The sequence below is a fragment of the Passer domesticus genome, chromosome 17, assembly GCF_036417665.1.
Source record: "Passer domesticus isolate bPasDom1 chromosome 17, bPasDom1.hap1, whole genome shotgun sequence".
Taxonomy (NCBI): domain Eukaryota; kingdom Metazoa; phylum Chordata; class Aves; order Passeriformes; family Passeridae; genus Passer; species Passer domesticus.
The window spans coordinates 1069142-1140894 of NC_087490.1; the positions used below are offsets into that span (position 1 = coordinate 1069142).

At 48.5% G+C, this 71753-nt stretch overlaps 1 long non-coding RNA gene across 1 annotated transcript; it reads left to right on the forward strand.

Annotated features, from left to right (window-relative positions):
• Nucleotides 1-41841: 41841 nt before the first annotated feature.
• On the forward strand, nt 41842-47415 carry LOC135282792 (uncharacterized). The gene is made up of 2 exons (XR_010348840.1): nt 41842-42067; nt 47186-47415. It is a non-coding gene; the product is annotated as an uncharacterized LOC135282792 (long non-coding RNA).
• The last annotated feature ends 24338 nt before the right edge of the window (nt 47416-71753 follow it).

Sequence of the window (71753 nt, forward strand, 5' to 3'; positions counted from 1 at the left end):
CAGGCTGGGCTTTACAGAGCCAAACAGATACCCTTTTTCTTTTTGCTGCCTCTGTCACAGGAAGTGGAGTTAATTTATTGAGTGAGTGGTGTTCCTAAAGCTCTGGAGTGACTTTAATCCTCAATGGAAACACTTGCAAAAGTCTGCTTTGAAAGGAGCAGTTTTGAGTTCCTTCAAGTCAGCCATGATGTGGGACCTAGGAGCTGCTAGGTCCTCGTTTGTTTTCCTGATCCAGGAAGGAAAAGCAACCACTAGCTACTTGGATTTTTTCTTCACTGAGAAAAAAACAAAACAAAGCAAAACAAAAATAAAGAATAAAACCCTAAAACCAAACCAAACAAAACAAAACAAAAACAAACAAACAAACAAAAAGCCCACAAAAAAACCACCAAGAAGGAAGAGTAAGAGACTGCCTATACTGAGTGTAGACCAGAGAAATGAGAACTGCATGTTTTATGTCCTCTGCAAAAAGATTCCATGAGGAGAAGATGGCTCTGGGCTCAGCAGGTGGACAAAGGAGTGGATTGGGAGAGCTGGGAAAAGGAAAACCATGGCAGTCTGGGATAATGGGATGATGCAGAAAAGGCTCATTTAAAAATCTGTTTCAAATGGGTGTTGAAGGGATCTCGGGGCTTTCTCTACACCCATTTTTATGCTTGGAGATGATGCTCCAAGGAAACGTGATCCTAGCAGAGCTCCCCACTCGAATACTGTGGGAACATTGATCCCAGAGCTGGAGCTGCTCCTGCTCTGTGCCTGGAAACCCCTGGAATGCCGAGGTGGGCTCCTGCTCCTCTCCACCTGGGAGGTTGATGCCTCCAGGACCACAAGGTGACAGCCTGAAGCTCATCCCAAAAGTGGTATTTCAGGATACTCAGCCCCAAAAAACTGGCTTCTATTTTTCTCAAAAAATCCCCGTTTGCAGTTGAATTTATGTGGGTCTTTTCCCTTTTTGTCAATTTTTTTAATGGGAAGACATATATTTTGTAGCTACTCAAATAATCAACGTGGAGCTGCCTGTAACTGTCATATTTTCTGGAAAAATCCCTTCACCAGGATTTCTTCTCCTGGGACGCTGAGAAGCCTCAGAGAAAAATGAAAACAATAATTATCTGATTTTGCTTCTCCTGTGTTTTGCTGCTTTGGAATGTGGTTTGGAGATTGTTTATCTAACAGGTGCATGTTTGAGTGGTTTCATGTGAATTGTTTTGACTTAATAACCAATCACAGTCAGGCTGTGTGAGAACTCTGGAAGGAATCACAAGTTTTTGTTATCATTCTTTGTAGCCTTCTGTCTGTATTATTTCTCTATTACTTAATATAGTTTAGTATAATATAATATAATATAATATAATATAATATAATATAATATAATATAATATAATATAATATAATATAATATAATATAATATAATATAATATAATATAATATAATATAATATAATATAATATAATATTTATATACTATATTATATTATATCATAATTATAAAATTTTATAATATTTTATAATATTTATAATATATTATATCATATTTATATATTATATTATATTATATTATATTATATTATATTATATTATATTATATTATATTATATTATATTATATTATATTATATTATATTATAATTATTGTCCTTCTAAGAACACGGAGTCAGATTCATTCCTTCCTCCCTCCATCGGGGACCCCAAAAATACCACACCTGCCCACCAGGTACTGTCAGAGCTGTTTGACCAGCCCAGAATTATTGATTCTGGCAAAGCCAGAAACCACAGATACAACGAATTCCCCAGGAAATCTTGGCAGCCCCTGGGAATGACAGACCCCTAATGGACTGCCAGTGCAAGTTCAGCTTTAGGGGCAGTGCTGCAGACCCTCAGATGTGTGACAGGCACACCCAGCCAAACTGGTGTGGCAGATGAGCAATGCCATGGTTGGCTCTCACAATTTAAAAGGCAAATATCCTGTAGATATGTTAATTTTATAGATTTATAGTTGTGTTTCACCCCGTTGTGTTGTTATTAGGGGGTGGCTTTGGGACCTTTGGGAGGGTCACTCATTGCTATGGCAGCACCTGAGCTCCAATCAGGATTTATGCAGTGATCTCCACCCCTGGGCAGGGATGGAGGAGTCAATGGACAGAACTTTGTGAGGGACTAAAGGGTTAAAAGGCCAAACCTCCATGGTGTGGGTGAGCACATGGTGGGGAAAATCCTCTGCTCCTGGCAGCATAACATTTTCTCTATTCAGTCTTCTGTTGTATTTTTGATAGGGTTTTAATAAACCTTTCAAAGTTTTGGAAGTGAGTATAATTCCATTCATTTTGGTAAAAAGTATTCCACAACACTTGGAACAACCATCCCTGCTCCATGTTCTCCTTCCCCACCGCTCCTCCTGAAAAATGGCTTCTTAATGGATTTTTCTATCATAAACTTAACGTCTCCAGATTTTATTTCCCACTTGAGGTCTAAATCATCTTTGCCATAAATGTAAAACAACTCAGCCAATGGTTTAGTGGGGCAGGTTTACAATATATCATTCCAATAATAATTTAGAAACCTGGGGAGTTTTTCTTCCTTATAAATTCACTCAGCTCATTACTGAGATAGGCTGTGAAATGAGTGGATTCCCACTGGAAAATGGGAGCAGTGGAAATCTGAGAGCCAGAAGCTGGTTTTGATTGCTTTGCTGCACTCCAAAAAAATGTTTCTTGTGAGCAGGGGGTGGATGATCCTTATTGGATCACACAGGAGGGATCCAGGGGGGCTCTGGATTAGCCAGGATGTGGTGGAACAGCTCAGAGGTTGAGGGACAGGGATTCTCTGGGCCTTCATCTCCTTGACCTTCCCTCAGTATGGGAAGGAAAATGTGAGTGCTGGAGAAGGGCTGGGAAGTCCATGGATAGCAGCTCCAGCTCCTTTGATCCTTTGCACCTGGATTGCACCTGGTGGTGCTTACGGAGCTCTGAGACAAGAGTTTGAGATCCACGAGCATAGTAAACAGGGAATTCCACTGGAGAATCCCAACTCAGCTTCCTGGGAAGACTTCAGGATGGAGCCAAGACTGCCTGGATGGGAATCCTGCACCAGGGGAGGTATAGGAATACATTCTTCTCAGAAAGAGTGGTCAGGCATTGGCACAGGCTGCCCAGGGCACTGTGGAGTCACCGTCCCTTGAAGTATCTGAAAATGTGGCATTTGGGGACATGGTTTAGTGAGAATGGTGGGATTTGGTCCAAGGTTGGTTGATAATCTAGGAAGTCTTTTCCAATCTGAATGATTCTGTGATTATGGGAACTCAGGAGGAAATTGAGCTGCTCTGAGCAGGTGGAACATCCTGCCTTTCTCTCCCTCTCCAGGTCACTCCTGGGATAAGCCAGGCAGGAATGGGAGCAGGATCACCACAGGTTTTTAGAGGTTGGATTTCACTGCTCCTGAGGTCAGCCCAGAGAGGCACTGCCAGGGTCTGGGAGTCAGTTTGTGCTCCCAAGCTAGACAAGGAGAACATGGATGGATCTTGGGCAGGGTCTTCGACGAGATTGTCCTCAAAAGTCATTCCCAGTGAGGAATTCTTGCAGGTCAGACCTCTCCTATCACATTTCTGGGCTCATAATCCAGTTTCAGGAGGAGGCAGCAGACCTACATCCCTTTTGGGTGTGTGGGGTGACCTGACCCCCCTCAGAGGTGGCACAGACCCTCCCAGCCATGAGCACACCCCACAGAGCCACCCCCAACCAGACCCTGCATGGGCTCTGTGGCTGTGGCCTAATGCAGGGGGGTTTAAACCAAAGATCCAGACCTGATTCTGTTTAGGATACAAGATGTAGCCAGGGGTGTGTATTCAATTTGCCATCTGTCAGAGCTGGGGCAGTTCTCTGCTGTTCATGGGCAGTTTTCTTTATCTCTCCCACAGCCAATCCTCCCTCCAGGAGATCTCTGCTGTCCATGGCCACTGAGTGTCCCTGCATGGCTGATCAAATTCCAGCATCCCATGGGGAGATGCTCCGCCCAGGGCAGGAGCCAAGCATTCCTACCTGGATCCAATCTGAGCCTGGAACAGCCCAGCAGCCTTTGCCCACTGCATTCCCAGAGGAGCAGCTTTCTCCTGCCCTGCATTCCCAGAGGGAGAGCAGGCCCATCTCCAGCAGCCCTGGAGCTCAGAGGAAAACTCCCCCCTTGTGCAGGATCCCTGCTCCAGCAGAAGCACAGCTGGCACTGCAGGAGGGCTGAGCCCCCATGGGATGGGACTGTGCCACCACCCTGACACACAGGGGTCAGGGCCTCTTCTGACTCTGGCAGTGCTTTATTTTCTTTTTTGTACTATTACGTTTTTAGTTTTCCTAGTAAAGAACTGTTATTCCTGCTCCCATATCTTTGCCTGAGAGCCCCTTAATTTCAAAATTATAATAATTCAGAGGGCAGGGGTTTGCATTTTCCATTCCAAGGGAGGCTCCTGCCCTCCTTAGCAGACACCTGTGTTTTCAAACCAAGACAGAATCCAAGAACTGATCCCTTAAAATGTTCCTGGTTCTGTACACAGGGCTCAGTAGAAGTTCTCTTCTCAAGGCAGAGCCCAGCAACCACCTCTCAACCATGAATACAACAACAGTAACTCCTCCTCTGATAAACTTTCCAGCTTTCCATGACATCAACAGCCTCATGGATTCCTGAAAAACCAGGGAATTCCTTTCGCTATTTCCTCAGAAGTGACTTTAGGAAATGGATGATTTTATGCTCTGGAATTCCAACAGGAATCCCAACAATCCTGGCTTCTACCAGGGAAACCCCAACCCCAAGCCAAGGATCTCTGCAGTCCCAGGTGAGCAGCCTGGGTACAAGCACTTCTCATCCCAAAGACTTTCCCACCAGAGCTGTGCCCTGCTCTGAGCTGGGCTTTGTGGCCACACAAAGGCTAAACCAGGCCCCAAACAGAGCCTAAACAGGCCCCAAACAGGAGCTAAGTTGTGAACCAAGGGGTGACCAAGGCATCCTAAACCCACAAGTGTCCAGCAGAAACTCAGAATTTAGGATTAAAGTGCCATAAATACAGCACAGAGGAATGCACTTGGAATGCAATGATCAAATCTGCATCCTGAAATAGCAATAAATCACCTGGCCAAGGCCTTTCACTTCCAGCCCAGGAATTATTCCCACTCTATCAAACAACTCCTTTCATCAACAGCTCCATCTTCAGATAATTTATGGGCCCTCCTTCCTGTCTGCTTCTCCTCATCTCCGTAGAGACAAATGTATTTGGGACAGCATGGGAGAATTTCACTCCATGGATTGTTAGAAATCTTCTAATTTCCAGCCTTGCTCCACTCAGGGCTGGTTTCTATCTATTTGATCTATTTCCATGTTATCCCTTAATAGCTTTTCCACATTGGATATTATTCCCCAGATGTGTTTCTATTAAGAGCCATCACCCAGCCCCTCCGAGTCATTTTGCACTGTTGTCAGAGCAAAGCTTTCCAAGTGTGTTTTCCCAAGGCAGGTGCTCCAAGCTCCCTGGTCCATCATTCCTCACGCAACTCAAAACTCATTCTTAGGCCAAACCCATTCATTGGATAATCTGATTCTTCATGTGAATTAAAACTGAAGAAAATCCAAATATTTTTTGTCTTCTCGGAGGGGAATGTTTGGGTTTCTTTTTCCAAAATCCTTTATTGCATTACCTATTTTCTTTTCAATTACCTCAAAAAAAGTTTAAAACCCCCTAAAATTGGAATTCAACTTTTTCTTTTATCAAAACAGAATAGTCTGCTTGATCCTATTTTTTTTTCCAGTGTGGGGAAAAGAAAATTCATTTCCATTTCACTTTATGGAATCATGGAGATGGCAATTAAATTAGCTGTGGACCCTTAAAGCAGAAGTGTTCTGGCTTCCTGGTGAAGTGGAAGATGTTCCTCCCAAAGTTCCTGGAGGCAGGAGGGCAGCTGGCACTGCCATTCCAGTGGTGGGATGGGACTGGGACCAGCACAGGCTTGCTGACATCCCTTGGGAGCTGGGAGATCCAGACTTTTCCCAGGGAGAAACTCCTATTTACAAAAATCCATGACAGATTCCACAGCAAATTCAATCTTTGCCAATACAGTTCCTCCTGCTGGGTTTATATTCCCTTGCAAGAGCCTCATTCCATTTCCCAGGAAATCCCTGCTCTTCCTCATTCCCAGTGCTCCCTGCTCCAGTCCCGAGGCAGGAGGGAGCAGACAGAGCTGGGGCCTGGTTCTCCCGGTGTCCATAACCCCCCTGCTCCCAGGGCTGAGATCTGGGGGCTTGTTCCACCTGTGCCCACACCTGGAAAACTGGGAACACAGCTGGGAACACTGGCCCATGGAGGGCTGGGATGGGAATTCTCTTCCTGGGCACTGCTCCAGCCCCTGATCTGGGAGCACAATCCTCTGACCCATCCTGGCAAGGCCAAGGTCTGGAAATTGCCCCTGGAAAACTTCTTTGTTTCTATATCAATTCTGCTCCTTCAGGAATCCCCTTTACTCAGAAGGATCCCATTCCCAAGCAGGGTTTTCCAGCTGGATCCTGGCCGGATCTCTGCTGCCTCCCAGCTGGTCTTGCCTCTCACCTGCACCCCAGACTGATCTTATCCCTCCCTTTTCCATCTGCCCACGAACTCTCACCTTTACACTTCAAGCTTCTCAAGCTGTTTCTTTGCTGTTCTCCTGCAAACACCCCCGTTCACATGGAACAGCCTCAAAATCTTGGCATTTTCCTTCCCTGTTCCTGCATTTCCCTCTTTCCCTCTTCATCTTTAGGTGTATTTTCCACATTTATTAATTTAAAATGAATTTCTGCTCCAGTCCTTTCCGTGGAGAACTATTGAGAGATGTGCTCATCAATCCTCAGGCAGATAAAAGAGTCCTTTTTACCAGCACTACAATCCAGAGGCAAAGGGAAAAGGGACAAAGGGAAGCTCTAATGTGGAGTCTCCCAGCATGTCCCACTCTCCATTATCCCAGTGGAGAAAGAATCAGATCTTTCAGGCTGGGATTTGTGTGATCAAACATAGGCAATCATTTTAATTGGAATAAATTGCACTGCTCTGGAAGTGGTGGCTCCATGGGAGTCTCCACTGAGGCTCTGAGGGAGACACGGATGTGGAACACAACAGATCCAGGTGCCCTGACCCAGATTCCCTGGATTGGACTAGGGGCCACAAATGGAGCTGGAGGCCAGGCCAGCAGATCCTTCACCCTCAGCAAGGAATGATGAGGGACCAGTAAATTCCTGCCGTCAGGAAAGGGCACCCTGCTGGAGTCAAGGGCACTTGGAACATTGATGGACTGGTCTCCTTTGTGCAAACATTTGGGAAGCTTCTCCATGAAAAGGGGACTCTTCTCCCCAGGTTGGTGTCCCCACCCCTAAAGGAGGCTGGCTGTGCATCAGGACCCTGTGCTGGCTGCAAAGGCAGGCAAGGACAGAACAGGCAGGAATCAGCCTTTGGAAGCACTGGAATGTGGTTTTGGAGGAGAGGGTTGGGCAGGAGGTTTAGGGAAGCTCAGGGAGTGGCCCTCCCTTCCAACCATCCCTTTTCACATCCTTCTGGTACCACCTGGAGCAGGGCACATCCTTCTCCTGGAAGGTGGAGGCTGAGGAGGAGGTCTGAGATCAGAAAGATTTCCTTTCCTTCTGGGGATCCTTTCCCTGTGGGGATCCTTTCTTTTTGGGGATCCTTTCCCTGTGGGGATCCTTTCTTTTTGGGGATATGAGGATCCTTTCCTTTTAGGGATCCTTTTCTTTTGGGGATCCTCTCCCTGTGGGGATCCTCTCCCTGTGGGGATCATTTCTGTGGCTCCAGATATTCCTTCTGCACAATTCTCCCTCCTCTGGGGCAGCAATTCCACCTCCCAGGAATGTCAAGGTGACAGTCTGAAGCTCACTTGGCTTGTGCATTGATCCCTTTGGACACTGGGAGTCCCAGGTCCTTCACAAAGCCCATGGAGATGCCTCTGGAAGCTGCAGGAATTTTGCAGACAAGCGTTGCACAAAGTGACTCATCCAGGCTGGGCAGATCAGCCCATGGGTTTCTTTTTTATCCCTTTTTTTTTTTTCACCATCTCCTCCTCTTCAATCCCCAAAATAAAAAGTCTCTTCATGGGTAACTTGAGTGAAATCCTCAGGATGTTCCTCATGCTCTGCCCTTTCCTCATCTTTTCCAGGTTCCGTCCAGGAGCAAGTTCCCACTAAAGTCCTGCTCTGATGGGATTTTGTTCTGGTTTCAGGCATCCTGCTACAAATCCCAGGAAAACATTTCCTCTCCTGCCCCTCTCCTGAAGGAGAGCCTTGGTCCCACAGATTTGTTGATGGAGCAACAAGGATTTCCCCAATATCTCAGGGAAACAGCCTGGAGGAGGTTCAAGGTGGGAAAATTCTTCACTGACAGAGTGATAAGCCCTGGGACAGGCTGGAGTGGAATCCCCATCCCTGGAATTGTTCAGGAACGGAGCAGACGAGGCACTTCACTGAGTGGTTGAGTGAGATGGGGATATTCAGTAAAAAGTTAGATTGATGGCCTTGGAGTTCTTTTCCAACCATAATGACTCTGTGATTCCGTGTCTGGTGAACCCTCCAGTGATTCTTGTGGATCTCCTGTCCAGCTCTTCCCTGGCAGAGGAAGCAATTTCCCAAGTTACCATGGAGATGAGAGTAGTGGAAAAGAACTCAGAGCAGATGGATGCATCCCAAGTGAGCTCCTGTTGGCTCTCCCAGAACAAAGGGAATATAAAGATGCACAGGGTTGGAACAAAATGATGGAAATGATTGATATAAACACTGATATGCCAGGGATGAGAGTGAAGCTGTGAGGGAGGCCAAGGAGCAAAGGGAAAGAGGAGTTTCCAACTGGGAAAAGGGGAAAAAATTAAGTTTTTGGGGAACCATGATGGACAAAGGGGTTTAATCTTGAAAATGCCTTTGCGATTTTTTCCAGAGACATTGGCTGCTTTAATTAAAGTGATTGATTCACTCCAGAAATATGTCAGAAGTCACCTTTCCCTGGTAAATTTCTTCCTAATGGGAGAATATCACTCATATCCTGAGGCTAATTAATGTCAGCAATGAGTGATCCCTGGGCCTGATGTGGTCCTCCTATAAGGAAAAGCTTTATCCAGATTTTCTGAAATATTTTTCCCTGGGAGGGTGGGCAGGCCCTGGCACAGGGTGCCCAGAGCAGCTGTGGCTGCCCCTGGATCCCTGGCAGTGCCAAGGCCAGGTTGGACACTGGGGCTTGGAGCAGCCTGGGACAGTGGGAGGTGTCCCTGCCATGGCAGGGGTGGCACTGGATGGGATTTAATGTCCCTTCCATCCCAAACCATTCCATGATTTAATGGTTTGGTCTCCTCCATTAGAGCTGCTCATGAATTTGGGAAGATTTTTTTTTAGGAACAAGGGCTTGAGTTGAGGACACATGGCTGGGATGCAGCAGGACAGATCCTTGGGCACTTCAGGATTTATCCATCATGGAAAGCACTGTAAAGACATGGATGTTGATCCCATAAATAATATGTAATCCCCATTTCCCACTCCTTGGTGTGTGGAGGAGTGGCACAGTGAGGCTCTTTTCCCATCTCCCAGGGGAGCCGTGGTCTGGGGACAGCCTGGATTGTGGGAATGTGCAGCTCCTGGTGCCTGGGGCTGGCAGTGGGACCCAGGAGTGGCACTGAGGGGATTAATCTTTGGATTATGGGATTTTGTAACAGGACCCAAAACCCCCCTACACCAATGAGATGCCTTTGGAGGAGCCATGGGAATCATAGAATATGTGAGAGTGTCACAATGTGGGATTTCAGGGGAACAAGCTTTCCTTGGGAATCACCCACCAGCCTCTTTTTTTGCAGAGAACTGGGAACTCTTCCTCCAGGAATCTCTGTACTCTGACAAGAGGCTGGGGGTGTGAGAAGGAAATACAATAATTTTTTGGGAAGCACATGTACCCTTTGGAAAACCCCCATGCCCTTCAGGAATGGCCCCCAGGACAATTCAGGTGAGCAGGGATGGGTTTACATGGGATCAATGTCAGGTGAGTTGTGACAGCATCAGGCTCCATCCCCAGCTGCCCCTCTCTCCACCCCAAATTGCCCAAAGATTCCCTGTGGAGCAGGGGCTGTGTCTACCCATGGATTTATCCAGGGCAATGTGAGCCTTGATCCTGACTAAACCTGCCAAGGACAGAGCAAATTGTGACAGCCAAGCCTGAAATTCCCATTTTAGCATCATCATTGCTTCACACTTTGCTGGGAAATTGCGTGTTCCCTTCTTTTGTGGAATATTTCAATCCCTAATGATGCACAGAGCTGCTGGTTATTATCAGCAGTGTAACACATCCTAAATCAGTGTCAGCATCCTGGGATGTTAACCACGAGAGAATCATGGAGTTGTTAGGAGGCAGGGAAGTGGGGAATGACTCGTGACTGGAAGAGTGGTGCGTGAAGTGCCCCTGTCTCTGCACATCTGTACCCATTACAGCATAAAAACATTCCCAAAAATATACAGGGAAAAGGTTGGGGAGCCACATCCTGGAATGAGATGCAAAGTTTGGAATCCGAGTAATTAATGATCATTATGTTTAATGATAGGGAATAGCACAGGGAAGCTGCACACAGGGAATTGGTGTCCCTGGGAATGCTGTGGGGCCAGAGCCCTGTGAGGAATTCAGGGAACTCCTGGGATACATTGAGGATTTGGGATACATTAAGAAAATGTTTGGAAAAGGTGGGAGTTTGTGAGGAGTAATCATTCCACACAAACACAATTCCTTCCTAAGGGAATAACTGGGGCTGGGGAGAGAGGGACCAATAAATCCCATAAATCTGGGAAGGTTTTCCATGTGCCTTGGCTTGGTGCAGTTTCCCAGGATGAATTATCATGAAGCCTTTTAATGAACTGAGCTTGGCTGGGCCTCTGCCTCGCAGGGCCTGTGTCGGGGTGGAGACTGGGATGGGCATCCCAGGAAGTGCCAGACCCACATCGGCTTCCCACATCCTCTGCTTGATCTCTGCATGTCCCAGCCCCTGCTGGCAGGTGTCACTGCACTGGGACAGCTGTCACCTCAGGTAGGAGCCAGCTGGAGGGTTTATTCAGCCAGATTTGGGTGCTGCCATTGGGTTGGTGACCAGTCACCCCCTGGCTCCATCACTAGGACAGAGTTGTCACCTGCAGCCTGCAGAGGACACGAGGAGCAGCTCCTGGTGGGAAGCTGTGCCACGCTGCCATCAGGATTTCATGGACACCCAGTATTGTCTGGCCCATGGATACCCTGAAAATCCTGCTGAATCCTGGAATTTAGGACCTTAAAACCCGTTAAGTCCAATCCCTGCCATGGGCAGGGACCCCTCCCACTGTCCCAGGCTGCTCCAAGCCCCAGTGTCCAACCTGGCCTTGGGCACTGCCAGGGATCCAGGGGCAGCCACAGCTGCTCTGGGCACCCTGTGCCAGGGCCTGCCACCCACACAGGGAATGTTTCCCTCCCCAAATCCCCTCTATCCCTGACTTCTGGCAGTGGGAAGCCATTCCCTGTGTCCTGGCACTGACTGCCCAAGCAAAAATTCCAGGATGTCATTCCAGGACAACTGTGGCTCAGATCAAGTGACTTTGTGTCCCTGGGGCCTGAAGGAGTGCTTGGAATCAGCTCCCAGCAGGAGCTCTGGGCCAGACTCTCCTGATCCCGATGACACAGATGAATTTACCTTCCAATGGGAGGAAAAGACTAATTAAAATGAGAATAGGACAAGCCAAAGCTGCTGAGCTAACCAGAGAAACAAAAAGGGCTTTATGGAAGGATGAAAAGAAAGCTCATGGAATCATGGAACAGTTTGGGTGGAAAGGACGTTAAAGCTAATCCAGTGCCCCCCACTTCCATGGTGGAACTATCCCAGATTGCTCCAAGCCCTGTCCAACCCAACCTGGCCTTGGACATTCCCAGGGATGGGGCAGCCACAGGGAAATATGCTGAACCAAAACTTTCATGGGTTTTCACACTGACTCATCCCCATGCCAAGAGACACCTCCCTCCCAAAAAAAAAAAAAAAAAAAAAAAAAAAAAAAAAAAAAAAAAAAGTGTTTCAATCCATTCTCCATGGTTTTGAAAGGAATAAAACCAGGTAAAATTCTACGTCATGTAAAAGACTTGATCCCATTATTCCAGACGACACTGCCAGCCATACATTTTACCCCACTCCATTACTGCTCTGTCAAGCAATCATATAAATTAATAGGATCCAAATGAAGGACCTATAAAGTGAGATAAAAGCAGGATGCAGCTCACATGGGAAAATGTGGGATTTCGAGACAGTTTGAGACAGCTGAGAATCAAATGTGCTCCCAAAAACCAAAAATATATTCTCTCTGGGGAAGAAGGAGGGAGAGAAGAGAAAATTGTTGCTTCACTGCCACCCACAGAAAGCTGGAGATTATTTTAGGGAAGAGCTTGCACGAGTTGCTCCTTGGGAATCTGCAGGATGGAAGAAATCCCAAATAACTTCTCTGCTGAGGGCTGTGCTTGTTCTGTCCTTTGTATGGCACATCCTTCAAATCCCTGCACAGGTGGAAATTATGGAGTCCTGGAATTGTTTGGGCTGGCAGGAACATTAAAACCCATCCATTCGCACCCCTGCCATGGCAGGGACACCTCCCACTGTCCCAGGCTGCTCCCAGCCCCAGTGTCCAGCCTGGCCTTAGGCACTGCCAGGGATCCAGGGGCAGCCACAGCTGCTCTGGGCACCCTGTGCCAGGGCCTGCCCACCCTGCCAGGGAACAATTCCTAATTCCCAATATGCCATCCATCCCTGCCCTCTGGCAGTGGGAGCCATTGCCTGTGTCCTGTCCCTCCATCCCTTGTCCCCAGTCCCTCTCCAGCTCTCCTGGAGCCCCTTCAGGCCCTGCAAGGGGCTCTGAGCTCTCCCTGGAGCCTTCTCCTCTCCATGTGAACACCCTCAGCTGAAACACACATTGCAAAAATTATGTCAGGAAAACTGAGACACCAAGCCTGTTTATCCAGGCTTTTTCATCTTCAAAAGAAATCACAGCCTCATTAATGAGTGCCTGAAAGGTGTGAGACTGGAAATGCTGCTGTTCTGGATCCCTGAATCCAGGAAAAAAAATGGGAGCTATGGCTGGAGCAGGGATATGCCTGTGCCAGGAATGTGCCCTGGACATTCCTGAGGCAGGGATGTGCCCACAGGAACGAGGAGCTCCCCCCATGTGACCTGTGGAGAGGTCACTTTGACAGGTGACCTGCTCTTCCCACGGCTCGTCCCCAAGGAATGGGCAATCCAGGATGCTCTGGGATGAGCCTCATCAGCTGCTCCAGCACTCTGAAATTTGGGATGTACTTCCAGGCAGAGTGGGGAGGAGTCTGTGCTGTGTTCCATGACTCCTCCTCACCCAGCCCCTCCAAACAGCAGGGATTTGTTTTCCAACATTTTCATTCCCAGAGCTGAGTGGGCTCTGCTGCATCCCATGGGAATGAGAGCCTGCTCTTCCCACCTCGAGATGAGACAGCTCCTCTGGAAACACTTCTTCCTTGTTTAATTTGCATCTTGTCACTGGAAAGCTGCCTTTCCACTGGAGTTTGATTTTAATGGGGTTTTCTTGGATTTTAATGGGGATTTCTTGGATGGCTGCAGGAATTCTGCAGTCCAAGAGCTTCCTGTGGCCTCTGGGGTCTTGGGAAGCTTCTGGATGAGATGAGATGAGAGCTGATTCCCAGTCTCATCCTGAGGTTTTTAATCTGGTTTTTAAATATTCCAGTGTTCTTCTCTCATTTAAATTCCTCCACATTTGGAAGTTTTGGAATCAGCATAAAGAGCAAAAGGGGAAAAGGAAAATCAAGGAGAAGGTGTGGGAAGAGCTTCCCAAGGGACTGGGCAGTGACAAGGTCCTGGAGCTGCCAGTGCCTCTGGATGTATCCCGAGTACCCCAGAGTGTCCAGCTCTGCTGGAGGTCACTGACACTGTCCCCAGGAGTTCCCCTGGATCATCCCACCCTGGGTGAGCCCAGCCATGGCACTGGGAGGGGTGGGGCTGGAGGCTGGGACACTTCTCCCTTGGACTGGGAATCTGCCCTGGGAGTGAGTGCTGAGCCCTGTCCGTCCTTTTCCAGGAGTTCTTTCCCATCTCCAGAGATCTCCTGGCAGCTTTGGTGACCCATGTGGGCACCAGCCCAGGAGTGGCACTTCCAACAGCACTTTCCCAGTGACATTCCTGGGCTGGAAATCAAGGGAAGGAGGAGAACTCTCAGAACTGATCTGGGTGCAGTTGGATGTGGGGATGGCTGGGCTGCCTTCGAATGGGGTGCATGGAAGGGCTGGAGCATGGAATGCTGGAATAACCAGGATGGGGGGATGGTATCCATTACTCTGCTGCTTCTGCAGCTTCTGGATGACATCAGGGATGCTGCCTTTTAATAAAAACAGGAATTTTGGCACCTGGAATTCTGTTATGACCACACTAACTGGGAAATTTTCCCTGGGAAAATCCCTGTCCAATTCCAGTGCACTCAGAAAGCTCTGCCCAACTTGAAGTTCTGGATAATCTCACCCTTCTGCCTCCCTGGTTTTTTTTGTTTTTTTTTTTTTTTTTCATGAATTCAGCATTAAGGATTAGAAGGGAAATTTCTTCCTGGAGAGTCAAGAAGGAAGAGAGCTGGCAAGATTTTCCGTAACAGGAGCAGGATGAGTGTAACTGGGGGAGAAAAGATGGGCCCAAAGACAGGAAACATGGTTAAACCTCACTCAGGATTAAACCTGCTCCCAGGGTTAATCCTGCACCTAGGATTAAACCTGGATCCAGGGCTAAACCTGCACCCAGGGTTAAACCTGACCCTGGGCTTTGCTAGAGTGCTTTAAGCTGGTGTTTGCTGAGCCCTCAGGCTCAGCCTTTCCTTTGCTCTTCCCAAACATTTCCCAGTTTGTTTTTGCTGGGATATTTTGGGAGGGCTTTTTTCCTTTGCTTTTTTCTTCCCGAATTGGCCCAATATTTGCATTTCATTATCCCTTATTTGCATTTCAGGTGTTGCTGGCAGTAATTTGCTGTCCTCTGGAAGAAGTCCTATGTTGTATCGTCAGAAATTAGAGTCAGTCCTGTGGGGCAGGTGAGCTCTTCATGAAAAACAGCTGCAAACCAAGGGAATTTGGGAGAGGGAGCTCAGAGGTGAGAAATGCTCCAGGGATAAGGGCCAGGAAATAGGGCAGGAATCTTAAAGTGAACTGAATAAGGGGGGGATTTTGGAAAAAAAAAAATTCCAGAGGATTTGTGGGAGTAGCACGAGGAAAATGTACTGAGTGTATCAGGTCAAAGCATCCCAGTGCAGGGAAGCTGCTCCATGAAAAGAGGATGGAAACTGGGCCAACTGGGGGGGAAAAATCCCACAGAAACAAGAGGAACATTTCCAGTTGTAAAAAGCAGGAGAAGGGAAACAATCAGCAGGGACATGAGGACTGCTGAGAAATTCTTCTGTAGACACCTACAACAGGAAAAATTCATCTGCTACTCCTTGGGCAGGGACAATTCCCCCCTTCCCCCCAAGGGAAGGCACAAAGGGAAGTTTGGTGCCCTCCCTCTGCCTTTGCAGAGCTGGAATGCTTGGGAAAGAGAGGCAAAGGTGTGGGAATGGGGCTGGAACAGGGAAAAGCAGGGAGGAGTTCCAGAAATTTGTGATTCTCACATGCTCTGGACCTGGCACAATTCAGCCCTGAGTGTTCCAGGCAGCTCTGAGCTGCTCATTCCTGTCTCCAAGAGCACCTGGAGAAGGAGGAGGGAGGCTTCTGGATTCTGTCTTCATTTCTGGAGGATGGAGAATACCAAGAAGCCTTGGGAGGAGGGATATCCATGGGATCAGAAGGGAGCTCGGCCTGGAAGGGATCTCAGGGGTCCCTGATCTTGTCTCAGGCTCAAAGCACTGTGAGCCACAAGATCAGGACAGTTTGGGCAGGGCTTTATCCAGTTTGGGCCGGGCTTGATCCAGTTTGGGCTTGGAAATCTCCAAGGCTGGAGCCTCCCAAGCTGCTCCAGTGATGGGATTAGAGCCACAGGGATCAGCTGTGATGATACTGAGAGGTCTCTTTGTTATCTGGTACCTTTGAGGGCTCCCCCTCCATCTCTAATTTGCAGGTGAATATTTTGGGGTCTCAAATTTGCATTTTGAGATCTCGATTTTGGAATTTGCTGCTCTTGGGTCCCACTGCCAGCCCCAGGCACCAGGAGCTGCACATTCCCACAATCCAGGCTGTCCCCAGACCACGGCTCCCCTGGGAGATGGGAAAAGAGCCTCACTGTGCCACTCCTCCACACACCAAGGAGAGGGAAATGGCTATTGCAGATTATTTATGGGATAAACATCCATGTTCTTACAGTGCTTTTCATTATGCATAAATCCCAAATTGCCCAAGGATCCGTCCTGCTGCATCCCAGCCATGTGTCCTCACCTCAAGCCCTTGTTCCTAAAAAAGATGTTCCCAAATTCATGAGCAGCTCTAATGGAGGAGACCAAGTAATGAAATAATGGAATTGTTTGGGTTTTTTTATAGGGACCCTATTGGATCATGATTGCATGATCCAATTTCCAGGGGGATTTTGCAGGCTGCAGCCTCCATCCCTCAGAGAGGGGCAGTCTGGATCTATTCCAATCTGAATCAATCAGCAGTAGACACTTGTCTAACATTAAAACTCCAACTCCAAGTGCTACATCCATCACATTTCTCTTGGAAAGAGATTAAAACACAGCAGGAAAAAAATGCAGATTTCCTTCCATCCAAAAACCAGACAGGTGGAGGTTTATTCCTTTATTTTGAAAGCTTTGTAAACAGATCCAATGCCCACCTTGACCATGCTGAAGACAGACCTGGAAGAGCCAGGAAGCTTTTCCAAGGGGATCATTCCCTGCAGGAGTCACCACACATGCCTGGGGTGTTTTGTTTCCCCAAACACCCAAAGTTGCTTCCTTGCTTCCCTGTCACGCACAATTTATTTCCTAGCAGTGATCAGAAAACAGGGAAGGTCTTCCCTCCTCCTGCATCCTGCTGGGAATGCCTCCAGCTGCTCCCTGGAGCAGCAGCAGGAGCTGGCCAGCTTCCAGCCGCCAGCATTTCAGCTGAAGTGAATGAGCTTGGAAAAAAAATCCAAGCATCTGGTGCAGATTATCCAATTTCTTTCCCTCTTTCATTTGGCAGTCAAGAGCTCTGGCAGCTGGGCCTCAGAAATTGTGGGAGCCTTTAAAAACCCTTTGGATTGGGAATTCTGGGCTTTTTCCTTGCTCTCTGCCCAGCTCAAGCTGGTTTAGGATTTTGGAGGCTGGCCCAAAACACAAGATTCAAGTCCAGCACTGCCAGCAGGGATCTTCCAAAGTGAAATGATTCCTTTGATCCCTGGGAAAAACAGGGAATTCATGGGTGTCCTGCAAACTCTGTGCATTATCCACCTGCCTGGGCAAGGATTTATTTCCTGTGTTGCTCCATCAGGAGAATTAAACCCCATTTTTGGTCTGGGGTGAGTGGCTCTGAGCCCCAGCAGCAGCTGGAGCATCCATGGTGGGCTCTTGCATCCCACTTTGCTCCTCAATATCCACAGTGAACTCCAGGGAATGTGCTTGGATGTGTTCACAGGGCTGCAGCTCTGTGCCTGGGCTTGGGTTTAAGTGGTCCCAGCTCCACCCCTGCCCCCATCCTACCTCCTGCAGCATTTCCACCCCAGCCTTCCCCACCTCCCACCTTTCCCTTCTGAGGAGCAGAGCCACAAACTCATCTCTAGAGTCCCTTTCCCTGTTTCCCTATTCCTTCCCTGTACCTGAGGGGCAAGAGAGTGTCAAACCTCCCTGCTCTGCTTTACAGCTCAGTGTTGGCAGGGCCCCACTCAAATAAATTTTGACATCCCCAAGTTGTTCTCTGCAAGCCTTTATTTATTTAGTGGTAGTGGAGGATTCATCCCCCCAGAATGAGGGAGCCCAAAGATTCCCACGTGCAGCTGAGCCCCCGCACTTCATTCTCAGCTGCTGGAGCTGTTTGCATCCATTCCAGAGCTATTGCGCCTCATTCCTGCCCAATAGATTTTTATTTGGGTATGAAATCAAAATGTGACAGCACATGGAAAGTTAAGGAATGGAGAAATCCATAAATTACTTTTATTCAGCAGAGCTGATGTGAGTGTGCTGCTCTGGCCTTAACCAGTGCTCTGCCAAACCCAAGTTTAAGCTTGGTTTTAAGAGGTGTACAAATCACCCTGAGCTTTCTCTTCTCTAAAAATCCTTTCCTAATAATCCTGATTATTAGCCAGAAACGTTTTTACTCCAGCAGTTCTGCCCTTGGAGCCCTGCTGGGCTTGGGGCTCCCCCCAGCTCATGGTTCCTCAACCTTCCTGTGCATCCACATCCCATTCCCTGGGGAAATCACTTGGAGGTGTTCCCACATGGCAGGAGATGTTTCTGCTGGACAACAGGAGCTTTGGGAACTTGGGTGGGACAGGTGGAGACCCTTCATGTGCTAGCCCTTGAGCTCTGTGCCCAGGCAGTGGCAGGGACAGGGGGGAGAGGATGGGGGATCAGGCAGGAGCTGCTTCTCCTCATGGGAAGCACAAGGACAGACCTTTTCTGGAGGCTTCCACCCCTCCTCACAAAAATTCTGCCATGAGAACTTGTGCAAATGGAAATAGGATCATGGAATCATGGAATGGTCTGGGAGGGAAGGGAAGGGACCTCACCCAGTGCCACCCCTGCCATGGCAGGGACCCCTCCCACTGTCCCAGGCTGCTCCAAGCCCCAGTGTTCAGCCTGGCCTTGGGCACTGCCAGGGATCCAGGGGCAGCCACAGCTGCTCTGGGCACCCTGGGCCAGGGCCTGCCCACCCTGCCAGGGAACAATTCCTAATTCCCAATATCCCACCCATCCCTGCCCTCTGGCAGTGGGAAGCCATTCCCTGTATCCTGTCCCTCCATCCTTTGTCCCCAGTCCCTCTGCAGCTCTCCTGGAGCCCCTCCAGGCACTGAAAGGCCACAATAAAATCCCCTTGAATCTTCTCTTCTCCAGGCTGAACAATCCCAATAGCATTAACAGACATCTCTTATTTTTCCATTAAGTTAAAATTTATATTCATTGGATTTTTAAATATTTGTATTAATTATTTCAAGTCATTTGCTGTATTCCATGATTAATAACTCTGGCAAAGTTCTTCCAAAGTCCCTCTTTTGCTATATTTCACTTGTTTGGAGCCCTTACCTTGAGGGGATTTGGTCCTCAGCTCGTATCTGAGGGGTACAAGGACAAGGATATGAGGACATGCTGGGACAGCAGAATTTGGGACTTTTGAGCTCTTCCTCTGCTCCATATGGATAATAAGGGATGTATTGGCCATGAATGAAGGATTTTACCCCAGCAGACAGTGTGTGAGCAGAAATGGTGGGAATTATCCCCCTGGATCATCTCCTGGTGGGACACACTGCCCCCACCCTGCTCCCAGAGCTCTGAGCAGCAGAAGAGGAACATTCCAAGGAATCTCCCTGCCTGTAAATCCAGGGGCTTTGGATCAGGCATTCCAACCATGGAGCATCCAGCAGGGCACAGGACCAGTGACACTCCAGAGATGGGAAGAGGAGAGCACAACCTGCCCTATCAAAGGGAATGGGCTGGAGATTGGAAGGAGCTGGAGCCTCATCCCCCTCATCCTCCCTGGGTAGGGATGCTCCTGCCAAGAATGGGATGGATGTCTGGTTCTGGAGGAGTGATCCCAATTCCCAAGATGCTGAGAAGGAGAGTCAGGAGGAAAGGATCCAAAGCTCTTGGGAATTTTTAGTTGTCTCCCTTTGATTTCTTCTGGTTTTCCCCCCTCATTTGCCTTGAACCAGAACCCCTAGATCAGTTCCAAGATGTTCATCAAGCCCTTGGATGTCCTCCGTGAAAGGCCCAGATCCATAGGAATGATCCTTTTATTAGTATTATTATTTGCATTATTCCACTGGCTTGTCGGAGATGGATCTGAGGACCAACATCCCAGGAAAACAGCTCAGGAAGGAGAGACAAATCAGGAGTAGACCCTGGAGCTCTCCATCACTCCCTCAGTCTCTTATTTTCCAGTTTTACCTTTTCCCAGGTGAGGGAGAAGAGCTTCCTCCAGCAGAACAGCTGGAGGCAGGGAGAAAAGCAGGATTTATTTTGGGATTGCTGCTAAGGAGGTGAAGGTCAGGAGAGCCCTTTGGAAAGGCTGAATGAGGTTCCCACCACGGAAACACCTGGAAGCTCTTCCCAAGAAGAGGGAGGCTCCCACAGCCACAGCATCCATTGGCCTTGGATTTGGGAGTGAGAATCAGTGGGGAAAAAATCACACTAAACAGCCCCTATTGCCAATGTTTTCATGGCTTGCTCCCAGTTCCTGGGAGCCCTCCTGCCACCAGGGAAGTGGTGAACTCTGGATGCTGCTTGGAGCTCGTGGATTGATGGATCCTGAGCCTCAGGACAACACAAGGAGAGGAAAATGCTCCCAGCCTGGGAATCCTGGAGGCAACCACAACCACAGGGTGTCCGTGGAGTTTGCTTGTGCTTCTTTCCACTCAAAAATGCGGTTTTGGCTAAAACTAAGATTTAAAAAAAAAAAAAAAAAAAAAAAAAAAAAAAAAAAAAAAAAAAAAAAGCCAGTAGTTTTGACTAAATTAGGATTTCCTTCACCATTTTCCAGCATTCCTGAGAAAAGTGAGATGCAAATTTTCAGGAAAAAAGAGGGAGGAGAGTTAGCAATTGAACCCATTTGTTTTCCAAGTTCTTAGACATTTTTTACCAAATAGACCACATGAAAAACAGAACAAAAGGAATTTATATGGGATCAGCATCTAGCCTTTGTTCTGGAAATCTGTGCAGAGCTATCCTGGAGAAGGAGGTCATATGGTTCCCAAATTCAACACTCACTTCCACCTGGGAATGTCTCCCAGATCCAGAAAAGGAAATAGGGTCTGTCCTTGGCCCATCATTCAGAACTGGGCAGAAGAGGAGGCAATTCCAACGTTTCACTGCATTTTATTCCAATAAAAATTGAATAAAAATCCTTCTCAGATTTTAAAGATATTTAGAGAACAAATTAAAACATTCTGGTTCCTAAGAAAACTACTTGAGATTTCTGTCATTCAAGTTTTCATCACAAAATCTTTTTTTCCTTTTTTTTTTTTTTTTTTTGTCCATGTGGAAAGTTGAGCATTTTCATTTTTCAGGAGAAATTAAATTGTGCTGAAAACCCAACAAAAGAAGCTTTTGATAAGAAAAACACGGCCTGGGACTTGTTGACATCCAGAAATCTCCAGGTTCCAACTTCAGGACAGGGCCCCCAGGCAAATCCTGCCAGGATTTGAGGCAGGATGGTAATTCCAAACCATCCCTGTGGGTGTTTTTTGCCGGGAAAAACGGGATCATCCAGCGCTCCTGGGCTGAAGGGCCCAGATCTGCTTGGTTTCCTCTGATTTCATCCACATCTGGAATCCCTGCAGAAAACAAGCTTTGATTGGATAGGTTTCCTCTAATGCTGGATTTGTTTTCAACATCAGGGATGGCTCTGGATCCCTGGCAGTGCCCAAGGCCAGGTTGGACAGGGATTGGAGCAGCCTGGGATAGTTGAAGGTGTCCATGTTCACGGCAGGGATAGCATGGGATGAGCTTTGAGGCCCTTCCCACCCAAACTATTCCATGATTCCATGATCTTGGGGTGCCACGGTGGGCACAACAACTCATGGAATGGGACAATCCATGATCCCGTGTCCCTTCACCTTTCAACTGCTCCAAACAGCTCCAAACCAAACCAGCCTGAACCAAATCAATGCACAACCACTGGGCTGCCTCAGTTCTGCTTCCCATTCCTTTCCTTCCAGGGGAGACACAGTCTGGAAGCATTTGGGTCCAGGATATGATTGGAAGCCCCCCATTATTTGTGTTTCCCCATTTCCTGGTTCAGTTATTTCCACTCCTCACTGTTCCAAGTAATTTGTGGGCAGCTGGACTCTCCATCCTGAGCCACCTCAGAGCTGTGCCCAACAGGAAATCATGGGAATTGCCTTTAGTTCATGGTTATCACCAGATGGATTACCAAGAGCATCAACTGAGGATTCTGCTTTCTTCTTCCCAACTTTTTTTCACATTTTGAACATTAGATCACAGAATCCCAGGGTGGGTCAGGCTGGAGGGAGCCCAGAGGGTCCCTGGGGGCACCTCCCTGCTCCAGCAGGGCCATCCCAGAGCTCAGGGCACAGCAGGGTGTGCTCACAGCTCTGCCACGGCCCCAGGGAGGAGACCCCAGAGCCTCTCTGGGCTCTGTCAGGGCTGGCACTGCCCAGGGCAGCAGTTCTGCCTCCTGGGCAGGGGCAGCTCCTGGGCTCAGGCCCTGCCCGTGGCTCTGGGGCCATGGCTGGGCCTGGAGCAGAGCCTGGGGCTGCCCTGAGCCTGCACACAGGGACACACTGGGACACACTGGGACAGACTGGGACACGCTGGGACAGACTGGGACAGACTGGGACAGACTGGGACACACTGGGACACACAGGGACAGACTGGGACACACTGGGACACACTGGGACACACTGGGACAGACTGGGACAGACAGACAGGGACAGACTGGAACACACTGGGACACACTGGGACAGACACAGGGACACACTGGGACACACTGGGACAGACTGGGACAGACTGGGACACACTGGGACACACTGGGACACACTGGGACACTCAGGCACACGCAGACACAGCCAGGGCCGAGGCCCCTCTCACTGGGGCTCCTCTCCCGGCTGAGCAGCCCCAGCTCCCTCAGCCTTTCCTGGGCACCGAGCTGCTCCAGGCCCTTGCTCAGCTCCAGGAGCTCCTGTCCCTGCTGTGCTGAGGAGCCAGAGCTGGACACAGCACCCAGAGGTGCCCCCAGGGCTGGGCACAGGGGCAGGATCTGAACACAGCCCAGGATAAGCCATTTCCCCAAGGACTAATTTGTTCTTCAGATCATCCCTGGCAGTTTTGCTCCCTGAGAGAGCTGCTGGGCAGTGACAGAGCAGAGCAGGGATGCTCTGCTGGAGCAATTATGGATCTGACAGTCCAGGGAGGAAAGTGGGGATCAGCTAAAAAGGCAAAAATGTTCTCTGTGCTCCACATCCTGAGCAGGGAAGGCAAAGGGCCTGATTTAAACCCAGCAAAGACTCTGGGAATCCATCCTGTGAAGGCCGAAGTGTCAACAAGCCAAGTTCATAACCCTGGAGCCAAAGAAGGAACCCATCAGTTCTGTGTGAAGCTGATGAGGCCACAGCTGGCCCAGGGGGATCCTGGAGAATCAATATTGCCTTGGAAGCCTTTTCTGCATCTCTGCTCCCGCCTGGCCCAGGAGGAGTCAGGAACCTTTCATCCATTTTTCCTCCACAGCTCCTGCACACACATCCAAGTGGCAAAGGTCACACATAAATATTCCAGATGAGCAAACCCAAAGATCTGCAGCTGAAGTCAGGCAGCAGAATTCCTGAGGGACACAGGGTTTGCAAGAAATGTTGACAGAATTCCTGCAGCCCAGCAGCTCTTCACTCTGCCCCGTGCAGGGATGTGGAAGTTTGGGAGTTCAGGGCACTCCCTGCTGGGGGGTTTCTGCTGGAAAGCTCAGTCATGGTCTCCCAAAGGACATTCATGGGACTATCCCCCCCCCCCCCCCAGCCCCTGCAAAGGGGGGTATGGGGCATGGAGACAGCAGGGATGTGTCCTACTCCATACGAAGAAGTTCAGGTTGGCTCCAGCAAGGCTCTGCACAGTTTGGACATGCATTGTCACACCAGAAAAAGGACAGAGACAGCAATGACACCTTACAGATCCCTGACAACTCTTCCCCAGCATTCCTAGACATCCCTGTGTGACACTTTTGGGGGATGCAGGAGATTATTGAGCTCAACACAACTGCAGCCCCCACCAGCCAGAGCACCAGTCCAAACCATTCCCCAAGCCAGTCCTTCCTCTCTCATCAACACACAGAGCCCATTTCCAGCTCCAACCGTGTTTTCAGCTTTCTATTTTAGCATCCAAAATGCTTGGAACAAATATTTATCCCACTAATAACTAAAATTAAACACTGGATGTTTGTTTGTGAACACACTGGGATGCAGCAAAGTTTGGGAGTTTCCTCATTTTTATTCCAGTAATGAAGAGTGAGCAACACCCTCGGGCACGGGGCGGGATTGTTGGGCTGTCTGGGCAGGGCCAGGAGCTGGACTAGAGGGTCCTTGTGGATCCCTTCCAACTCAGGATATTCCATTATTCTGTGACCTACCCATGGCCCAGAGCCGAGAATTTCACAGCAGCAAAATCCTTGCTGAGGGACAATTTATCCCAGGGCTGGCAGGCAGGGAATGCTGCTCTGCTATGGACTCTAGGACAGGACCATCACACCAGTTACTGCCTGGTTAATGCCCAGTTACTGCCCAGTCAATGTCCAGTAAATGCCCACTTAATGCCTAGTAAATATCCAGTTACTGCCCAGTTAATGTCCAATAAATGCCCAGTTAATGCCCAGTAAATGCAAAGTTACTGCCCAGTTGCTGCCCATTTCATGTCCAGTAAATGCCCAGTTAATGCCCAGTAACTGCCCAGTAAATGCCCAAGCACCACAGGGCAGGTGGGGCTCACACAGAGTCTGCTCTGCTCCTCCTCTGGTGGTTCATTATCCCAATCCACACCAGATTCCCAGTGCAGCCCTAAAACCAGAAGCCAACTGCGTTGCTGCTACTCATTAAGGACATCCTGGATTAATTAGGAATCATGAAAAGCCGGTGATGTGAGTGCTCTGAACATCTCCCTTTAATGTTTTACTCTCCTCATTGAAGCGCAGGAGCCCTGAGCAAATCGCCTTCTTAATGACCACATGGTCATCATCATCATCATCATCACCATCACGGTGCAGTCATTAGGAGGGGATGGGAGCACGGGGACCTCGGCCATGAATAACAAAGGATGAACAGCCCGTGCGGGATCAGCCAAGGCTGCCTTGGCACCAGCTCCAGCTGGCCTCCAGAGCCCCAGAAGGGTCGTGTTCTGCAGGGTGACGTGCCCTTGGGGACATGTTTGTCCTGCAGAGTGACAGGTGACAGAGCAGAAACACCGGCTGGGATGGCAGGGCAAGACACGGCCCTAAAACAGAATGATCAGCTCCAAATTTAATTGATGTAATGGTCCTATCAAAGTGCCTTATTTAATAGCCCGGGATTGATTGCTCCTGTTTCCTACAATTCCATCCTCTCTCCTGCCAGGAATAAAAGCAGGCAATGACTTTTAGACCTGGAGCAAATGGCACTTTCTGTCCTGTTCCCTGGGAGTGCTGCAGGGCCAGCACGAGTGGTGTGACAAGGAGCCTTAATCTCCTCCATCAGCATCTCCGAGGTGCCACGAGCTCCAAAGATAGCCAGGGACATGACAACCTGTCAGGAAGCACAAGCTGCTCCAGCCCAGCCTGTGACAGAGCACCACGGAGAAGGACAATAAATAATTGACAGTCCTGGGGATTAATAGAAGTGTCAGAGCACAGGAACCTCAGCCGGGGCTGCATCTGAGGGCTCTGCAGGGATGGAAAAGATCCACGTCCCTGGTAAACTCAGAAATTCTGAAAACCACCTGGGGCTGGGGAGTCCTCATGTGTCCCACAGATGTCCCCAGTCATCACCTGAATGTGGAAATGCTGCATTAGTTTGATGTCACTTTTAGACTCCATCCAGGCCTGTGCAGGATCCTTCTGGTTTATTTTAAAATGAACCTGTGTGTCACAGCCCATGGCTGTTACCCGATGTAGTTACCAAAATCACACAATCCTGGAATATCCTGAGTGGGAAGGGACCCACAGGGATAATCCCAGTCCCTGTCCCTGCCCAGACCCCCCAACAACCCCACCCTGTCCATCCCTGGCAGCGCTGTCCAAAGGCTCCTGGAGCTCTGGCAGCCTCGGGGCCGTGCCCATTCCCTGGGGAGCCTGGGCAGTGCCAGCACCCTCTGGGGGAAGAGCCTTGCCCTGAGCTCAGCCTGAGCTGCCCTGGCCCAGCTCCATCTGTTTCCTGGGTGCTGTCCCAGAGCAGAGATCAGTGCCTGCCCCTCTGCTTCCCTTGGGATTTCCCCTGGACTGGCACCACTTGAGCTGTGCTGGGATAAATCTCTGGGTTCCAGTCCCAAGTGCTTTGCTTGGATGGCCACAAAACTCAACCTAAACATGCTGTGGTGTTGGAACCCTGGATACTGAGAATTTTAGACTTTCTGTGCTGAGAGACACTGACCCCCAAGAGAACACTGCATTTGACCTGAGGCCATGGAGAAGGCTTCCTTCTCCATTTCCTTGGCAGAAAAGAAGCAAAGAATCGAAAGTGTGGTAGAAACCCACCCAATGAAATGCTGAGGGAATTTGCTGTCCCAGCAGCAGGAAGCTCAGGACCATGGGAGAAAGGGATTTTCTCCATTTGCATCCCATGGGAAATGGGCACAGCCACATTCCCACCTTGGACCTGAGATAAAAATGTGATGGAGATGAGACACAGGAAAAATTAAGCATGAATGTGGCCACAGCTTCCACTTGGACCATGTCTCCTCCGTGAATGAATTGGGATTGTACGAGGCACAGGGAGCCGAGCAGTGAGGGAGATAAAAATTAATGAGGAAAATTTCTGTAATGAAATAAGCAGTGAGAAAAAGGCAAAAGAGGCTTTTCCTGGAGTCTTAAGCAATGATGCCCCAGGCAAAGGAATTTCCCCTGCTGTTGTTTCAGCCTTCACTTAAGGAGTTAGCGACAATGACAGGGTGAACAAACAGCTCCGGTGACAAAGGGGACAGAATTTACTCTGCAGCAGGAGAAGGATGGAGCAGGGAGCTCTTAGGGCCGTTAGAGGATCCCAAATTGCCTGGCCTTGCCAGCATTCTCTGTGTCGTGCTTAAAGGAGGCTGAATCAATCTCGGAGCACTTCGCTTTTATCTTAAAATGTGTGTGGAAAAAATTTGGGAGGTCTGGAAAAAATAAATGCTAAGACTATCTTTAAAAAAAGGATAAAATGGGTATCTGTTGTCTGAAACACCCAGGACAAGAATGGGAATATATTATCTGGCAAAGTGCTTGTGAACACCTGGGACATAATGAGACAGGGAATTACAGCCAAGTTTGATTTGTCAAGAGCAAATCACATAAAATCAATTTAATGCCCTTTCACAGCAGCGAAAACAGGGCTCATGCTCAGGTGAGCAGTGATGGATGGCATGGATCAGGATTCCAGTGAACAGGAAAACTCAGCTGCCCTGGGGAGAGCTCAGGGAACACCCAGAACTGCAGGGAAATATCCCTGGATGTCCCTGTCTGCCTTTTGTATCTGTAGGATCTCCTGAAGTCTTGTCAGTCGACTCCTTCCTTGCTGTCCAGTGGTGGAAATCACTGTCTTACACCTTGATTTGGGGTCAGGTGTTACCATAGTAATGAGCCAACCCTCCCCAAATGCCCCGAGTACCCAGGCCATGATAACAATGCAAGTGGGGAGGACACATTGCAGTAACATTACAACATCTACAAAACGTCTCTTAACATACACACAATGTTCAGCCCTTAATTGTGAGAGCCAACTATCCGATTACTCATCTCTAACACCTGGAAAGCTGAGTGTGGATGTGGCTCAGCTCAGCAAGGAGGGGGCTCCGTTTGGAGGTGCAGGAGTGCGAGCGATCAGGAAAACAGGATTTTGGAAGGAAACCAGAACTGTCATCACTGGAATTTGGGAGGTGATGAAGGGAGACTGGTGCCACTTGGAATTGTAGGAAAGGAGCTTGGAGGTGACAAAGCATCCTGGTACCTGAGTGTGGGAAAAATCTGTCTTGGTTTGAACAGACAGGTGTCTGCTAAGGAAGGCAGGAGCCTCCCCTGAAATGGAAAATGCAAACCCCTCCCTCCAAATTATTGTAATTTTGAAATGCAGAGGCTCTCAGGCAAAAATATGGGAATAGGAATAACAGTTCTTTACTAGGGAAGAAAATAAACATAAAATAAACAATGCAGTAATACAAAACACCACTGCCAGAGTCAGAACAGGCGCTGTCCCCCTGTGGGTCAGGGTGGTGGCACAGTCCCATCCCATGGGGGCTCAGCCCTCCTGCAGTGCCAGCTGTGCTTCTGCTGGAGCAGGGATCCTGCACAAGGGGGGAGTTTTCCTCTGCAGCTCCAGGGCTGCTGGAGATGGGCCTGCTCTTCCTCTGGCAATGCAGGGCAGAAGAAAGCTGCTCCTCTGGGCATGCAGTGGAGAAGCCATGCAGTGGTGACAACGGGTGTGCTGTGAGGCAACGAGGGAAAATTCCCAATGAAGAAAAAGAGTGGGGGATTTTTAAGGTGTCTCTCACTGGGTGCTTTGGTGCAAAGCTCTGAGCTGATCACACGGGATTCTCTCAGCTCCTGGCAGGGGATGAGCAAAATTCCAGTTTCTTCCTGCCCCATGTGCAGGAATTCCATGATTCCCTGACAGGGAATCTGGGAATCGTTAGGAACCTGGGAATGGCCTTTTCTCCCTTGTGGGTGCTTCACCTGCAGGCCGTTTCCTTTCCCATCTCCTGTCCAGGAATGTTCCTTGGGCACTCCAGGGCTATGCCTGGGGTGTGACACCACCTCTGTGCCCTGCCTCAGGGCTCCAGCCAGCAAACCTTGGATTTTAGCAATTTATTCAAAGAATGAGAGAGAAAATCCCCTGCATTGAAAGCTCTGAATTTGCATAAAGAAATAAATCAGCTTTGTTTGTTTGCTAGATTCAAGAGAACCTCACTGGAGGATGAAGGTGACCACAAAGTGCTCTGAATTTGGGAATTGTGGTGCCGGGTGTCCCAGAGGTGTGGCTGTCACTGCAGGTGGCTGTGTCCGTTTCTTTTCTGTCCAGAAACCCGTGGGCATCTTCCCTCCTCACAGAATCCCAGTTTTGGTGGGAAAGGACCTTAAAGCTCATCCAGTGCCACCCCTGTCATGGCAGGGACACCTTCCACTGTCCCAGGATGCTCCAAGCCCTGTCCAGCCTGGCCTTGGGCACTGCCAGGGATCCAGGGGCAGCCACAGCTGCTCTGGGCATCCACAATTCCTTTCCTTTCTCCATGTTCTCCATCCTTGCTGACACTTCCCTCATGGCCCAGCATCCATGGGAGCAACAAAACGAAGTTTAGTGGAATTGTTTCTGTGGCACAGTCATGGAAGAAGGAGTTTTCTCTTGAAGGCCCAAGATTTAATAAGGAGAAATGGATCACTCTGAGAGCACAGCAGTGGCTGAGTCACTGCTGTGACTGTACTGGGTGACACCACAAACGTGATGCTGCTGCAGCTCCAGAGATGTCACCAGCCTGAAAGGGAATAACAAAGCCCTGAGCTCAGCTGTCCAACCACAGGATGGAGAGGAGAAGAATGAGTGGATGGATGTGGGATAAGCAGCCCTCTGTCCTTCAGTGTAAACACAAAGTGATCCTGGAGCAGGCAGATCCAATCCTGCAGCTCAGCTGTCACTGCACACATTCCTGCCAATGAATTGTGGAATTGGCTCTCCATGAGTCACAGAAATGGGGATGTGTGAGGTCCCAGTGTGTCCCAGCAGAGCTGCAGATGCTGCTCTTGAGGGCACTCAATGCTCTGGCCTTTGGAAAAGGAAATCCAGATGGAGGGAAATTAAATCAGGATTTTGCGGGGGGTCTTCATCAGACTCCCTGTGCACCCCTGCATCCCTTTAACTGATCTCAAACCTGCTCCCAGGACACTTCCAAAATGCTGCAGGAATGGAAGAGGGGATGATGCCTGATAACAGCCAAGGCCATCCTTCACCTCATTCCCTCCCTCCCCGTATGACCTTGCTCCTCTCCTCCCTGTGTTTGTTCCTTTGCTCTTCTCTCTTCTGTTCCCTTCCCTTATTCCCTATTTATGCTCCAGGGAGTGAGGCTGAGCAGCAGCACGAGGGTGGAATCCAGCCCTGGTTCTTCGAGGGAAGGTTCTGATTTGTTCTTGCCTCCTGTTGTAATTTCCTCTGGTAGTGGAAGGTTAATTGTGTGCTCCACAGAGCTCTGAGCTCCCTGACTGAGGGGGCTGTTGAGAGCTGAGTGTTGCTGCAGCTCTGATTTAGTCCTGCTCACCAGGGTGATAAATTATGGGCAGATATGAGCCCAGAATGTTGACATTTGCAGGCTGCTGAACCTGTGCTCACTCTCCAGCAGGGAAAATTTGGTGTTTCCCTGCTGCTGCACCTCCCACATTGTGTCAGGGTTCCTCTGGGTTTCTGCTTTTCATCCTGGGATTTTATCCTGGCTATGATTGAACATCTCATTTCTTGGGATTTGAGCCTCAGATTTTCGTGGTGTCAGTGATAACAGCTTTGGGGATATAAAATGCCTCCACCACAGAGCTGCTGCCTTGGAGAGCAGGATCACAGGACCATGGAATGGTTTGAGTTGGAAGGGGACATCGAGGATCAGGTTCCAGTTTCAGCCAGGGTCACCTGGCTGAGGTTGGTGGACAGCTCTGGAGCCACCTCATCCAACACCCCTGCTCGGGCAGGGCCACCCACACCAGTGACAAGGATCCCCACAGGGAGGAGAGAGATTCGTGTCTGATGTGGCCACCATTGGCTCAGGGGCTCCAAAACCAGGGCCACCCACAGAAGGGGTTTGACCAGCAAGGTCCCTCTCCTGGTGAGGGTCCATCATGGGCTGCAAAGTGTTGAGATGGAAAAACTGCTGGGGCTGAAAGTTGGGATCCTGCCCAGGGAAGCAGAGCAAAGAGCAGCAGGCTCCTTCTACCCACTCTCCCTGACCCTGGAGCACACCCAGCAGATGGATTCCAACCTGATGGTTGCCTCCAGATTCCTTCCTTCCCATGCCCAAGGAATGGCAGGAGAGCATTGGTCCCACTGCTTCCCACAGGAGTCCCACTGAGCACACAAGGTCAGAACTGCTGCTGGGCACAAACCATCCTGGAGACCCCCTGGCCCTCCTCCCCTCCCCTCCCCTCCCCTCCCTTCCCCTCCCTTCCCCGGTGTGCAGGGGGTGCTGTCAGGGCTGACTGAGACTCTGAGACCCTGAACTAAGCCTGGGATGTGAGAGAGAGCTAAAATCCAGCTTCAGACCATCACCACCAAGGACTGCAGTCAGTCCAGTCACCCTTGTCAGGAAAACTCACCCACAAACACTTGAAGTTTATATCCAAAAAGGAGACAGAGGAGTCCTGTTACTTTATTCAAATAAAGGGAGAGGCCATGGGGCATTTCCCTAGGGTCTCTCCAATTTTTGGAGGACACAGCCTCCATTTTGTCCTAATTCCCAGCCACATGTCCCTCTCTCTTTCCTCATTGGCTGAGGTACTTGAGAGGTACCAACTTCCCAAAACACCTAAGACCCCCTTCCAATGTGTGCCCCCCGTTTGTCTTTTCCTTGTGTCACTCAGTGGAATTTCTTATGGAATTTATGGTTCTTCCCATTGTTTTTTTCATCTCTCAGTATCCAATTTTATTTATCAGCAGACCTACAATTTGATTGCAAAAACAAATCCCTCATTCCATTTATTAATCAGTGGAATCCTTCCCATTGTTTCTTTCATCTCTCAGTATCTAGCTTTTTCTACCAGCAGACCCACAGTTTGTTTGTGAAGACAAGTCCCTCATTGCTTTCACCCTCTCCTCATGGACATGTCCAGGGCACAGGAGAGACTCTGGTGGATGCTCTGTCTGAGGAGCAGGAGCAGGAGAAGGGCCAGGATGGTGCACAGTGGAACTGAGTTCCCTTTCAAGGCTCTGGAGCTGCACTGCCTGTCTGTAGCCATGGTGAGGGTGGACAGGGGGTAGCAGTGGGGCCAGGAAGGTGAGGGGCTCCTGTGCAGGGCTTTGGGCCCCTGGGCACTGGGATGGAATCATTATCACTGCTTTAATTGAAGGGATGGGACCACAGTAGGGCTAAGAGCAATTTATTGCTCAGATAAACATCAGCCTCAGAGGCTGTGAGATTTTAGAGGAGCAAGCAATCAGCCATAGCTCAAAATGGTCACAAGTTCCTTGTTACAAGACAATATAGAACTTCCTAACCCAATAGACAGTTGCCACAAAGTTTATTTTGCTTTTCTAAGCTATCACCTTTACTCACTTCTGCTGCACTGCAGATACTTTTATCCAATGGGCTGCTATCTCACGTACACACACTTGCTTCTATTATAACCTCTAAACTCTTAGCTTATTCTCTACAATTACACCCCTACACTATAAACCCTTCACCATCTTATCAATACAGTTTCTCACTTACTTAAGGCATATTCTTACAACTATAGAAATGTAAGTTTATGATTTTTCTGCTTTAATGTCTGTGTACTTTATTTTTACATCAATCCAAGCTTCTTCTAAAGGCTGCAGATCAAACCCTTCAGTGTCTGTGGAAGTTTCCACCTCCATTTCCCACAGGATGGCTTTGCTGGCACCTCACCTCTTGCTCCAGGGGATGCTGGCAGGAGGGGCTGGGCAGGGCTGGGGCAGTGCCATGTTTCCAGCTCTCCCTGCTCTGCCAGATGGGAACACGGGGAGCAGCAGCTGGATCCAAAGGCCACTTCTGTGTGATTGTGCTGAGGATGTTCCGTGTGTGCTGCAAACGAGGTTGTGGTGCTGTGATTGCAGCCAGAGCCTCTGGCTGCAGCCTGGACCAGCCAAGACTGGGTTTCCATCTTCATTTTCTGCTGGACCTGTATTTAGATAACACCATCCTCTCCCAAATGGGATTATGGCCCTGGTGGGAGGTCAGGATGAGCTGGGCAGAGCTGGAGTGAGCTCAGTGTCCACAGGGTTCAGCCAGATCCTCACACAACCTCTGTGTCACCTCTTGTAAGAAATGGAAAGATAGAAACGTCCACAGACACTGAAGAGTTTAATTTGCAGCCTTGGAAGAAGCTTAGATTGATGTAAAAATAAAATACACACACATTAAGCAGAAAAATTATAAACATACATTTCTATAGTTGTAAGAATATGCCTTAAGTAAGTGAGAAACTGTACTGATAAGATGGTGAAGGGTTTATAGTGTAGGGGTAGGACTGTATAGAGTAAGCTAAGAGTTTAGAAGTTATAACAGAAGTATGTGTGTGTGCGTATGTGAGATAGCAGCCCACTGGATAAAAGTATCCACAGTGCAGCAAAATTAAGCAAAGGTGATAGGTGATAGGATAGAAAAACAAAATAAACTTAGTGACAACTTTCCATTGGATTAGAATGTTATATATTGTCTTGTAACAAAGAAACTTGGGACCATTTTTGTACTTTGGCCAACTACTTACTCTTTTAAATCTCACAGCCTTTGAAGCTGATGTTTATCTGAGTAATAAATCGTTTTTAGCCTGACGGTGGTCCCATCCCTTCAATTAAAGCAGGAATAATAAAAACCTCCCTCGGTCCCAGTCAGCAGCTAATGCTCCTCTCTCCCCACACCTCACCCCCAAGTGCTTCCCTGGGCTTGCAGCAGGGAAAGGGAGATGCAGAGCCAGGCCCTCAGCAGATCTATCTGATGCAATTTTCAATCCCATTCTTCAGATGTATTCCAGTAACTCTGGAAGGGTGAGGGCTCCTGGTCTGCTCCAGTTGGTTTAGAGATTAAATTAAGTGGGGAAAAGTGGAGAGCTGAGATAAATGGGGAGGGCTGACTCCACTTTTGGGACTCCTTTTATTGAAACAAAGATGAGCTGGGATGAGGTTGGTGGGAGAAAGGGAGCAGAGCCATGAATTCACATTTTGGGGCAAAGCCTTACATCTGTGCCCTGAGAGCATCGAGTGTGAGCGGCTGTCTTGGTTTGAACAGACAGGTGTCTGCTAAGGAAGGCAGGAGCCTCCCCTGAAATGAAAAATGCAAACCCTCTCCCTCCAAATTATTGTAATTTTGAAATTAAGGGGCTCTCAGGCAAAGATATGGGAATAGGAATAACAGTTCTTTATTAGGGAAGAAAATAAAAAATAAAACAAAAAATGCAGTAATACAAACCAACACTGCCAGAGGCAGAAGAGGCGCTGACCCCCTGTGGGTCAGGGTGGTGGCACAGTCCCATCCCATGGGGGCTCAGCCCTCCTGCAGTGCCAGCTGTGCTTCTGCTGGAGCAGGGATCCTGCACAAGGGGGGAGTTTTCCTCTGCAGCTCCAGGGCTGCTGGAGATGGGCCTGCTCTCCCTCTGGGAATGCAGGGCAGGAGAAAGCTGCTCCTCTGGGAATGCAGTGGGCAAAGGCTGCTGGGCTGTTCCAGGCTCAGATTGGATCCAGGTAGGAATGCTTGGCTCCTGCTCTGGGCACAGCATCTCCCCATGGGATGCTGGAATTTGATCAGCCCTGCAGGGACACTCAGTGGCCATGGACAGCAGAGATCTCCTGGAGGGAGGATTGGCTGTGGGAGAGATAAAGAAAACTGCCCCATGAACAGCAGAGAACTGCCCCACCTCTGACAGATGGCAAATTGAATACACACCCCTGGCTACATCTTGTAACCCAGGACAGTGGCAGTGGAGCCCCAAAGGCCAGGGACAGTGAGACTTCCCAGAAACAGCAGACACAGGGTCAGCAGCTGCCCTGGAATCACCCGAATCGTGGCAGAGTGGGAATCCTCCCTGAACCCATTCCAGCAGGGTGGCCATGGAGGTTTATTCCCTGCAAAGGCAACTTCCCTCAGAGCTCTACTCCACAGGGAGCAGCTCCTCTCTCTCCACATCCAACACAGGCTCAGGAAAATTGCTCCTCTTCCTGCACTTCCCTTGCCAGTCCCACTCCCAGGTTTCCAGCCTGAGCTTTTCACCAAGGAGCGGGGTCAGGACACAGCTGTGGGCTCTGACCATGCTGCACCCTCAGCTTGTCAGGGCAGCTTGTGCATGTTCTGGCTCTGCAGGGATTTGAGAGATCTTTGCACTCCCTTCATTCCACAGGCATGGTAAAGAGCAGCAACAGCAAAATTCCTGTGAGATTCCTGCTGGCATCACTGGCCTTGGAAGCTTTTGTCAGCGTGGGGAGGAGGAGTGGATCCAGGCACCTGAGTGACCCAGGGGCAGCAAGATCCTCACCCAGGGAAAGGTGGAGCTCAACGTGGGGCTCCTTTAGACTGTGATTTCCCTGGATCAGTATCTGGGAGCACCCCTCCTCCCCTCTCCCTTTCTTTCCCTCAAAACACTCTGGCATCTCCTTAAGCCCTGCTTAGTACCTGTAGAAGCCCTGGGATACACAAAAGACACTTGATAAAAGCCTGCCTGTATTTTACCCAGCAGAACTGTGTGGGAGAATGTGCTCAGAATTGCTTAGAGACACAGAGAGAAGTCCTTTAAGAGCCCATACTTTCCGTTGAAAGCCTGGGAGAAAAATCCCCACTGCCTGCTTTTGTGAGAAAGGTATTTTTTATTTAAGATACAAAGCAGGACTGTGTTTGTGTGCTGCCCTTCATCTGCATTACTCCACTTAAAATCCCATTGCAGAAATATGAAAGAACTCTGTTTTCTTTAAGGATATATCAGCTCTATTCCCAGAGGGATGAAAGAGCACCAGAAAAAAAAAAAAAAGGGACAGCTTTAGTAAAACAGCACTGCCAGGGGACATAATAAATACATAAATTACTCACAACCAGCCAGGCAGCCTCACAAACTGCACAACATCCTGCAGTGCAAGGAAATATATTCCCTGGGAATGTTCTCAGTGCTTGTCCTGCCATCCTGGGCGTCTTGGACCCCCAAACACAAACCTGTGGCCTGGAAGGAGCTGGAGCTCTTCTGGACCATAGCCTTTGGACCTCCATCCCACCAGGATGGGTCCCCCTGCTCACCCCCCTTGGAATGTGAGCAGGAACAGGGAGAGCTGAGCTCCCCAGGGCCAGGCAGGGTTGGTTTTCTGGAGCAGAGGGTGCTCAGAGAATCCTTGGGAAACCCAAATGCCTCCTGGAATTTCCCTGGCTGAGTGAAAACCATGGACTGGCAACGCTAAGGCAGCACTTGGCCCTTTCTGCCTGTGTCTCCCCCTGTTCGTGCCATTCTTCCACATATTTTGGATTTTTTTCCAAACACTTCTCCTGGTCTTTATTGTGTTAAGATCCATCTCTGAGTGGGACATCCTAGCCCTGTCCCGGATCTGCTCCCAGCGAGTCACAGGATCTGCTGCTCTTGCTGCTCTGACTGTGCCAGCACTGGGGGAGGTGGGAGGTTGGCAGTTCATGGGATTTCATGGAATGGTTTGGGTGGGAAAGGACCTTAAAGCTCATCTGCCTTGGGGAGGGACATCTCCCACTGTCCCAGGGTGCTCCAAGCCCCGTCCAACCTGGCCGTGGACACTGCCAGGTATCCAGGGGCAGCTTCAGCTTCCCTGGACAACAACTGCATTTTCCTGCATTTCCTCAGTGTCTTGGGGTAGGAGCTCTGCCCCAAGCCTTGGGACACTTTCTTGTGTCTCCAGTGGATCCCACAGAGCTTCTCAGCATCTCCCTGGAGCTGCTGGAGCTCCAGACTGGACAGGGAGCTGCAGATGAGCTTCCCTGTGCTGGGAAAAGGTCCCTCAGCCCTTGCCACCATCCAGGGCCCAGGGGACAGTTGGATTTCATTCCAATACATCCCTCAAAAGTGCTTTTCCTCACTCTGGGATCCATTCCAACTCCAGTGCACCAGGTGTGGTTCAGCTTCCCAGCTGACCAAATCCAAACACACTGAGCTAAGATTCCTCCTTAGAGACCCTAAACGGGTTCCTTATATCACAAATTCTGCATTCCCAATGGCTGGAATTATCCATCATGGGCCATTCTGCTCTTTTTAATTGGTTACCTTTCTGCACAGGAATGCTGCCATTATTTTGGAGGATATATTTGGATATTTCTTGTCCTGGTTATCTTTCTCCCAGGCGTCTTATCAATCCCTCAGGTGGCTGTTGTACCTCTGTGTTGTCCTTTGAGGGATTACCACCATCACTCTTGCTGACAATTCCCTGGGTGCTTATCAGGTGAACTCCTGCATTCCCCATTAATGCAGGGAATTAATAAAAGAATCAGTCATTTTTTCAGCCCTTCCCCAGGCTCCTTCCTTGGATTCATGCAGTTTCAGGAAAAGACTGAAGAAAGGCTCTGCCTCCATATTGCACTAATTATAGGGAGTAAAACACGGAGATGGAGCTGAGGAATATCCACATGGGTCAGCAGTGTCCAGTGGACAACGAGCTGTCCCTGACCTGTCCTGGGGACAAGCAGCCAGTGGGATCCTGGGGGCATCAGGAAGAGCATTGCCAGCAGGTCAGGGGTGACCCTGCCCCTGTGCCCAGCCCTGGGGGCACCTCTGGGTGCTGTGTCCAGCTCTGGCTCCTCAGCACAGCAGGGACAGGAGCTCCTGGAGCTGAGCAAGGGCCTGGAGCATCTCAGTGCCCAGGAAAGGCTGAGGGAGCTGGGGCTGCTCAGCCGGGAGAGGAGCCCCAGTGAGAGGGGCCTCGGCCCTGGCTGTGTCTGGGTGTGCCTGAGTGTCCCAGTGTGTCCCAGTGTGTCCCAGTCTGTCCCAGTCTGTCCCAGTCTGTCCCAGCATGTCCCAGTGTGTCCCAGTGTGTCCCAGTCTGTCCCAGTGTGTCCCAGTCTGTCCCTGTGTGCAGGCTCAGGGCAGCCCCAGGCTCTGCTCCAGGCCCAGCCATGGCCCCAGAGCCACGGGCAGGGCCTGAGCCCAGGAGCTGCCCCTGCCCAGGAGGCAGAACTGCTGCCCTGGGCAGTGCCAGCCCTGACAGAGCCCAGAGAGGCTCTGGGGTCTCCTCCCTGGGGCCGTGGCAGAGCTGTGAGCACACCCTGCTGTGCCCTGAGCTCTGGGATGGCCCTGCTGGAGCAGGGAGGTGACACCAGGGACCCTCTGGGCTCCCTCCAGCCTGACCCACCCTGGGATTCCATCATGTGGAGATGCCAGCTGTGGGACACAGATGTCTCCAGAGTGCCGGCAGAGAATCCAGAGGCAGGGAAGATGATGAAGAGAGAAGAAGGCCCTCTGTTTCCCACTCCTGAAAGTTTCTCTGTTCCAGGGAGGATCCACAGCCAAATTCGCCCTTGCTCTGACAGGAATGGTGCTCTGGAAACACAAAAGTGGAGGGACAAGCTGGAAAACCAAAGTCCCACTCTCAGGGGCTTTGGGGCTTTCCCTTTCTTTGATTCCTTGCATTTTGTCCCTGTCCTTCCTCTTGTGTCCTCCCATTGCAGTGGGACCCAGCTGCTGCTGCAGAATTGTTACAGATCCCTGGAATGAACAGAGAGCTGGGATTTATCCTCTGTTCAAAACACACCACTCCAGCAGGAAAGACCAGCAATGAGAGCATCTCCTCTCACCTCCAACAGAAAGGAGGGAGGCAGGAGGATGGAGAAGATTGGGGAATAGGGGAATATAAACCTCTCCCTCCTCAGCTGCTTCCTGCTCTCCATCCTTCCCAGTTCAGTTCAGGATTCCTCTAAAACTGTTTTTTGGAGCTTGTCCTGACGTTTCCAAAGGGACTTTTTGGTTGGATTATGATGTTATATCCTTAATTTCAAATGTTACCTCTCAGAGAAAAAAATATTTAACACCAGAAATTCCCAACTGCCTTCAATCAGTGTTCTCTGCTCTCTTCTGAGTTGTTCCATTCTCTTTCTATACATACATTTAAAATCTGTTCCCTCCTTTTTCCAGTCCTGTTTTTAAGATGTTTTCCTTTCAGCAGATTCATTTTCAGGACTTTTGCTCAGGCTCTTTCAGGCAACAGAAGCAGAGAGAAAATTCATCATAAAATCCCCACAGCTGGAGGTTCCAAGTCCTGATGGACCAGTCTTGGGTCTGATATTGAACCAGATCAATTCTCTTAGAACTCCAAATCCCAGAATCAGACTGGTAAAGACCTGGAAGATCATCAAGTCCAACTTGTTTTGGTATCATGGTGATGTCTCCAAGAACTGCTTTGCACACTGTGAAAAGTCTTCATTTGAAGCCATTTTGGGATTATTTATTCCAGCAGAAAACTCCAAAGTCTTTAAAAACTGAAGCCACTGCATCAGATTCCTGAGCTGAGTTCCATGTTCTTACAATTCCTGCATGGAGCATTTTGGTCATGCTCAGTGTCCTCTTGTCCAGAAAATTCCAGATTGACTTTTATCCACAAAATGTGGATAAAATGTGGAATGTTTTATCCACAAAATGTGGATGACACATGTGGAATTTCTCTGTCATGATTCCTGTGTGGCCAAGCAATTCCAACCTCGATCCCCAGACTTTAAAGGACAAAATTACAAAGGATCTGTAAGGGGCTTAATTAATTAGGCTTAATTAATTTCAATCTGTAAAATTTTCCAGGTTGAATGGAATGGTATTCAGGTCTCTCCAAGAGTTCAAGTCTGGAATACAAAGTAAGAGATGTCAGAGCAAAATCAGGGACCAGTTGGAAGATGCACAAAATCCTTTGGCTCTATCACCCAGGTCAACCCATCCCAGGAACATCCCCATGGAGGAGCCCCTCAGCTCCCAGAGGAAAAGCTCGAGGAGGTCCCACCCTTCCAGCAGGAGCACTTACTGGTTTTTACCAATATCACTGAATGGGACGTGCCTTGACTTGTCCAGCCCTGCTGCTGAGCCAAATAGCAGCAACTGTGGTGTTTTTACCCCAGAGACACTTTGGGTAGTTGTGGGTAGCAGCTGGCACGTGGGGACAAGTCTGGGCATGCTGGAGCTCCAGTGGCAGTAGGATAGAACCTCCTCTCTCAGCGGGTCGCTCCCCAGGTTTCCCTGATGGAGAGGCTTTAAGGCGATGGTGAAGAAGGAGTCAGTCCTGATGGAGGGTTTAATCCAGAGTTTTTATTGTGGGCCACATGGCCCCTGAATGTAACAACAGCTCCACCAGGATTCCCCATGCACATGGCTTGCTTGCCCTTTTAACCAGGGGAGACAGGGATGGGGGGAACCCAAGGACCACCAACCAGGTACGGGGGGAGGGGGTCTCAGGTGAGAGGGACACCTGGATGGGCCAATGGCCCCCCAGGGGGTGGAGAGCATCCTTTGAACCTGCCAATCACTTGACGTCCTTCTGGAATTTCTGGGTTGATGGACAGGATTCAGCAGAGGTCAGGGAGGGGGAAAGGAGAGGTGATTGACACACTTGGGGAAACACCGGGGTAACTGAGGCAAGCCATGACATCACACCACAACAAGCAGCTCCCTCCAGGAGGAGGGAATTTGGAATATTTGAGCAGTGTGCATGATATCTGGTGGGACAAAGTGGCTCCACTGCCTCAGAGCAGGGCCAGGGCTGATGGGTGTGCAATAGGACAGCCAGGGAATCTATGGGCTAAAGGGGAATTTGAAATGGGAACAAAAGGAAAGAGGCACACGATCCAGAGCATTTTTTAGTGCTTCTGAAGCGGGGTTCAGTGTCTCCTCTAGCAAGGCCTGGCTCCACTGTGTCACCAAAAACTCTCCACCTGATTTGCTGGATTGGAAAGCCAACACTATGTAATTACCAGTGCTGGATGTGTGGGAATTCTCCAGCCTACAGACTAGGTTATATCCATGAAATTAATACATATTCCTCACATTTCTATTCCATACTCATTACATTTCTGTGCTCATTATGAACTTACTGGGATATGAGCAAGGGTCTTTTGAGGGTCTTTGGTGGCGTTTGGAGCATCCCATTCCTCAAAATCCCCTTGGATGGTCCTGGATCTTCTGATGGATCTTCACTCCTTGAGAGCGTCTCAAATATGTGAGCAGGTTGTGATGCACCTTCTGTTATCATTCTTTATTCTGGCACTTGATCTCTGTTCCCAAAACTCAGACAATCTCCCAGTCCATATTCATCGTGGATATAGGGAAATAGGGAAACCTTGGCTGGCACAAGATCTTTTCATCACAGATGTGGGGGATTAGCACAAAGCCACATGAATCTCTGGTGTAGGGTACAAAACTCAGCATTAGCCCCAAATGTGGGATCATAAACTATTGTCCTGAAGTTAAAATTTTCCAACATTTGCCCCACTGCTGCATGGATTTTTTTCTGAGGAAACAGAACCTGGTTTGTTACAACCCCACCACTGAGGCCACCACTAAGCCATGTCCCCAAGAGCTTCATCCACAGAGTTTTACACCCCTTGAGGATTTAACTGCTTCATTAGTTAACACAGCCCCTCTCTGAAGAAAGGATGAGCCCAGATCCACCTTTGTGCTGTGACAGCCACACACCCACTGACCACAGCCTGCCTGCTGCATTAGTGCTCATCTGCATTCCCAAGGGATGGGATTTCATAGGAAGTGTTTTGGAGCAGAAACTCTCCATTCATCAGAGAGATCCATGAACTCCAGAGTGGGAGTCAGGTGTTTATGACTCTCCCCATAATATTAAATTAATACAGTGATGATTTATCAGCCTGGCAACTCTGAGTCAAACAAAGAGGGAGAGGGAAGCAAATGGAAGATGAGGTTTTTCCTGGAATAAAATATTTGTGCCTGGTATTGCTGGTTTATAAGATCCAGCCCCATAAATGTTTCACGGGCTCCTTCCCAGCCAGGCTGTGCTGTCACACACCCTCAGCAGGGTGTTTAAACTCTGAACCCTGAGTCAGTTTAATTTTCAGGCCCTGACCCTCTGATTTTATTTTACTGCAGTGAAGTTACAGAGAACAGAAAGTGCTCCTGCTGCAGGCCTGGCCCTGCATCTTTACACCTGCAGGAGGATGTGCTCTGCTGATCAGCTGCAAAGGGCACGCAGGGCTTGAAGAGACCCTGGTGGTGTCTCAGAATAAATCAGCCCCTGGGCTGGCTCTATTTATCAAGGATGTGGTTTGAATAGGAAGCCAGGCAGGAAAGCTGGAGGACAAAATGATAAAATGGCAGGAAACCTCCCCAAATCAGGCAGTGCTCCCACACAAGGTCCCAGGGAGCTCAAGGACAAACCAGCTGCTCTGGGCAAGCCTGCTTTAAAATCAGCAGAGGATCAGGGAATGTTCTCCAGCTTTCTGCTTTATCTAACATGTCTGAAAATCCAGAAAATTCAGGGAAAGAGTCAGAGCACCTCAGGGGAAGCCAAATATCACCAAAGGAGCCCCAACAGCCACACTCCAGAGGAGCTCTGAGTGGTTGTGTCTGCCCCAAGGTGAGGAGAACACGGGGAGGGCCCTCACAAGGGGTTTTTGGGGGAATTGTGCTGCTTTAGGAAGAAAAAGAAGGTCCTCATGGGGTGAGTGTGGGGCTGGAAGGAAGGAAGGGATTGGAGGTAAATGAGGAGGATCACAGCTGTCATCCTCCATCACAAGGAGGGTGGCAGGGACCTGCCTCGGCCCCTCTGCCAGAGTTTGAGCTGTGCCAGGGGCTCATCTTCTCATAAACACCCAGAGAAGCTGTGGCTGCACAATCCTGGAAGTGTCCAAGGCCAAACTGGACAAGACTTGGAGCAAATGCCTTGAAATAATTAATACAAATATTTTAAAAACCAATGTATGTAATTTTTAACCTAATGGAAAAAATAGGTGGCTTTTAACGCTATTTGGGATTGTTCAGCCTGAGAAGGCTCCAGGGAGAACTCTCCAGTACCTAAAGGGGTTAAAAAGAGCTGGAGAGGGACCTGGGACAAGGGATGGAGGGATAGGACACAGGGAATGGCTCCCACTGCCAGAGGGCAGGGATGGATGGGATATTGGGAATTAGGAATTGTTCCCTGGAGGGTTGGGAGGCCATGGCATGGGGTGCCCAGAGCAGCTGTGGCTGCCCCTGGATCCCTGGCAGTGCCCAAGGCCAGGCTGGACACTGGGGCTTGGAGCAGCCTGGGACAGTGGAAGGTGTCCCTGCCCATGGCAGGGGTGGCACTGGATGGGCTTTAAGGTCCCTTCCCACCCCAAACCATTCTGGAATTAACATCCTGGAGAGGAGCAGAGTGCCCAGAGAGGGGTTTGCTGCTGGGGCATTGCTGCTCAGAGGACCAAGGTGAAGGAAATATGGAGTCACAATGTGATGCAAAAGGAAGGTGAAGTTGAATTTTAATAAATCCACAGTCAAATGTAAGGGGGGAAATCCTAATTAGGCATCTCCAGGGATGGGCTCCAAGTGGATTATTGTCATTTCAGAGTGAGGCAGTGAGATTTTATCAGTTCCATAAAAACAACAGCTCAGCACACAAAGCAAGCAAATCAAATTATGGAATTATCAGGACAAGAGAGGACAGACACAAGGAACCTGTGCATGATACTGTAAATCCATTACAAACCTGTGCCTGGATACTGGGGCCGTTCTGGGCCCTCCCATCCAGAACAGGAATGCAGGAGAGGTGAAAAAGGTGGAGAAAACCACAGTGGGGTGAAGAAGGTCATGAAGGAGCAATTGGATAATTCAGGGAATTTCAGAGTGGAGGTGACTGTAAGGAAGATGAAAACCAGGGAAAAGGTGTGAAGGTGACAGGTCCAGAGACAGAGCAGGGGAACACCAGAGACAGAGGGTCAGGAATGTCTCAAGGGAGCATCAAGGGAGCTTCTGGACACTCCCAGAGCATCCTGCTTGGAGACATGCACAGGAAACAAAGGAAGCAGCTCCCAGTCACTGCACATCCTCATCTAACCTGGTCCTGCAGGGATAAATGCAGAATCCCCTCGTTATCTGGGACCTCATATGGGAGGGGACAGAGCCTCAGTCACAGGTGAGGCAGGGAAGGACAGCACAGAAAACAGGAGCTGGGCCTTGGGGGAGGAGGAGAAGAGAGCTGTCCTAGAAAGGGGATTAATGGTGTCTGGGGGCTCTCTCAGTAGGGAAGAACAGGGAAAAAACAAAGTAAAAATGGCTGTTTTTTCTGGAGCCAGCCTGTGGGACAGTGCAGAGAGCAGCACATGGATCAGCTCCCAGACTGGACAAAGGATGGGGACAGGATGCCAGAGCAGAGGGGCTCAGTACAATCCCAGGAAATCAACTCTCTCCTGCTCATCACACTTCTCCTGTGGATGCAGAACAAGGCTGTGGGTGATCTGTGGGGAAGTGAGAGCAAGAGTGAGCAGCAAACACAGCCCTGCCAGTATCAGGGCTCCCCACAATGAAACATAAAGTTCATGCCCTGCTTCCCCTACTAATTACCTTCCTCACCCTAAAAGAGAGCTCTGCTCACATCCCAGTGAAGGTAATTGTGAGAAATTATACTCCCAAAAATGTAAAAGGTTTATTAAACCTTATCAAAAACACAACAGAAGACTGAATAGAGAAAATATTACAGCACTGGGAGCAGAATATTTCTCCCACCATGCGCTCATCCACACAGTGGAGGTTTCACCTTTTAACCCTTTAGCACCTCCCAAAGTTCTGTCCATCGACTCCTCCTTCCCTGTCCAGGGGTGGAGATCACTGCATAAATCCTGATTGGAGCTCAGGTGCTGCCACAGTAACGAGTGACCCTCCCAAATGTCCCAAACCCAGGCAGTGCCCTGATAACAACGCAAGGGGGGTAAAACATAACTATAAATCTATAAAACTTGTCTTAACATATATACAGGATATCTGCCTTTTAATTGTGAGAGTCAGCCATCACATTAGTCATCTACCACAGTAATTACACCTGGAGCCTGGCCTGCAGACATTATTCAGGAGTAGTTGTCTCTGGGTTTGTTCCCCACAGCAGCTTTGGGCAGTGTCACACAGAGCTGCTCAGAGGGGCCCTGAATTCCAGCCATGGCCACAGCCCAGCCGAAGGCTCAGCAATAATTCCTGCCTGCTGCCAGGATGGAGCTCTTCTCCAACAGATTTGGAGCTAAAATTTAATCCATTATGGCTGTAAACAACCCACTCCAATGGGAAGCAGGTGTAACCTGTGCTGTCTGCTGAAAATATGAAGTCATAACTCTGGAAAAATGGTGCAAACCCGAGCGTCTGGCTGGTTATTTGTCAGTGGGTAATGTCCCCTGCATCCCACAATTATTGGGAGTGGGATTCATCTGGCTCCATGTGTCCCTCTGCAGCTCTCAGCAGGATAAGCAACAGAGCCCAAGCTGCCATTAATCCTAGCCTAAAGCTTAAAATAGGTCAGTGAACAGCACCTGGAAGTGTCACTTTCCTTCCAGACGCTGCAAAGGGAGCCCAGAGAGATGTGATTAGACAGAGGCATTAAAAATTAGGAGGAATAAATCCCCCAGGGAGTTGCTGCCCATGTATCTGAGCAGCACCATTGATCCCAGGGCAAGTTCAATCCCAAACAGTAATGGAAGGAGACACAGACACTGCTCAGTCTGTCCCTACAGCTGTTCATCCCTGGGATGTTCATCGCGGTCAGCTGGGACAGCCACCAGTGCCAGGTCAGGCAGGGAAAGTCACCCAGAGACAGCTCAGCCTTTTCTCTCCCAGGGATGCTCCTGAGGGACCACTGTGTTTTCCCTGAGGTGTGGGGAGGTCTGCGCAGAGGGAAAACCCAGCCCAGGTGACCCTGAGTGGGGAGGAACTAAAGGGCAAAATCAGTGCTGGAATTTGGGAGGGCAAAACAAATCCCTTTCACCTGAGGGAAAGGTGGGGAGCCAAAGGTGCCATCCCACAGACGTTGCCAGGTATGGAGAGCCTTGTTCTGTGGGAAGGGGCCTGAAAAGCTGGGGCCATCCTGAATGAGTGTCAGTGTGTCCATCTGGTACCAAATGGGATGAGAAAAGGCTGCAGAGCTCATTTTCCCCCCCTTCCCTCCTGCAGGAACATGTGGAGAGTCCTGCTCCTGCAGGACCTTTCCTTCCCTGAAACATGTTCAGCACAATTTTACACAGGGAAAACAGCAGGAGTTATTTCTTCTCCTCCCCTGATCTCTGTGAGCACAGAACCCAGCAGCAGTTCAGGAGTGGCCAGGGAGGAGCTCAGTTTATTGCCTGGAACACAACCCTGCATCAGCAGGGCTGTGATGGAAACACAGATCCCAGGCAGGCAGGGAAAAGGTCTGTTAGGAGAATGAGCTGGAGCTCTCGGAGAAGCTGCTGCATTTATGTAATGGAAAACACAATTCCCAGCCCCTCTGGGAACCTGGAGCTTCCAGCGCTTCTTTCTGTGCCTGCCAGGATTTCAGGGCCATCTGTGAGGCATCACCACTGTCCCCACATGGCCAAACATCCAGAGCTTCTTGGCTCCAGAGAAGGCATCAGGAAGAACATCCAGAGGAAAGAGCCTGGCTCCTGAGGAAGCTGGGGAGCAGGGGATGAAGGGCAGGGCTGTTCAAAGAGAGGATGCTGAGCACACGTCCCAGGGTGCAGAAACAAATCCTCTGGGGAAGGTGAAATGGAGAATCAGTCATCCCCTCTGTTATCCCAAAAATGTCGGAGCAAGGAAGAGCTGTTTTGTTCAGTCACAACACACCACAGGCCAGAGGAGCTCACTCCAGCAGGATCTGGGGTAAAGCAACTCTTGGGATTGTATTTTCAGTAGGAATTGGGCAAAATCTGTCTGGAATGTCTCAGATATGATCATTGTAATTCCTGTGCCAGCTGATCCTGAAGGAGGAGGCAGCTTTCTTCCCTCTCCTTGTGTGTGACAGGGCATCCTGAGCTGGCTGCTGGACTGAGTGGGAGATTCCCAGTGGATGTTTGAGGACATGGCTCCAACATGGGTGGCACCAGTTTTGGCTCAGGACCATCTCCTGGAGCCTCCATAGAATCACAGGATCATTAAGCTTGGAAAAAGCCTCCAGGTCACCAGGTCCAACCTTTGGCCAAACACCAGCATGCCCAGTAAGACAAATCTCATATCAAGTGCCCAGATAAGGCTGGAACCCCAAATTCCATTGATTTATCCATGTTATTCCCAACAATCAGGTGAGTGCCAGCTGGGAGCTGTTGAGGATGTCTGCTCCTGCTTTTCTCTGCCCAATTAAACCTGTCAGGGCTCTGCTTTCACATCTCCAGGGGCTGCAGGTCATTCCAGCTACCTCCAGGTGTTTTGGTGCTCCTGAGGTGCCAGGAACTGGGGTACCAGGAAGTTTGCAGGTGGCTCTGATGGAGGGACACTCTTTTACCCCCACACTGCAGTGCTCAGGTCACCCAAGGGCCACTCCAGCAGTGACTGGAAAGAAATTAGGCCTGAAATTCTCTTCCAAACTCTGTCTGCTCAGCAGGGCCACAGGAGCAGGAGACTTGTCCACACAGGCTGGTCCTTGTCATAGGAACCAGCAAGTGACAGCCAGAGTTATCTGGCTCCATGTCCCTTATTTTAAAGGCAGATCCCTGATGGCCTTGGTTCCTTCCTCGAGGTGATTTTTTATTGCTTCTTCCAGCAGATGACCCTGATTTCATTTGCTCCACGAGCTCCAGCGAGGCCACATCAATCAGGCAAAGCCTGGAGAGGAAGCAGCCCCACCGTTGATTAAAGCTGGCTCTGAGAGTGGAATTCAGCCTGGAGGAGCCTTGTCTTTTAACGGGAACTAATCACAAAGTTGGGGGAAAGGAGTTGTTCTTTTTGTGTTGTTGGTGTTCCTGGTGCACTGAAAAATCCATCAGTGAGCATTGAGCAGCTGAGCATAAATTCTTTTGTATTTTCTGATTTATTTTTTTTTACAATCATCATCATCATTATTTTCTTCCTTTTCTGTCCCATCAAACTGTCCTTAGCTTAATCCAGGATTTTTCCTATTTTCGCCATCTCAATTCTCACCCCACCTCAGGGCAGGGCAGTGGGAGAGCGGCTGTGCTGGGCTCAGTTCCCAAGTGGGATTAAACCACCACAGCCCACCTGGAAAATGACATTTTATTCCAAGAGTTTAGCGAGGAAAAAGGGCAGGACAGAGCTTTGGGACATCCTATGACCTCATTTCTCTGATAGGACCTGCCTGGCACTCCAGGAACCTCCATGCCTGGAGGGTAGGGCTCAGAGCTGGACTGGGGTTGTCTTCCTTGAAAACTGCCTGATTTCCCAAAATTTTGGGATCAAGCTCAGCTTGGAAAGCATTTCAATAACATACAGCTGACATAACTCCACATAATAAATATTTTCTGGACAAAAGGGGATTTTTAATCCATAAATATGGGCTAGTTGGGTCGTGGCTGGCCAAGGCAGGTCCCTGGTGACCAAGACTCAGTCATGGTGCAATTTCTATGTCCCACGTGAATTGCGACCATTCCAGGTACTGCAGCAAGGCAAAAGATGACTCTAAAAAGAAAGAAATTTTCCCTTCTCCCAAGTGGGAAGCTCTCCCATCAATCCCTAAATATAACAGCAATTTCCATGTGCCTTGAAAGTTTATATGGAAGTAGGTCCTCAGTTGCTTGGGGTGGTTCATCAGATATAAGTCACTATGCAAATGGGACAAGTGCAAGTGCTCAAATGATGGCATTAGAATTTTATGGACTATAATTACAAAATATTTTTTGTATATCATTATTTTTATATTATTATTTTCATATCATTATGATGGAACTTGGAAGAGAAGAACCCTTGAAAAGTTTGTGTGAGGAAAATGAGAATATGGGAAAAGGAGAAGGGATCTACTGCAGAAAAATCCCCGCAGTACCAGCAATCATTAATATGGATTTGGGGGATTGCAACAGCAAATTAAACCCTTTTTTTTCAGTCCTCACTTAGTGGTAAAATGGCAAATCCTTGTGGGATAAAAGCAGGATGGATATTCCCAACAACCTATTAGTTCTCCTTCATCTGAGGAAAATTATTAATAAAAACTGGACGTGGTTTTCTTTACTGTTGATGCTTCATGCTATGAAAATAACAAAATCTGTTGATTTGCATTACAACATCATTATCAGCTGCTTGATTATTTTCAAGATAAGAAAGGTGGAAGAGGTATTATTGCAGAATATGAAAAAAAAATCAAACATTTTGAGCTTTGGTCTATTTATCATCATTTGTAGTTTCTGTACTAACATTTACTTTGGTAGATTTGCCTCCAAGTTAACAGGAGAAGAAAATTAATGTGCCCTGTGTGAACCAGCAGCCCAAAACAGGGAATGCCATGGACGGATCCAAATTTTAGCTTTGGAATAGTCAAAAAGGTCAAAGGCACCTGGGCTGTGGCAGCCCTGGGTTGGCAGCAGGAGCAGGGCAGTGCCTGTCCCCTGAGCTGGTGCCGGGGTCGGCTGTGATTTGTCTCTGCCCCAGCACGGGAAAAGGTGGTTCTGGGCAGGCCGCGCTCTCGAAGAAGGAGTCTGGACTCTTGCTTTTCGGTCTTCAGTTGAGTTTATTGTTCCTTATCTACAAAGTTTTTCTGTCTGTCCAGCCGAGGTCTGATCAGCAAGGCAGCCAAGGGCACTCTCTCCCGCCCACGGGGCGGTTGTCTCTTTTATAGTGAAAACTATGTATTAGATATTTACCTTCTATTTCCAATACTTTTTGCCCTTGTTGGCAAGTGCACTTTCCCTATAAACCAATCCACACATGCCAACATCATCCTGAACATGGATGCCAGGGAGAAGAAAGAAGAAGGACAGGGCACGCCCAAATTCCTCCATCTTGGGATTCCTGACCCCCATGTACAGAATTCCAAACCCCCCTGTACAACATACAGAACTCCCCTGTACAGTACTCCAAAGTTTTTCCCTTCACCCTGTGATTCCTACTACTATGCTACTTAAAGTTTTGTGGCTTGTAATTCTTTATATAAGGTTGGCAATTTGCTCTATGAATTAAGGTCGAATTTCCAGGTGTCTTTGGCTTCCTGCCAGGGTCTCCGAGCCCCTGCCAGGGCTTTGAGACATCCAGGGCATCCAGAGAGATGCTCTGGGTTCCGACAAGCTGGCACTGCTGGGGCACCTCCAGTGCTGGGGCAGCTCTGGGACCCTCCTGCCAGGAGAGACCTGCAGGGGCTGGAGCGTGTCCAGCAAAGGGAACGGAGCTGGGAAGGGGCTGGAGCCCCAGCAGAGGCTGAGGCTGCTGGAAAGGGGCTCAGCCTGGAGAAAAGGAGGCTCAGGGGGGACCTTGTGGCTCTGCACAACTCCTGACAGGAGGGGACAGCCGGGGGGGTCGGGCTGTGCTCCAGGGAACAGGGACAGGAGCAGAGGGAACGGCCTCAGGCTGGGCCAGGGCAGGCTCAGGGTGGAATTTGGGAATTTTTTTTTCCACGAAAGGGTGGTCAGGCACTGGCACAGCTGTACAGGGCAGTGGTGGAGTTTCCATCCCTGGAAATGTTAAAAACTTTGTGGATATGGCACCTGGGGACCTGGATTCATGTTTGGACTTGCTGAACTTGGAGGGTTTTTCCAACCAGAACCATCCCATGATTCTGTGAATAACCAATTCTAATCTCACTTAACTCATGGAAGCTCTTCCGGCACAACAGAAATCTTTCAATTTGCCTACCTTAAACTCATGGAAATCCAGGTGTCTCCCCAGAAGCCTTTTTTCCTCTCTAATGTGCACCTAACAGGCTCATTAAATGATTTAATGCCATTAAAGGTCACTCCTGCACATCCAGAAGGACTTTCCACATGGAATTTTTTATTTTATTACACAGAAATAAAGCTGAGGTGCACAGACCCTCTTTTTAATAGTCGAATATGCACATATTTATTTATTTATTTCCCAAAAGAGGTTTTTTCATGACAGAGCTAATTAAAACAGACTTATCTTGTGCTCTCTCTATGAGAGATTGCGAACATTAAAGAGGGGGCTAAAAAAAGAAAATAACAAGTGACATTATTTGGCCACAAACACAGCTCCTATTTAAAAGACAGGCACTGGTAAAATGGAAAAAAGCCAAGAAGTTTCATTCCATTGCATTTTGGGATAACAAGGAGGTGTTTGAGAGGCTTTAAGTTGATATTTTGGACTATTCTGTGCAAAAAAATTCAGCACAGGTTGTGTGTGATAACAGCCCTGGAGACCTGGATATGAAAACACCTGAAATTTAAACTATAAATATTTCTTTAAATATTTATTTCACTACTTCTCACACCAGGGACCTGTGTTGTCCCCATATCACTGAGGGGGAAAAAAAGCTTTCCTTGAAGAACTAAATATGAATAAGCTGCAAAAATCCATGAAATATTGATCCTGTCCAGGCTGGCCTGCAAATGGAAGAGAATCCTGCTCGTACACCTAAGGAGTGTTTTACAAATCCATTAAAAATAACACAGTAGCCCCAGAATGCACTAAAGGTGATTAATTTGTACCATTTTAAATAATATACTCCGGCTTATAAAACCTGAATTATTTATGAGAGCAGCAGTAACATCTACTGGAAAGAAAAATAAATGTCGGGCTAAAGTAAACAGTGTTTTTCCAAATGTCACAACACACACCATAATTTCTGTATTTCCACCTGGTCGTTCCTCGTTTTCAGAGAACCATGGGATTGCTGAGGTTGGAGGAACCTCTGGAGATCACCAAGGACTTAAGCAGACTGTCCAGGACAGGGTTTTAATAGCTCCAAGGACAGAGAGTTCACAGCGTCCTTGGACAATCAATGCTTGACCAACCCTAAAATTCTTCCTTTTAGGTATGAGGGAATGTTCTGGGTTGTAAGATGTGGTTGGGGGGTATTCTATCCCCATCTGTCAGAGCTGGGCAGTTCTCTGCTGTTCATGGGGCAGTTTTCTTTATCTCTCCCACAGCCAATCCTCCCTCCAGGAGATCTCTGCTGTCCATGGCCACTGAGTGTCCCTGCAGGGCTGATCAAATTCCAGCATCCCATGGGGAGATGTTCCGCCCAGGGCAGGAGCCAAGCATTCCTACCTGGATCCAGTCTGAGCCTGGAACAGCCCAGCAGCCTTTGCCCACTGCATTCCCAGAGGAGCAGCTTTCTCCTGCCCTGCATTCCCAGAGGAAGAGCAGGCCCATCTCCAGCAGCCCTGGAGCTGCAGAGGAAAACTCCAGCCTTGTGCAGGATCCCTGCTCCAGCAGAAGCACAGCTGGCACTGCAGGAGGGCTGAGCCCCCATGGGATGGGGCTGTGCCACCACCCTGACCCACAGGGTGACAGGGCCTCTTCTGACTGTGGCAGTGCTTTATTTTCTTTTTTGTACTATTACGTTTTTAGTTTTCCTAGTAAAGAACTGTTATTCCTGCTCCCATATCTTTGCCTGAGAGCCCCTTAATTTCAAAATTATAACAATTTGGAGGGAGGAGTTTGCATTTTCCATTTCAGGGGAGGCTTCTGCCTTCCTTATCAGACACCTGTCTTTTCAAACCAAGACAGTGAAGCCTCCTGAATTTCAAGTTTTTGAGCACTGTCCCCGTTCCTGGCACTGGGCACCACTGGAAGAGCCTGGATCCAACTCCTGCCCATCCTGCCATGGACACAGACAAGGTCTCCTCTCCTCCAGGCTGAGCAATCCCAGTGTGACCACACTGAGACCCCTGAGGGTGATTCCTTTCCCTGCAGTGCTGCACAGCCTGGATTTACCCCTTGGGCAGCACCTCCAGCAGCGTGAGGAAAAAGTGGGAAAAGGAGCTGTCCGTCTTTCCCTGAGGATGCAGCAGGACAGGAACTTGGAGCATGCATTGGGAAGATTGAGAGGTTTAATTCCTCACCGGAGCCACAGAACCTGTGTGAGCACCACAAGGCTGTCTCTGCCACACGTCTGCTCTCACCTCATGATGGTTTTATTATTTTCCTGTCAGTTTTCCTTCCCAGCTGTTTTACAAGCCAAACTTATCATTTTGGTGAAAGCCTGGGAAGGCTTGAGCAGGGCTGGGGTTAAAGGAGGTCAAAGGAGGAGGCAGTACTTGCAGGCTGCAGTTTGGATGCTTTATGTTCTCCTCAGAGCTCCCTGTCAGCTCCTGCTGCCATTGCCAGGTGATGGATTGGCTCTCAGCTCCTCACACAGAGAAAACATTGGGAAAGGGATTGCATCCCACCTGGAATGGGAACTGGAGCACAAACTGGGCATCTCTCACCTCAACAGCAGTGATCAGTGGGAGGGGAGGGGAAAAGGTGTGCCCATGGAACTGGAGGAGCTTTAAGGTCCCTTCCCACCCAGCCCATTCTGGATTCAATGGCCCTGGAGAAGAGCAGGGTGCCCAGGGAGGGCTTTGCTCTCATGGGAGGCTCTGCTGTGGGAGACAGCTGGGGCAGGTTCTGAGGAGGACAGAACAGGGTTTGATTCTGGTAAGGACAGGAGAACAGCACAGCCTTGGAGAAACAGATAAAGGATGTAATTTAGGCAAAGCACAAGCAGGAGCCAGCCCAGCTCTGTCAGGCTGACAAAGCAGAAGTTATGGAAAACAAAGATATTTGGCTTCCTCAGAAATGGGGGTTGAGGAACAGCAACCTAAAAGGACACCAGACACTTCAGACAGACCCAAAGAACCCTAGGAGGACTTTGATAAGGGGTGTGATTGTGTAAAATGAAGTCAAGTAATCAGGCATAGCTCATGGGTGTGTAATCAGTGTGAGATAAAAACTCTGTTCATCCAACACTCAATCAGATCCTCCCTGTGCCCAGCACTGCAATACAGAATTCCTGATTTTTAATACTCCAAACTGTGTTAGAAAGTTTCCATCTGGCTGGTTTCAGTACCAATTCCACACTTTGGAGGATGAAGGTGGTGAGATGGAGAAGGAGAGAGCCCTTCCATATCGAGCTCAGGGCTCACTCCCCTCCTCAGCAGAGTCAGTAGGAATGTCATCCCAGGCCAGCAGGAGTCTCTGGCCCGTGGTGGGGCAGGTCAGGCCTCCTGGCCAGAGAGAAATGATCCCAACCCTCCCCTCAGGGGCAGGATTCACCTGTGGGTTGAGCCAGAGATGGACTTGGGCCAAGATTCAGAGTCCTGGGCTTTGTCTCCCACCTCCTCCAGTCCAGCATCAGATGAGAAGGGTGAAGGGCACTGGTTCATTCCTGCCTTTCCCTTGTCACATATCCATCCCAGAAGGATGTTGTGTGCAGGAAACTCAAGCATTGACGGGGATCAGGGGCCCCTGTGAAATCTCATGATCACCTACAAAGCAGCCAGAGGAAGCAGAAAGCATCCAGCATTGACAAGGGGGACTCCTCTGGACCCTCTGAACTCATTAAATCCTCTCATGAGAAGGGACATGGGTGAGAATCCTGCATTTTCCTGGAGCCCTCCAGCAGTGATGTGATGGAGGCAGAGCTTTCAGAGCAGATCCTGTCACCTCCTAGACACCCAAACCTTTAGCACCATGCCAGCTGTGAATTGGACCCTTCCACCACCGCTGGGACATGAGGGACAGCAGAATTTCAAATGCCTGAAAGGAGAATTCCTGCCAGCAGAGCTGTTTATTTGGAAGCATCCCCTCAATTAATTTGTTTTTCTTATTACGACATGGACTTACAGTTGTTAGAACTTCCCATTTAGTGACAATGTCCTCCCTTTGGAGACTGCCATGACAGGAGATGATGAGGCAGGAATAGTCTGAGTTCTCCAAGGAATCTTGTTATCTGGTCCAAGAAACTTCTGTTCATCCTTAAACAGAACAGAGGCTGGAAACCCAACCATGACATCAGGAGCCACCAGGATCAAAACCAAAACCAAGATCCTGTTTTGCATACCCAGCCAAACTGGCTCAGTGGACACTAAGAAATGAAACCCTTTGGGATTTATCCCTGCAGTCCTGGCTGGATTTTTTAGATGAGACAGGAAGAGTCAGGTAAATCCTATTGTCCCAACACTCATTTTCTCTGATTGCTGAGTACCTGCTATTGAATAAAACCAATAGAATTTCTGCTCCTGGACATGTGCTGGGAGGAAGGCTGGGTGAATAATTGATTTTTCAGTTCAACTACCGAGTTAAAAAGTGAAAAAAAAATCAATTTGATCCAAACCCAAGCAGATGTTTTCAAGTTTCCTTGCCAAAAAGAAAAATGAAACAATTCCACTTCAGTGATTAAAAACAAAGAAGTTTTATTCTGGTTTGGGCCATTTGGAGGAAAATGAACCTGCAAAGTTATTGCGTCCTTTTACACTCAACAGCCCCTATAATTCAGCATTAGCAAGGCCTGGAGTGGTGTCCCCACCTCCAAACGGGGACGATGTCCCCATGTTTCAGGAGGAATCTGTTCCTTGTTTCAGGAGGAATCTGCTCCATGTTCTATGGGGAATCTGTTCCATGTTTCATAGGAAATCTGTCCCACTCATGCTCTACTCACTGGAACAAAAAGGAAAGGTGTCTCCTCTGCTTCCACATCCCTCAGAGATGCAGGATCATCCTACCCCCCAAATTAAGTATTTGGTCTTAAGTGGAATAATCAGGACATTGTTCCAAAATCCCCCTGCAGGGAGAGGAATTCAGCAGAGATCTGGATCACCCCAGTGACTTGGAATTCAACAGAAGTGGATTTCAACACATTTAACCTTTGAATTGAAGGACAGAAAGTGGTTTCTCTTCTTGAGGTTATTTGTTTTTTTCCTCTTAACAGGCTGGCCATTTCACAGAATTACTTTGAAATGCAGATCAGAGCAAACTATTTCACATTAGTTTATTCTGCCCCTGAAGTTTCCTTACCTGAGTTGTCAGTACAGCTCATGGAGTCTGTCAGGTCACTTTGCCTTTTCCATTTGGAATCCTGCCCAGAGCCCAGGGTTGTTGTTGTGGAGTTTTAATTCCCCCCAGCAGGAGCTGATCCCGCTCAGTTCTGCTGTCAGGAAAGGCAGAGCAGTTTCACTGATCCCCCTTGTAGCAGAAGACAGGACTCAAGTGTCTCCCTTGTTCCATCATGAGGCAGGGGAAATTGTATCATCCAAAAACTCCTTCTTGAACATCCTTAAAAGACAGGGATGTGGGAGACAGCAGGGAGAGTGTAAACAGAAGCACAACAGCAACTGTTAACACCAAGCAATCTTTGATTTTAAATCACAAATACTCACCCAGCGTGCAGGAATTGGGGTATTTATTTCTTCTTTTTCAGCACACCTTCTCCTTTCCCCAGAAGCTCTCACTGCTACTTAAGTGGATTCTTGGGAAAATGAAGCTGGGAGGGAAGGAATAGAGACTTTAATCTTATTTTGTGGAAACTGCCCCCTAAATAACTCAGAATATAGGATGTGGGATAAAACTGGAGCTGAATGTTTGTGCTGCAGGAAGGGCCTTTTGCCCCAGCAATGGGGACTTTGCATTCCAGGATATGGAGCCAGGACACTCCCATCCCACTGGGACTGACCTGACCTATAGAAATCCAGGTGTCTCCCCAGAAGCCTTTTTTCCTCTCTAATGTGCACCTAACAGGCTCATTAAATGATTTAATGCCATTAAAGGTCACTCCTGCACATCCAGAAGGACTTTCCACGTTGAATTTTTAATTTTATTACACAGAAATAAAGCTGAGGTGCACAGACTCTCTTCATAGTCTAATATGACTGACCTGACCTAGTATGACCTGACTGGAGTTAATTCCAGCTCTGGAGTTCCAAGTCCAGTCTAGATTCCAAATTTTGATCGTTCTCCTCCAAGAGGACCAGCGTGGGAGTTGGGAAGATGCATGGTAGGTCTGCTTCCCATCAGTGCTCATGAGGGAAATGGGAGAAAATGGTGTTCAAGGAGAATTTTAAGGTAGAAAAACAACAAACCCAGCCTGGTCCAGGTTGGATGGGGCTTGGAGCAACCTGGTCCAGTGGAAGGTGTCCCTGCCCATGGCCGGGGGAGGCACAGGATGAGCTTTAATGTCTCTTCCAACCCCATCCTGGGATTCTGTGATTTCAAGGCATCTGAGAGGGTCCAGAACCCCACTAAGAGTTTTGCTGTCAGTCGGGTTGCAGATTTGTGGTTTATGCCTGTGTTTCATTTCTCCAAATCTTGAGGCAAAAAGATTCTCAGAATGTGTGAGGCAGCAAATTCACATGCAGAAGGTTCAAGATGGGTTCTCTGGAGGAGAAAAACCCCACCTTGCTTGGATAAAATGACAGGACCGTGTCATGACTGCAGGTTTGCCTCAGCTCAGCCTGCAGGAGGGTGGAATAAGGCTGAGGAAATTCAGGAATCCCGATCCTTGGGGGAACAGCTGAGGTTCACAGAGACCACCTGGTATCAGTCTGATTATCTCCTGTCCCTGAGAGCTGGTGAACAACACAGAGCTGCATCCCGGGAAGGGAGAGAGGGGCTGGAGCAGCAGCTCTGGATCTGCTGCTCAGGGAGAATTCTCTGCTTTCCCGGCCGCCTGTCTATCACCTTCCATCAGCACAAAGTCTGTCTGGATAAAGAGATGGAATGTGCAGGCTGAGGATAATTGCAGGGGGGAGATTGGGATAATGGCTGTAATTTGGATTGTGGGAGCAATAAAGCCAGGCTCAATCACTGCCTGCTTTATTTGGGAACGAGCCCAAGCTGCAAACAGCAAAAATGAAATTTATGAAAAATAGAGATTTCAAGAGAAGTAATGAGCATCTGTCTGCTGCCGTGATTGCTGGGGGCTGAGTGCTTCCAAGTTTGTGCAGCTCATCCAAGGGGTTTGCTGTAGGATGTTCAGGCTGGGTGGGGCACAGGTCAGCCAGGTGGGATGGATCCCCTGCCACAGCTGTGGCTCTTCTTTAGCAATCATTTGCTGGTTGGTCAGGGAATTTTTAGGAAGCTGAAAGCAATTTGGGTAAGTTTTGCTGTTGTTGGTGGTTTGGTCATCAGAGGCTCATCATTCCCACCAAGGGGCCATAGTTGTGCCAGTGGAAAACATTCCCAATGGAATGGAAAATATTCCAAATTTTTCTGCTCTGGGTCTGAACCATTCCATGCTGCTTCAGGTGACAGCGTGCTCAGCAGGTCATGTGGGTAGAAGAAGAGAAAGAAAATCCCACCTCACTTTTTTATACTATATTCCTTTTTTCCTTTTTTAAAATATTTTATCTGTCTGGATCTTCCTCTTCACAGACTCATGCAATGGTTTGGGATGGAAGGGAACTTAAAGCCCATCCCATTCCACTCCTGCCATGGGCAGGGACAACTTCCACAGGTGCTCCAAGCACTGTCCTGTTGTAATATGGTGGGGGGTTTTTGTTGTTGTTTTATTAGTATGCTTACTGTTTGATTTGTAATTTTGTAATTTCCTTATGCTGTCCTTTCCCTGCCTTTAGAGTGGCACAGGCTTCCCATTTTGTATTTTATGTTTTTAAAACTAGACTTGCTTCCTTATTGTTATTTAGTTTAGTTAAGTGTTGGGTTTTTGTTTGTTACCTAGCTACTCCCTGTCAAGCTTTAAACCCCCTCCCATTTCCAGCTGCTAACCCCTCCTGTCCCTGCCCTTTCCCCAGAACCTTGCTCACTCCTCCTAAATGTCACTTTCTCCCCGAACCTGCCTTCCCCCTAGAAACTTCCCTGTCAGTTTTGTATTCTCCCAAACCCCATTAGTTCACTGGAGTTGTTTTCTCCCTTGAAATTCTTTATTGGTTTACACATTGTATTCCCCACCTTGTTTTTCACTCCCAGTTCTCCTGATTAGTTAAAGACTGTATCCTCCCCTGAGACCTCCCCCCCGTTTATAAGTCATTGTCTGCCCTCAGTTCAGCGTCCTGGGGAGGGCGAGTTTTGCCAAGGAATAAAGTCACCCCAGTTCCACCCCAGGACCGTGCTGCTCTTTTGTTTCCGTGCTGTGCCTCCACCGGTAGATGGGATTTGGCGAGGCTCAAAGGGGGGGTCTGTCACACCCCTGTCACCATCCAGCCAGGACATGCGACACTGTCCAACCTGTCCTCGGACACTGCCACGGCACAGGGTGCCCAGAGCAGCTGTGGCTGCCCCTGGATCCCTGGCAGTGCCCAAGGCCAGGCTGGACACTGGGGCTTGGAGCAGCCTGGGACAGTGGGAGGTGTCCCTGCCCATGGCAGGGGTGGCACTGGATGGGCTTTAAGGTCCCTTCCTACTCAAACCATTCTAGGATTCCATGATTTTTCCGTCTTCTCTGGAAGACAGGGAATGGGAAGAGCATCAGAGGCCCTGGCTGAGGGCCTGGCCCTGGCCCTGGCCCTGCAGGAATGCTGGGCACTGGTGATGGAATGGTGCCAAGGTCTGCCAGGAGAGAACACCCAGCACTGAGAGACAGCTGATACACGGAAGGAGCCAGGTGCCTCCTGAGCAGGAAACCAGAGGGATCAGCAGGAATAAAGAACAGCCCGAGGTCTCTGGGGTGGTTGTGGCATGCCTGATAAATTCCAGCATCATTTGAAATCCTGGATTTTCTATAAAGTGTCCTCAAAGTCACCCCTACCTGCAAATCTTTATTACCTGGAAGTGCTAGAATGAGCTAATAAATAATTTTCTTTGCATGGCAGGAGGACATGGCATCCTTGGCTTCACCTTGGTAATCCCACAAAACTGTCCATGCCTGGAGCTGTTCCAGGGCCTCATTTGGCTCTAATTCCCCCATTCCTAAGTTACACAGAGCATCATTCACACACAAGACAAGTCCCAAAATCCCACAGAACCACGGCATGGTCAGGCTTGGAAGGCACCTCTGGAGCTCATCTTGTCCCATCTCTCTGCTCATCTGGGTCCTGTGGCCAGATGACTTCAGAATATCCCCAGGGAAGGAGACGTCCAACAGGATGTGTGATCCGTGGTTCTGGGAAAACCCACAGCAGCATCTGGGAGAAAACGAGGGAGGAGAGTTTGCATCTCAATCAACATATTCCTGTTGTGGTTTTTTGGTGGGGTTTTTTTTTGTTGTTTTTTTGTTTTGTTTTGTTTTGTTTTGTTTTGTTTTTTACAAAATAGACAACATTTTCCACAAGAAAAAGGTAATAAAGGAATTTATAGGATTCAGCATTCCACCTTGTTTCTGACCAGTGGCACTGTCTGCACTGGGAAGCTCTCCTGTTATTATACACATTTTGGGAGCAGGTCCTGGCAGGGTTCCAGAAGAAGCTCCAGTGGTAAATCTGAGGAAAACTTAGTCCAGAATTTACTTATAGCCTTAAATTTAAAATCCCACAGTCACAAGGGCAACCTCAGCCCCTTCCAGGAGTAAACTGAGGTTTTGCCTGCCCACTCTCCTGTTTGAGATGCCAGGAAAAGGATAATTATCCCAAAGAAACACTGAGAAGTGTCAGTGTGTATTTAAACTCCTTCAGAAAGGGTTTAAATGGAGCTCAATCCTTCCTTAGCCTCAGATTTTGACAGCAGTTTGAATTTAAGAAAGTTATGGAGGTATAATTAAATCCCTTTGTCTCTCAAGTTCTTAATACTGGAAAATCAGATCTATTTATAAAAATGAATTATTTATCAAGATAAATGAACAGGTAAGAGATAACAGACTAAAGATCTTAATCAGAATTAATTACTACACAGGATAAAACTAAAAGAACTACTGGTAAATTATAGAATAACATAAAACAGTGCAGTAGAGCAAGGCACCTATGTTAAAGAAATGGTATTGATTAGGGATTGAATGTGATTTACCACTGAAATGATGATCATATTCTGGATCTGATGATCCAGATTCTTTCACTTAAATCCTGGGAATATCCATGAACTAAGTGTTCCCTGCTTGTGGGAGAATCTCCACACACTGCCAGGAAAATGTACAGGAGATTTCTGCTTTGTGGAAGTTTGATGCGGGGTTTATAGCTTAAAATGAGTGGCTGTCATCAGAAGTTCAGATTATCCTGCCAGATCTCAATTCCACAGTGAACTCCGGCCCCAGCTAAGAGGGATGAGAACCCGAGGAGCAAATCCAGAGGCCACAGGGATGCTCCAAGGGCTGGAGCCCCTCTGCTCTGAAGCCAGGCTGGAGAGCTGGGGGTGCTCAGCTGGAGAGGAGAAGGCTCCAGGGAGAGCTCAGAGCCCCTTGCAGGGCCTGAAGGGGCTCCAGGAGAGCTGGAGAGAGACTGGGGACAAGGCATGGAGGGACAGGACACAGGGAATGGCTTCCACTGCCAGAGGGCAGGGATGGATGGGATATTGGGAATTAGGAATTGTTCCCTGGCAGGGTGGGCAGGCCCTGGCACAGGGTGCCCAGAGCAGCTGTGGCTCCCCTGGATCCCTGGCAGTGCCCAAGGCCAGACTGGACACTGGGGCTGGAGCAGCCTGGGATGGTGAAGGGTGTCCTGCCCATGGCTGGGGTTACAGTAAATGTCCTTTTAAGGCCTTTCCCAAACCATCCCATGATCCCATTATTTTCCCTCTGCAGGCCTGGCTGTATTCCTAATGCATTCCCCAGCCCACAGCCACACAGGACAGAGGGAAGGAGGACATGGGGCATAAATTCCATGGAGTAGGGATCATCCTGGGTCATTTGTGGCCCCAGGGCTGCTGCAGAGGGTTGTTGTCACTCCTGCTCTGGGCTGGATGTCACAGACACCCCTGGAATAGCAAATGACACAAAGCAGGGATGAAGAAACAGAACACAGCAGCAAAAGAAATATTCCCCCTCCTTAAAAGCTGCATTTGTTCCTCACCTTCCCGGAGAGAATCGAAGGAGCGGGATGATGAAAAAGAGAGAGGAGAGTTAATCAACACCGAGGCTCTGGCAGGAAACCAAGTCACCTTTGGAGCTTCTCGTGCTCAATGAGAACCCATCAATGAGCAGGGAGAGCAGCAAATGATTTTCACAATGGACTGGCCCAAACCCTGGAATTATTCTGCAGGGAACAGCTCTTCACAGGCTAATTGGGCTCGTTCAGTCTTGAACGCCGAGGATACACCAGGGGCTCTTTTAATTTATTTGGTTTAGGAGGAGTATTTACAAATCTAAACCCGTAAAGCTGAGGCTTTGCAGCAGAAATGGAGCTAAGGCTGATGTCAGGCAGGACTTTGTCTTCATCCTGCAGCTTAACTGCTTGATTAGGTTCCATGTAGCTCATTTAAAAACATCTATTAAATATATATGAAAAGGAGCACCCCTGAACCTGGAGGAGACCAGCCCTGAATGTTTTAATGCTGCAAAAACCAAGCAGAATTCAGCAGCAGAATCAGAAAATTACCTGCAGCCCCAAGCAGGGAGAAATTGTCCAGGCAGGAGCCCAAAATCCCAGTCTGATCCTTGCTGGGCCCTTTTTGGGGTGGCCTTTGCTGGCATGACCTTGATGTCACCACAGCTGGCCCGGGGTGGGGCAGTGAGAGGATCAGCCAGGAGCAAGGTGCGACGTGGAGAAGGTTGATCCCAACTCAGCAGGGTCTGGAGGTGTTTTAGGTTGGAAATGGTGGTGTGTATTCAATTTGCCATCTGTCAGACCTGGGGCAGTTATCTCTGTTCATGGGGCAGTTTTCTTTATCTCTCCCACAGCCAATCCTCCCTCCAGGAGATCTCTGCTGTTCATGGCCACTGAGTGTCCCTGCAGGGCTGATCAAATTCCAGCATCCCATGGGGAGATACTGTGCCCAGGGCAGGAGCCAAGCATTCCTACCTGGATCCAATCTGAGCCTGGAACAGCCCAGCAGCCTTTGCCCACTGCATGCCCAGAGGAGCAGCTTTCTTCTGCCCTGCATTCCCAGAGGGAGAGCAGGCCCATCTCCAGCAGCCCTGGAGCTGCAGAGGAAAACTCCAGCCTTGTGCAGGATCCCTGCTCCAGCAGAAGCACAGCTGGCACTGCAGGAGGGCTGAGCCCCCATGGGATGGGACTGTGCCACCACCCTGACCCACAGGGGGTCAGCTCCTGTTCTGACTCTGGCAGTGCTTTATTTTCTTCTTTGTACTGTTGCATTTGTATTATTTTTATTTTTCCTAATAAAGAACTGCTATTCCTACTGCCATATTTTTGCCTGAGAGCCCCTTAATTTCAAAATTATAACAATTTGGACGGAGGGGGTTTGCATTTTTCATTTCAGGGGAGGCTCCTGCCTTCCTTAGCAGACACCTGTCTGTTCAGAGCAAGACAGGAGGTCACAGCAAGTTCGCAGTCCCCAGAGCAGTCGCCAACTAGACCTGAACTAAGGTTAATTTATTAGCAAAGTCCCTCTCAAATGAATGATCACAGAGGGAGAAAGGGAAGTCACAAATGCTACTGAAATTTGGCATAATTATTATAATAATTAAAGTAATTTAAAATGCTAACTGGATTTCTTTTTCAAATCTAAAAAAAATTAACAATTATTTAAATAATTTTTAAATTAGGAAACTTTCTAGAAGCTGAAAAATGGTCAAATGGTCAGCTTGGAAGAGGCTTCAGGAGGTTTAGAGTCCAACCTCTTCCTCCCAACATGGTCAATGATAAGATGAAAAGAGATATGAGATTATTTTTAGCTTTTTCAAGGTTTGTTTTGAAAACCTGCAAGTGTGGAGCCTCCATGGGAAATCTCTCCCATTCTGGGCTTCCCAGTGGTAAAAACATGAATTTGGCCTCTTCATTTTTGAGTGGTCCTATGGAAAAGAGGAGGAGAGAGGGGAAAGAGGATTAAGTGAGTAAAGAAAAAATGTGAGTAAAGCAAAAATACAATAGCCTCATGTTGCGTAGTGGTCAAGCAGAATGAGCAGAGTTAATTTCACCTCCTATTTTATGTCTCCATTCTGAGCTGGCCTTTCCAAGTTCCCCATTTCCCCCTGGGAGCTGGCACATCTGGGATATTATTCCATTTATCCTGAAGGAATGGCTGATATCTCAGACCAATATCCCTCAGCGCTTCTCTCTCAGGGATTGTGAGGACAGCAGACAAAACCACATCCCTGGGCTGCTAAAGCTGGATCTGGAGGCTCCAGCCCTGCTGCCTCCTCCACATCATCTCCCAAACATTCTTCTCTCCTTTCCATCCTCCCACCAGCTCAAATTTGGTCTCTGTGGAAAGGTGGAACCTTGGCCAAACCAGAATGTTCAGCATTGTCCTTATCAGTGCAGAATCCAAGGCACTGGAAGTGAGCCAGCAGAACAGCTTGGAGGAATGGACTTTCCTCCTAGCTGGGATTGAATAAGAATCTCTGTCCTCTCATCAGGGCTGATCCATGCTCTGTGTGCTTTTTTTCCTGTCACCCTCTCCTTTCCCCCTCCAGAGGCAGAGCCCAGTGCAGACACTTGGCTCCGGAGGGTCCCCCTGAGCTCCAAACGAGCTTGGGGAGCCCCACATTCCCTTGGACACACAGGATGGTGCTGGCACCAAATCCCAGCTGCAGGAGGTGTCTGGCTTGCTCCAGGTGCCACATCTAACATCCTTGTAAACCAACCCAAGCATGGCCTGGAGCTGATCCACGCTGTATGGGCTGGAAAAAGACAATTTGTCACCTTATTACTGGGGACCAGCATGGCTTTAAAGAGTCATCAATTTAACCCAGTCTCTTATTTAGCTGTTACTTTTATGCAGCCCCACTCATCGCTCAGTCAGACATTTCCCATTCCCATTTCCCCATTTCCCTATTCTCCATTCCCCATTCCCGTGTCTCCATCTGGAGCTGCCCCCATTCCCCAGCAGGGCCTTTTCCAGTTGACACGGACCAGTGGCCAAGGCACCAACTGGAGATTAGGACTGGAATGAGCCAGCTGCAAATGTCAATCCTCTGTGTTGGCTCCTGCCTGGAAAGATCCATCCAAGCAACCTTGGGAATGGTTTGCAAATGAGGACATCCCTTCTGCATCATGCACAGAAAGGATCAAAATGGGAAGAAGCTGAAACACAGGAATGGTTTGATAGAATCCTCTGTATTTTCCAGCTCCTCTGTCGGAGGGATTGTTTGGGCACCAAGCAGAGGAAAAATTAGCATTGTTAATTTGCTGCAAGCCAGGGCACCTCAAGAAATGCAACACAATTAATTAGCCCCAAGAAAAAAAAATAAACCATTTGAAGTGTTTATTGCAGGATCAAGCTCCTGGTTTTATAAGCAGATGGGGAAATAAAGTGCTGGGAATGACATGGAGAAAACAGCTGCAGTGGGAGCAGAGCCTAATTCATAATTCAACAGCCTAATCAGGGAACATCTTCCGCAGCTCCGCGCTGGAATGGCAGAACGTGAGCAGGCAAACGATGAGGCAGCTTCAGTTCTTCAAGAGCTGCTGCCAATTAGCTCGCTGTCTTCGTTAGCCGTGTACACAGCTAATGAGGGGCCCACGGTATTAAAGAGCCCAAAAAAAGTAGGGCAGCCTCAAATAATTGTCTTAATGATAAACACTCGGCGGCAGCGTTTCAATAGGGTTTGGTGGGAGTTCATTAACAGCATAAAGACCTGCTCACACTTCCTTTGCTGATCCTTCCCTTGCATGGGGGGGTGGGGGGGGGATGTTTTGGTGGAGCTGCTGCTGGCTCTGGAATTGCCTTTCAAGGTGGCTGCAGCTCCAGGCAGATCCCACCCAGGGTCTGGCTTCAGCTTTGCACTCTGGATGCCCAGTGCTGGTGGCAGCACCCAGGAAAATTCACTTCTGCTGAAAGGGACATTCCTGAGGGTCCCCAGGGACAGAGGGGGAGACCACTGGGACAGGCCTGGGTCACAACAGCAGCTGGACATCTGTGGAGAGATGAGAGATGCTGTAGGAACTTCACTGCTCCCAGGCAAAAGGGAATCCTAGCTTGGATCTGCCCATGAAGCCAAGAGGAAAGCTTGTTCTGGGGAAGACCCTGCAGGGAGATCAATGTCCTACACTGGAAATAAGGAATTTGTCATGGAATAGTCTTTGCTCTCCATCAAGTTCTTGGCTTGAAAGACACCTGATATGGTCAGTGTCTTGGACAGAAATATGCTTTTTATTTCAATTAAAACCCATTCGTCTGAGCTGGGATCCCTTGGGATGATCCTGGTGTCCCAGAATTCTGGTCTAACTTGCAGATCATTTCACTGGAAGCCTGGTCACCTGCTGGCTTCATTTCCCTGCACTGAGCATTGACTAGCTCTGTGTCACAGGAGAGTGACATCCTGGCTCTGGTCACCTCCAGACATCCCTGTGCATCTGGATGAGTCCAAGGTCCAAGATAAATTCCCTGGATTTGGAGCCCCTATGCTGGCAGTAATCTCCATTGAGGTTTTCTCGTTTTCCTGGATTCTGCAACTAAAATCAAGTGCAGTTGGGAGAGTCACCACACTGAACACCTCTGCTGATCTTCCCAAGCCTGGGAGAGTCCTGGTCCATTAAAATCTATTTGGAGGGCATCAATCCTCCAGTTTTGGAAGGAATGTTTTCCTTGGGGCAGGATCAAGCCCTCTGAGCTGAGAGATGCCTGAGGTTTGTGTTTGCCTGATGAAACCTTTTGTAAAGCCAGCCCCAACTGCATGAATTTCTTCAGCTGAGGTTCTGATCCACATGGAAAAGTGGAACATTTCCCGAGGGTGTTTTATTCCTTCCTTTCAAAACAATAACGTTGCATTTTCAAATAACAAAATCACAGCATTCAGAGAGGCACCTTGTCAGTCCTTCCTTTTTACACCAAACCCAGAAGCATTTTCAGGTTCTTGCAGAAGGAGTTTTTTAAGATCTAATTTGATGGAAAAGTCCAATTTTTTTCCCAGTCTGACTGATAAAAGTGGATGTTCAGAGCCCCTTGATACCATCAGACTGTGCTGACATCTGTGGAGAGAGGAGCCAGAGCCTCAGACTGGAGTCTCTGCCTGAAGAACAAGTGGATGAGTTCTCCGTGATGGGCACTTGGAAACCCCAAACCTGGGGAAGGATCTCTCTGATCCCGTCTCAGAGCATTCTCTATCACGTTCTCCCCCAAATTCCACTTTTGTGACCCATCTGAGCTTCCCTGACTTTCTCCTGCTTCTCCAAGCACTTTGGGGCTCTTTGGAATATGTTGCCTGGATTGGGAGCTGCTCCCTCAGGGCAGACTTGGATAGAAAATCTCTCCCACCTCCTTCCACAGAGGGAGGATGAGCCCTTCCCAGGGCATTGCTCACTAAAAAGCCCTCATGGAGCACAAGGCTCTGATTAAAAGGAAGAAAAGTAATTTTCCATGTCTCCATTCAAGATCTGAGCTTTTCAATAATTACTGAGCTAATCTGACATTCATGATCCTTGATTTTGGAGCTGATTAACGAGATGTTCCTTAGTGGAACACAGCTTCCCTTCTTCCCCCAGGACAAGAGAATTTTAGGAAAAATATTAAATATTCCAAAGGACAGCAGGTAATTGGCAGGAGCACTCCTTGTCTGCTATTCAATCCTTCGGCTTCCTCACCGCTAGGAAAGGTCTTTTCCAAAAGATCCTTTGGGAATGAATGGCTGGAAAGAGGTGGAGTTCCTCTGGATTTCTTGTTGCTCTCAGTCAGGAATCAGCTTATAGAGGCTCCTATCTTTTTACCCACCTGGAGCATCCATGGCAGCTTTTGTTCCCTCTCCCACCCACTTCCCAAATTCCCTCACTGCAGCCTCAGTCTGCAGTTTGGAGCAATTCCTTGGTTTGGTCCTCAGCTTGTCAATATTTTTGGATGTCACCGATGCCGTGTGTTGTCTCACTCCCCTTCCTTAAAAACCATTTCCACACTGGGTCAGCAGAGTGGGTCATCGAGACTTTCAGGACAATATCCCACTTCTCTTTGGCCTCTGTAATTTTTCAATTTCAATGCACAACAGGAAGGTTGTGCTTCCCACAGGAGCATCCTCAGGGATACATGGCAGGATTGAAGTGGGAGACATGGAACAGATGAAGGATCAGTCACATCTTTCCTTTATGGGGAAATTGAATTTGATATTTAGGGAAAAAAAATTCCCCCATGCCAGACACATCACAGGCCATCACAGCTTTAGAAATGGCTGAAATTCCAGGTTTCCCTCTGGATGAGATGGACTGAGCACTTCCATCATTTACTTGGAATTTCTGCAGTTTGAACATCACCAATTCATGAGATTCCAGCAAAATATCAACAATTTCCTTTAAAAAACCCAACAAACTTCCAAATTTGAAGTGGGATTTTTTTAATCTGATCCTTGGAATTATCAGGAAAATCAGAAAAAAATTGGTCTTCAAAACCATAAATACAGAGAGGTCGTGGTTAAATCTTCTGAATATTCAACCAGTCCCAGCATTTTGGGGATCCCTCTGCTGGCTTTGGGTTGGGTTTAACTGGTTCCAAGTCCTGCAGCATCTCACAGTCTTGACTTGCTGTTATCTCATTGGTTATCACGTAAAAATGGGGGGTTGAATGCTCAAAATGAAACTTTGAACATTAAAAAATGAAGCTTTGAGCCCTAAGTACAGAGTTTGTACCCTAAAATGAAGGATTGGACATTGAAAAGGAGGATTTCAAGCCTACAAGCAAAACTTTGGAATCTAAAAATGAGAATTTAGGCCCTAGAATGGGGATTTGTAACCTACAGTTGAGGGTTTGGAGATTGAAGATGTTTCTTGGATCCTAAAACTAATGGGCAGGATCCCAAAAATGCCTCTCTAGAAGCTTTGGGCACTAAAAAAGCTGATTTGGATTCTTAAAATGAGACTTTTTAATGGAATGGAGCCTTTGGACTGTAAAAAAGAGGAAGATTTGGGCCATAAAAATGGGGTTTGGCCCTAAAAATGAGGGTTTGGCTCCTAAAATTAGATTTGAATCTTCTAAATGAAGCTTTGGGTCTTAACATGGGCATTTGTAGTATAAAGTGAGGTTGGGTCTTAAAAATGTGGCTTTGAGCCCTGAAAAAGATAATTTGGGGCTCTGTAAATGCTTTGGGCATTCAAACTGGGATTTTTGGCTGCTGGAAATGAGGGGTCATGGCTAAAATTTGAGGTGTGAGCCCTTCCTTAAAATTAAATCCTCAAAATTATTCTTTAGACCTGAAAAATGAAAAATTTGTGCTTTAAAAGTTGGGATTATGAAAATGAGGGTTTATATCCCAGGAATGCTCATTCAGAGCCACAAAGTGGGTCTCTGGAGAGAAAAATGGGACTTTCTGCCCACTGTAGTGTGGAATTTAAGGCACATTTAGGATTTTTTCTGTGTGTTCTGAGGCTTTTCTGATCTTTTCCAGGGAATATCCACAATAAAGAGTGGTGGTGCTTCAGAAGGGGAAGCATCACCATGTCCACCATGTTCACCATGTTCATTCACCAGTTCTTCCTGGACTTCCATAGTTTATTTGGAAAATGGGCTCATTTTATGCCTTTTGGCTCTTTCAGATGAGAATTATGGAATCTTGGAATGATGTAGGTTGTTTGGTTGCCCAAGATGGGGTTTTGTGTCTAGGACGGTGTTTGGTGACCCAGGATGGGGTTTTGTGTCTAGGACGGTGTTTGGTGACCCAGGATGGTGTTTTGTGACCCAGGATGGGGTTTGGTGGCGCAGGATGGGGTTTGGTGGACAGGACATCTCTGACATTTCCAGAAACCTTTCCCTGCCCCACTAAAAAGCCTTTTCCATGGTGCCAATGACTTGCCTGGCTCCACAGGATTTATTTTTCCCTTCAAATAGCAGGAATTTTGCAGGATTTGCAGATGCTCAGGGTCTGAAAGAAGGGGATTCTCCCACCCCAGCCTAACTTTGGTACAAATGCACAAAAACTGGGCCAAAAAGGGAGGGAAGAGATTAAAATCCTGATGAGCCACCTGGCCTGTGCAATGATTCCCAATAATGAGGAGTCGGGAAAGGGATTGTTAGCACAGGCTGGAATTGAAAATGCAGCATGGGAATGTTACATAATGTAAACATGTTAATTAATGGAGCATGTTAATGAATGGAACAGGTCCTGACAGCTCTGGCGTGCAGGGGTGGTGCCTCTTTCACTCCTCACAAGGAACATCCAGCAGAAAATGTGGTTCCCTCAATAATTCATTAAAATCGGGAGCAATGTGCCAGGATATGGGAAGAGCCCCATCCCTGCCTGGCTCCCCACATCCTTTGGAATTACACACACACAGGTTTAATAAAAAGAATATTTTAAAGATATAAATATAAAATAAATTATATTATTTATAATATTATAAAATATATATAAATAGATAATATTTTATATAATTTATATATAAATATTAAATATAAAAAGAAGGTTCATTTCACAGAATCATGGAATATTTGAGGATGGAAAAAGAGATTCCCAATGCTCTTGCTGTGTCCATCTGGGAATGTCTCAAATAATTCCCATGAATCCATTCCACTTTTCCCAGTGGCTTCAAGTCAGCTGGAAGCAGCCAAGCAGATCCAAACTGATCCAAAGTGATTAGGGATTCCCAGGAATGTTCTCTCAGGGAGCAGCATCAAAATTTAAGTAATGATGTTGTTCCAGTTGATTGTTTTATTAAAGCCCACAGAAGATGCTCAAAATAATTATTCCCATTTGGAGAGACAGGCTGGAAATAACAACTGTGATATGCAGAACCCCATCAGCTTCCACCAAAAAAAAAAATCCAAAACACTGTTATGCTAGCAGAATTGTGGAATCTGAACCCCAAAAACAACTTGAGGGACCCTAGAAAAGGGTGAAGTAGGAGGTGCCAGTCCTGGGATGTGACACGGGCACAGTGATGCTTGGATGAGGGACTGTACATCCAGCAGTCCTTCCCTTGGGATTTTTCCTACTATTATTCAACACACACATGGGAAAACAAACCCACTCCTGGCCTGAATATCACTTCAGGGAATGATGTTCCTTACTAAAAACACTGGGAGCATAGTCTGGTGACACCTTTCCTTTTGCTGCTTATTAATCTTCCCCTCACACACGGAAAAACCTGGATGCAGCCTTCTCTGCAGGGCTGGGAGCAGGCAGGATGGGAAGGAGGTCACCCTCCCTGCCCCAGATTGGTTTCTGTGTCCTGCTAAATTAGATTCCAGGTGCCAGACAGGAGATTCCAATTAAATTGGATATCAAAAATTTTAATGCGTGGAGGAATCTCCAAGCTTTAACAAGATCACAGCAATCAAAACAATGCAGGGATGCACAATATTCCTCCTGGGATGTTTCTGCTGCCTCTGAGCTCCAACAGCTTTACCTGAGCAGATTCCTGCTATTCCTGATCCATGTTCAGCCCCATTTCTTCATGCCGAGGAAACTGCCTGATGAGACCCATCCAACACTCTATGTCCTGACACTTCCTCAGAGACATCAAACCCCCAACATTCCCAGAGTTACCTGCCAGGCTTTACTTTTCCAGGCTCTGGGATTTGCTCTGGAGGTTCTCCAGTTCAGCTTTTTCTGGGGGAGCGATTTTCATAAATATATTTTAAAATACACTCAGAAACCAACCTAAGGGAGGACTTAGCTGTGTTTATCAGAATTTAAAGAACAAAAAGGCAGATGATTAAAATAGTTATTCCTTTTGCTTGAAGGAATCTCTCAACACTTGTGTGGCAAGCTCACAGAATCCTACAATTATGGAATACTTTGGGATGGAAGGGAATTTGAAGTTCATCCAGTGCCACCCCTGCCCTGGGCAGGGACACCTTCCACTGTCCCAGGCAGCTCCAAGCCCCAGTGTCCAACCTGGCCTTGGGCACTTCCAGGGAAAAGGCAGCCACAGCTGCTCTGGGAAAACTATTCCAGGGCCTGCCCACCATCACAGCGAGGCATTCCTTCCCAAGATCCCATCTGACCCACGCTCTGTCCATGGGAAGCCATTCCCCTTTGTCCTGGCATCTGATTCAGATTCCACTGGTCACAGGGAAGACACTCCTGGGTGGCGAAGTGTAGCAGGCACAAGGCCTGCAAGGCCCTGGCGATCAGAAGCCTGAGCTAGGAAATACCAAAGTCAGCATGACTAAGGTTTTAGAAGCCCCTCTCTTCCGCCTTTCGGACCCTGTTATCTCCCTGTATATCCATAGGTCACTTTTCCCCTGACCCTTACTATTGGACAGTTTTCAATACCCCTGTAAGGTATAAAAACCCCTAACCCTGCCCGGTTCGGCAGAGGAGAGCTGTCACTGGACCCTTCGCGGAGACCCCAATAAAAGAACCCTGCGGAACCCACACAGCGCTGCTCCCTCTCTCTCTGCGTCTGCTGCGGCGGTGATACCGACGGCCCCAGGCAAGCCTAAAGAGGTGAAATCACTAAAGAGCTGAGCTGCAAATCACTATAGCTGCCTGGGTTGCCTGAGCCCCCCGCTGGGCGATCCTGGACCCTCGTTGAGCTATCCTGGCCGGCCGGCATTCCCCCGCTGGGCTTCTGCCCTGAGGGTAA